Raw genomic sequence first — 72,089 nt, 5'->3', positions numbered from 1 at the left:
AAGGCAACCCCCCCTCTGAACAAATCTTGCCCCCCAAAAAAATTAAAAAAAAAACTGTGATAGGCTTGCTTTAAAGTCACCATAAGCTGGAAATGTCTTGAAGGCACACAACAACAACAACAACAAGTGTTATTAACATCTATGTTTTCTAAAGGCTGGAACAGAAAGTGACTGGTTAGAGTGCTAATTGAAAGCTAACAGCACCCACTGAAAACAAAGAAAGACTGTACATCAGAGGACATAATAGATTTTTCCCCTCCCCTTACTATTTCTTCACCATTTTCTGTTTTCAGACACTTGGGTGTCTGAACAAATTGCTTGCAAATGACAACCTTCCAGCTTGTGCGATACAAGAAGAACAAGATGTAGCAGTCTGGCTCTAGTGCAAGTAGATGCTGCTGTGAGACAAGCTGTAGAGATTTCTGTATCAATGATGGAACTATTTAAGAGCTATGGACTATTGTAATACCACAGTTGCTTCATTAAGAGAATTGATTACTATCTTATTACATTTTTGACACCAATACCAGGTGCTGCATGCTATATTTCGGAGGCAGGAACTGGCAAAACAACCTCTGAGTATTACTTGTCCAAGAAAACCCTATGAAATTAACAGGGTCACCATAAGTTGACAAGCCACACATACACACAGTCCATAGGAACTGAGATAGAGAGAGTGGGCTATTATTAGCACACACCATCTGCACGATTCCTGAAGATATCTGGTTGAGAAGCTGGTCTCGAGAGATCCATGGTCTGAATGAATTGTATGTAACTCTGGACATGTTTTTAAAGTTTTAAAGAGAAGGCTGGTTCACATAACTTTGACAAGTAAAAATTTTTTTACAGTTGCTAGAATCTCACAGTCAGGACCACTGGAAGAGAGTGGCTAAATTTGCTAATGTGGTGTCCAAACTCACTAGGAGATAATCTGGCACTCTGGCTCATTTCTCTTTTCAATAAGCCAGAGCAAAACCCATGGTATGTTCTTGGGTTGTTTCTCTGGCTCGTTCAAGGGCAAATAGGCCAAGCACCATCTCTTGCCAAGTTTTGATATTATGCTAAAGAACCCATAGGCCAAAAGTAGATTCAGCCATTAGGTTTTTAAGTTATTGTTGCAGTTGATGTCAAATCCCCATGGACCACCAGTCAGTATTCTGTGGAACCCTGATTTGTTGTGATGTGTGAACTGGGTCATTCTGTACTTGGCAGATACTATACTGTGGTCTTAAAGAGACAGAGCTGAGCAAATATTATTATAAGGCTGGGTTTATTGTGGCCTGCATGACGTTCAGAGCTTAGAGCAGTGGTCCCAAAACTTTTGAAGGGCTACCACCCCCTTTCCTCTTGGGCGACAACCTTAGTGCTCCCCATGCCTATTTTTTTTATAATTAGGTCTACCATTTGTACAGCGTTCAGCTGGCCAGAGGTATCTATCTCAGCCGTGCCCAGATCACCATTGCCTCCTCCTCCTCAGCCTCTTATATATGAATGAAGTAGTGGCAATGACCCAGACTTGCTCTTGCCCACACCGGCCTTACCACAAAAGAAAAGCTGACCGGCTGGCTGCTCAATTCCTGCTCCCAGGGTGACCAGGTGAAAAGGGAGCAGTGGCCAGGCAGCCAATCAGCTGGGGAGTAGCAACCAAAAAGCCTCTCACCCATGATGGCTTTGCAACAAATGCCGGCCCAGGTGGTAGGCTTCTCAGTTGCAGCTTGACCCACTGCTCCCATTTCACCCTGTCACCCTGGGAGCAGCAACTGAGCAGCAACCAAGGAGCCTCTCACCTGTGCTGGCCTTTCAGCAAAGGCCAGTGTGGGCAAGAGGCTTCTCAGTTGCTGCCTGACTAGCTGCTCAGTTGCTGCTCCCCAGGTGACTGGGTGCAAAGGAAGAAGTTTCTGCACAGCAAGGAAGGATTCCCACTTTTTCCTCAGTGAGAAAGGACTTTTGATCCAAGAGAGGCAAATTACTCTTTTGAAGAACCAACCCTGGATACTCCTCCCCCTTCTTTCCCAGAGATGTGCCTTCCCCACGTTTCAAGTTGACATCTCAAACACACACATATACAGAGAGAGAGAGAGAGAGAGAGAGAGAGAGCTCTTGGCAGCAGCATAAGCACCAGCAAAGTTTCAGGCTGCCAGCCAAGTCCTGGCAGTATTGACAGAGCTTAAGCAGGGTCCCAAAATTCTTTTTTGCTACAACTTCTCCCTGGTCACCATGTGCTCTAATTCCTCACCCCTACCACAGTCCTAAAGGCTGCTGGTTCCCCTTGTCATACTTGTGTGCCAATACTTTGACTGAAGGCCCCCCTGCCCCCTCTTTCTTCTCCTTTTCCCCCTTCCCCCCTTTTCCCTCACCTCCCCCTTGGATCTTTCCACTGTCCCCCCAAGACATTAGAGTATAGTACCAATTTATTGGATGTTTCTTTGTTTATGGACGTGCATGTGTGCTTTTCTACAAGTTGTCTTGAATTGCATAGGGTTTTCTTAGGCAAAGAATATTCAGAGGTGGATTTGCCAGTTCCTTCCTCTGAAATACAGGGTGATTAAAAAGAACAATGTTAAACCAAATAGGAACAGCTTTACTTTTTGCACCATTCTTTTTGAATCACCCTGTATAGCTCACAGCACCTGATATTTGTTGATGATCTCCCATTCAAGTACTAAGTAAGGCTGACCCTGATTAGCTTTCTGGATCAGACATGATCTGATGCCTTGTTGTTGTTGTTGTTGTTGTTGTTGTTGTTGTTGTGTGCCTTCAAATCATTTCTGATTTATGGCAACCTTTAGGCGAACCTATCATGGGGTTTTCTTGGCAAGGTTTGATCAGAGGACGTTTGCTATTGCCTTCCCCCGAAGCTGAGAGCATATGACTTGCTCATGGTCACCCAGTGACCTTTAACAGCAAATATACAGTCCTCCCTCCAAATTCATGGGTCATCCATTCTGGACTCCCTCCCCCCTCCCCTGTGAATTTGGAAATTCACATATGTTCAAGTCCCATAGGCTTGAATGGATGCACACTCCTGTGCATGTGCACCACAGGCACAGGCACCATTAATAATCAAAACCGCAGATTTCAAATCTGTGAAAACAGAGAGGCGGCTGTATATTTTTTTTCATATCCTGTGGATCTTAATATGCAGAAGAAAAATATTTTTCTTCTTTCAGACTATACCCCAAACTACCTCTGGACATGTGTATGTGCCTCCCTTTCTGTAAATTGACTCCTGCTTTGCCAGTGTGAACTACACCCTTTCATAGGACAACATCAGAATCTTCTGATATGCCTTGTTAGGTTTCAAGCCTGGAAGATTGCTCAAGATATTGAGAAATTAATCAACCCACCCACACTTATTCAGGCATACCAAACAGCTATATGCAGATGAGGAGATGGAGGAGAGTGTTAGCCTGTCCCTTGCGCTGTCATTTGCATTGCCTCCCCGCCATGTGAAGAGTGACTTTCTGCAGACAAGAGTTTTTTCTTTCCATTTGTGACTTGGTCCTTTGTGACTTGGAAATCAAGTCCTGTCATTTTGCTGTAGGATCAGTTTCACAGTCTACTGAGTGTTACTGACTGGAGGTTTGGATAATCAACATTTGGGGTTCTATCCAAGAATTTAGGAATCACTGAGTTACCATTGTATAATGTGCTATATTCCAACTAGTTCCCTTTTTTATAATTGTGCTGTTGTGATCCTGTCCATGACAAATTCATTCAGATGTTTTATCAGTCCATTTTGGAATTGCTTTCAGGGCAATTGCTCTCTATGGCTTTAGAAATTGGTGGGCTGTGGCTAGGCTCACACTTGCAAGAAAACCAGAAGGTGGAATTATCAGGTGATGAAGTAGAGTATATCATGTCACAAATAGCACGTAGGGGAGCACCATCATAGAATGGTCACTCTTTATTTATTCATTCATTTTTTAAGTTCTGTCATTAAAAGCGAAAACATTAAAGCTGTTGTGCCAATTTCCTACATGCGAAGAAGTGGGTTTTTTTAAGTGTACGGAAGTATTCATAAATCATGACACCGCCACTACAGTCTGTGTTTTAACCAGTTCTGCAACACTTGGATTTTGCTACCATGTCCTGCTGCATGAGTGCTGGAGGAGAGAGACCAAATGACATTAAAACTGTGGCTCATGTAGACCTAGAAGAAAATGTGAAAATGTCATTAGTTCTCCAAGTGACAGACTAGGCAAAGATCCAAGTGAGAGGTAGGAAGGCAGCAAATGAGAAGTGTTATGACTATCTCATTGTAGTTTATGCAGAACCTCAAGTTGCCTTTGTGGAACAGAGATTTATAGGGACTTGTATATTGTGCTGCATCCACACTGCAGAAATAATCCAGTTTGACACTACTTTAACTGCCACATCTCAATGCTATGGAATCCTGGGAATTATAGTTTGTTGTGGCACCAGAGCTCTCTGACGGAGAAGGTTAAATGTCTCACGCAACTACAGTGCCCAGAATTCCACAGCACTGAGCCATGACAATTAAAGTGGTGTCAAACTGGATTATTTCTGCAGTGCAGATGAAGCCTATGTCTCTGTTATCTTTTTTTCTCTTTCCTGTTCTGTTTTGGACCATTGGATTATATTGGCATAGTTGTCTGACTCATCAGCAGTTGGTCAGACTGAGTTACAATTTTGATTTATTTACTGCATGAAATGATGGCTATTTGTAATTGTTATTGTTATGTTTTTTTAGCAGTATTTATCACTGTCTGTTTGCTATATTTTAAACTGCTTTAGGCAATCTTCTGGAAACAATGCTTAGACAGAAGAAGATGATGCTGGATGTCCTGAGCACTTGTGGAATTATGCTAGGATGTTGATGTTGTTGCTGCTGCTGCTGTTTTTATTCCATGCCTTCAAGAATTTTCCAACTTATGTTGACCATAAGGCAAACCTATCACAAGGTTTTCTTGGCAAGGTTTGTATTCAGAGAGAGTTTTCTATTGCCTTTCTCTGGGGCTAAAAAAATGTGACTTACCCAAGACCACCCAGTGGGTTTCCATGATTGAGTGGGGATTTGAACTCTGGTCTCATAGTCTCAGTCCAACACTCAAACCACTACACCACAATAGCTCTCACATGGTGGGATGTGTTCCTAGTTAAAGTAGATTAATGATCGCCAACCATCAGAAAAAATGTTTTGAAGTCACATTATGCAATTCTACTTCTGAAGTTAAGCCGATCTTTGTCCCAGAAGTCTTCTGGATGAAAGACCAGCTGAGAACCATATGGAAGATGATTTTAAGCTTGTCAAAGAAAAACTGGTATGTAACATGTAATACATAACAACAGCGAAACTGATTGTTATTTTCCACAGGACTTTCGCTCATCCTTTATAACTCTGAGTACCTTAACATTCGTTTTCTGAAAAGGTTTGAGAAATACAAGTCTGAAACAACTTTAAAACAAAATACATCTGTACATGACAAGCCATGAAATATAAACAAGTTTCAGCGTATGGCTATTAGGGATTCTTTGATTTCTTTCTCCCTTTTTTTAATGCCTCTCCCTTCCATGAAAAACCATTCAACAATTTTATCCTGAATATTAATGTGTTCTGCCACAAATATTTATGATGTCAAAACTCACAACAGTTTTGAATTTTGCAGTGAATATTAAGCTTAAGTACTGATGGGTGAGGGTTAGGATTTTGGAGTCTGGGAATTTTACAGTTAACAAGAGGGTTACAGTTCATTCCTGTAGGCAGCAATTGATAAGAGTGTTCATATGCACATTTCATTAATTCATTGGTTAAGTCAGATGCCAATATTTAACCAAAAATGGTATTTTTAAATTAGCCTACAGTGAAATATCAAATATTGAACTACTCATAAACCTTTCAAAGCACATTACACTTAGAAAGTTCGTATCTAAAATGAATTTTGAATCAAGGTTATCCTGGCACACAGTTCACTCTTTTAGTCACAATGCTATACAAACTCAGAAAAAATACTGTGCATTTATGTGAATGTTAGTCAGGAGATGTCCAAGACACTGGAATATGAAATTTGACTATGAAGTCTTCATTCCCTTGATCACACATTCATTCTACTTGTGATAAAAGCCTCAAATACTAGGTATGTGTTTCAGTCTTGGTTGAATCCTCAATGGAATTGGACTGAGATTTGGGAGACATCTCAATGGAACCGCAACACCGCAGACTAATCTAACTGAAATCTAAGCTTTGTTGTATTCAGAGGAACAGAGACTTAGGCACAAAGCCTGGAAAAGATTATGCATGTCTCTAAGTTCACTTATATAAGTAAAACAACATAGAGAGAGGTAAGAAGGATAAAAGAAGAGAAGGTGCAGTTTTGTGATAGGCAGATCTCACTTCGAATTACCATAAATGGTTTTATTGTGCCTTTCTGGTTCCACTGCTTTGGGAAAAGTTTGGTGGAGTCTCTGGAACTTGGAATGGTGTAGCATAGAACACTCCCTTGCAAACTAAAATAAACTAAAAGAAAAAGTAGAGCTTAAATTCTTTCTATCTTTCCCATTTGATGCTCCACATTCATCATTCATCCTTGTTCTATCACATATTCTGTCATTTTAGTATCAACAGATCAGAAAGCTCTTTACTTTGTCTACATTCATCCTAATTCCTTAGCTCTGGCTAAATGTGCCATTGAGAAATTTTGCATCTATCGTTTTCCATTTATAGAGGTGGAAAAATAACTTTTAAGATGATTGGATATGATGCCGTGCTGAAATCTTCCATCCTCTCTCAGCAGAGGGATGATGTTCTGCATCCTAGAACTTCATCCTATCATTTCCCAGTTATGAGTAACTTGAGTGTTTCATTAGACTCATTTCTCTAAAAAGTAACTTTCTAAGCTCATCCTTTTCAAAGAAAAAAATGGATTGGGGAAGGACTGTTCCCAACCAGGTTTATTTGCATTTTCTAGACTAATGCAGTTGTGGTACCTTATGAACCTGGTGTGATAAAGTCTCTAGTCATCAAGAAACATGAAAACTAGGATAGCTGAATTGAGATCTGGAATGTACAATTTAGGGAGGAGTATTTAGACTTCTTAGCTGGGGGTTCCTCTGGTGTCTCTGACCAAACCATAAATCCCAGGGATCCACAGAATGCAGCCATGAGAGTTCAGCTGGAATCATAAAGCAGACCTTCAATGATGCATACCAGGATGAATGGCTGCAGACCTAAACCAGAATCAGGTAGTCTCTGAATCAGCCCAAAGTACTGGTTGGTTGGTTGGTTGGTTGGTTGGTTGGTTGGTTGGTTGGTTGGTTGGTTGAACAGAGTTTTACATTGAATCTTATGACTGGACACACATCCTTACTGAATCCTACTTTTATTGCGATTACATTTTGTGCAGCAGGAACATATTTGCATGTAACACTCAATTATAGTGTAGCATTAAAAGCACAAGCCATGGATTTGTGTGCCCCTTCCTTTTTCCTTCCACAGTTAGCAACAAGGAATTGTCTGGAAGCTTTTGCTCTCATTTTCAATGGACCATAATTTCTTATTCTGTCCAGACTTAAATAATGTTACGTTAATATTAACTATATTAACTATGGTTTATTAAACCATGCCAATTTCCAAACACAGTGAGTTACTCAATAGCTATATTGAATACTAGCCACAATTCCCAATCTGAACAATAATAAGATGCCATGGTATGAAAATAATTGATGCAAAAACACCTGTAGCTGTGAGATAGGAGGAGAAGGGAATGCTCATTCATACAGTGCTAAACTCTGGATTAACATTATGCATGAACCAGGCCTATCATTGGTTAAAAGTTGCACAATGAATAGCCTCTCCTGTCAAAGTCCAGCACTGCACTGCCCTTTCTCTCTCAGTTTCATCTTGATCTTCTCTCCATCTTATACCACCATACCATTCTGAAAACATCTGATCTTGTCCAATTTCAGAAGCTAAGCAGCGTCTGAATGTGAGGTGAATCAATCAATGACCTGCCTTTTCCCAAGACTAAGAATCAAGATGGCCACCACAAAAAACCACGGATTTCCAGGAAGGACCAAGGGGAAAAACCTGTGTTAAAACTTTGGATTATTGCTGGCAATCATAGTTGACAATTCTGTCTAGATAATGCAAAATTCTGTCTGAATTCAAGGCAGCCTCCTGCGTTCTCCTCTGAAATTTTAGAAGTTATGGGCTCTTGTTTTAGGTGCTGCTGCACATATTTTTCTGATGTAAACAGGTACATAATCCTACTGATAGTTCACACTAAAGGCAATCTTCCTAATAAGATTTATCTGCAGACACAATATTGTTGAACATGGATAGTGTATTTTATGTTGTTGTCATTGTTTCCAACTTATGGTGACCTAAGAGGTTTTCTTGACAAGATTTGTTCTCTGAACATGCCAGCCACAAATGCAGGCAAAACGCCAGGAATTATCTCTTCTAGAACATGGCCACGTAGCCCAAAAATAGCCACAAAAAAACTATGGATACTGGCCATGAAAGCCTTCGACTTTATTCAACATTGTTCAGAGGAGGTTTGCATTACATTCCCATGAGGCTGAGACTTGCCCTAGGTCACTCAGTGAGTTTTGGGGCCAAGCTGGGAATCAAACCCTCATCTGCAGCATCGTAGTCCAATACTATTCATAGTAAAATATGGTTTTGGTGGCCTGAATAGATTGTATTTTCCTTTCAAACAGAGTCTTAAATGTACTTCTGAAGAATATGCAACAAAAGATGACCCTTCCCACTGATTTGTAACCCGTCCCACTGATGTTTGTTTTCAGATGTGTAAAAATAGTAACATAGTAGGTCCCTAAAATAGTTTGACCACACTGTAGTCTGTGCTAAGAAGATCACTTATAAGGTCAAGTTCTAGGTCTTGACATTGGTTCATCATTCTTCATATTGGAAGCACATTTCCGAGGGGGGAAAGAACCTTGAAGATGCATAAATTAAAGTTACTGCTTGTTCGGATCTCCAAACAAGATGTTTGTCTCTTCAGGGAAGAATTTGTTTTGTGATGATTATGTTCTTCTCTTGATAATTTAGGCAGCATGCTAGCTGGCTTCCCACATCAGCTTCTGAAGGGCAAGTGACTGCATTTTTCTTCATGAAAAGGAATTTTAATTGTCCTTGCCAGAAATAGCAGGAACTCAATGTCTTGTGCAAAATATAAAATTAAAAAAAAAAGAAAAGAATCAGGATGTGAGTCATTATCAACAGCAGGACCCCTTTAGGTGTTCTGAGCACTCTGTATCTTTTACGGCATATAAGATGAAAAGGAACAAAAATGATGGAGGAAAGCAGAAAGCCCAGGATGCTGCAAGGGTCCCAGATCCCTTTGTTTTTTGGTTAACAAGTTTCCATAATTACATGACATTTTATTTTTAAATAAAGATCAAAATACAGGCAACAAAAAGGAAGAACACTACAACAAGATCCCCAAATAGGAGAAGAAGGGAAATTCTCTGATTACATCCCTTGTAGACATTACTAGCTACATCACACTGTCACAGCAACTTGACACCACTTTCAACAACATGGCTGCATGTTAAAGAATCCTTAGCGTTGCAACTTGGTGAAATATGTTGCATTTGCTGCTAGCAAACTCTACTTTGTACCAGTTTGTATTTGTTTGTTTTTTATTTCAATTTTGTGCTGCAATAAAAATATCATGTACATTTCTTATCTTGGGTATCTTGTGTACATCCAGTGGGAAGGATCCATTTCATTTCCAAACTGTAACACAACAAAATGTGGAAAGGCAGAGAGTGGGGTGAATACTTCTGCAAGAGACTGCCTTCCCCTCCACCATCATAAAAACATTGGGGGAGGAATCCTGTGTCTAGACAAATTTGCACACAATAAACCAGGGCTGGCTCTAGGTATTTTGCTACCCTAGGCAAGAAATATTTTCGCACCCCCTGTCACTCCTCATAATTATTTTCACCCCTTGATTTCCGCTGTTTCGTTTGTTAAAGCTAAATATGACATAAAACTTAGGTTCCAATCTCTCGTCATAGCACTGAGAATTAGGCAAAAAGCCAATTAGGTTTTTGCAGGTTAAAGACTTTTCTATTGTTGTGACATTAAAGCAACCAGTACCTTGCTTTTATGTCGCTTGCTGTAATGAGTTTTCACTTTAATAATGTTTAATTGCGCAAAAAATATAAAAAAGCCGCTGTGCCGCCCCTATATTTTGCCACCCTAGGCAGCTGCCTAGTTCACCTATATGGGTGAGCCGGCCCTGCAATAAACTCAATGGGGAGTGGGAAGGAGAGGAAGAGACAAACCTTTAAGGAATCCCTTTTGCGTAGACAAGAGAATGAGAGAAGAAATGTTATAGTATTTCCAACAACAGTCATTACAATGCACATATTATTAGTTTTGTGAATCCCATCAGTTTCAGGACCTGAATTGATGCAGACTGGCTCTGAGATGATTTCAGCAGAAGCAGGCTACATCCGGAAGCACAGAATCTGGGCAGATGATCAGATTTGGAGGGGAGGGGGTTCATGACAGGAGAAGGACAGGAGCAAAGTGCCACACTCCAGTCTTTATTGCATGATTGCGCAAAGATGGAGCTTATCCCGTGTTTATCCCATCAATGAAGAGGAATTATCCCATAACTTCAGTATTGATGGGTAATCCCATTATTAAGAAATGGAGGTAAATGGCGGGACAATTCCTCTTCATTGAAGGTGTAATCACAAGATAATCACGATGTCATCTGATAATATTTGTACAATCGCACAATAAAGATGGGAGCATCATGTATGCTTCCGTCCTTCTCCTGTCATTACTCCCCATCTGATAATCTCCTATGTCTGAAATAAACCTGGGAGTCTGTGTTCGTCCCTATTAAGCAATCCTATTAGGGAGAGGGGTAAAGAAAATGGAATCAAGCTACACCGAGCCACTAATTTAAAGCATTTAAACATGATGGAAATTTACTGATGAATGTCAAAACTAACTGCATACCCTTCATCATTTCACAGATGGAAACTGGGATGTGTGTGGCCAAGCATCATCAGAGTGTGGTCAAGATGGCAAAATCTATGAAGAAGAACAGAGAAGCTAGGAGAGGCTACAGCAATTTGCTTTCACCTGCAAGAAGGGCAAGCTTCCGCCCCTCCTCTCCTTCCCACTCCCCACTGAGTTTATTGTGTGCAAATTATTTTTGCACTTTGAACTTAGTCTGCAGCAATTGAAGTAAACTGAGGACAAAGGGGGGAAAGTGGAAAGAGGAAAGAGAAACAGGGGCATTTCAAAAACAAGTGGAAAAAGTGGGATGACAGAAGATTAATCAGGACTGCCAAATGAGGACAGTTGGAGGGTATGTGATTGTATCACAAGACCTATTTACTATTTTCCCCCTAGCCTGACAAACTTGCACAAGTAAACCATCTAAAGGTAGAGGAGGCAATGTAAGAATATATCAGAATTTAATGGTGGTGATTCTAGGATGTTAAGAATTACAGAAGCATATTTTTCATACTATAAAGGGCTGTATTATTGTACACGAAGTTCCCCACATAGTGTAATAACCTGGGAAGCCCAGTTATATGTATGACTTGAGTCTGGGCCCATTCTGTAGCAGTGTATAACTGTTGTCTAAGAAGGTTTGCTTCCTGAGTGCTTCCAGGATATGAAGGGATGTACACACTCCAAGCAAAGAGAATGCACTCACGCATATCCCTTCAAAACCTTCTTTAGAGAACAGTTGGAGCTTCTGAAGCAGATTTTGGAAGGTACAGGGAGGAGCAAGGGGAGCAGAGTAAAGGCATCATTGGGAATCTATCTATGAACCATTAGATCTTGGCTAAGAATGATGTTAAGTGCACTTTACAGTATGTGGAGCTGCTTTGCTATTTTGTTATTGACATTATTATTTTTAATCCTCCTGCTATTATATTGGTGCAATGTTGATGGAAGCCTCTCTGAAGACCTAGTCTGTGTGGAAAAGGAAGATGAAAATTGCTTTGCTTATAAATAGATCACAAGAGTCATCATGGTGTAAAAAAAAAATCAAACAACAATCAACAAAAGTCAAAACATGCATCTGTGAATTTCAGCTCATTATCCCCAGTGTGGCCAAATATTGGCAGATTTTTTTGGGGCTGCATCTGTATTGCAGAAATAATGCAGTTTGACACCTCTTTAACTGCCGTGGCTCAACGCTATGGAATTCTAGGGTTTGTAGTTTTGTGATATACATGCTGAACTTAGTTAAAACATAGTGGTTGTAAGTGTGATTTTTAGTTTTAGTTTTTGCTCAGGGATGGGCTCAAGGTGAAATTTCTTTGCCCCTGAAGCCCAGCAATAGCTCCATGGATTGCCAAAAATATTTTAAAAAAAAACCAACTCAGAAATAACTGGAAGTCTGCTTCTGGTTTTGAAGAATGGGCTTTTAAAAAAATGTTAAATAGTGCAGGATAAATGTGCAGGAATGGTGCATGTAGGGGTGGGGTAGGCCTGCAACCTATTTAAGTTGCCACTTCTGCAGTCTTCTATGGCCAAATCTGCACTGCAGAAATAATGCAGTTTGACACCATTTTAACTACCACGACTATGGAATTCTGGGCTTTGTAGTTTTAGGAGATATTTAGTCTTCTCTGTCAGAGAGCTCTGGTGCTGCAACAAACTACAAATCCCAAGATTTCATAGCATTGAGCCATGTCAATTAAAGGGGTGTCAAACAACATTATTTCTGCAATGCAGGTGCAACCCCAGAAAAATCTGCCAGTACTGGGCAAAACTGGGAGTATAAAAAATAAGGTCTGAAAAATATTACTTTACACACAATAACACAGTCAAAATTCTTTCCCTTGAGCATTCTAAATCTTTCTTGTCTGAATAAATGCCACCATTTACAGCCAAAAGTAGTATAATATCTGTATGAGGACCAACTAAAAATCTCCTTTTTCCAGAGAGTCTGGAGAACAACAAGAGGGAAGGAAGGGAAAAAAATAAACTGTAATAAGAAAGGGCCAGAGTCTACAACAGTCTAGTGATGGACAAGTCTAGCCCTATCATTTAGAAGAATAATACAGCCATGAAAGAGCAGAAAATTGATGTCTATTTGCTTTGTTATTTTACTGCAGGGGAGATGTACTTGTATAGAAGATATCTGGCTTTGTGATGTATGCACCTTGACTTAAATAAGCGAGGGGCACCGTTTGCTACACTTCCTTGGGGAACAAAATGTGTTTTGTTGGCCCTGAAGATGAAAGACAAAAGGTGTTGGACTGACAGAGGCTGCATCTGCACTGCAGAAATAATCCAGTTTGATACCACTTTAAACTGCCACAGCTCAAAGCTGTAGTTTGTCCTGACAGAGAAGGTTAAATGTCTCATAAAACTACGGTTCCCAGAATTCCATATCATTGAGCCATGGCAATTAAAGTGGTGTGAAACTGGATTATTTCTGCAGTGCAGATGCAGCCAAAGAAATCTTTCACCAAAAATCACCAGTCTGGGACTGTTCTACCCACGTGTGAAGGGAGTCAACAAACATACAACAGCAAGGACACACACACACACACCCTGAACATTATCCTGCATCACTACACATACATGATGGCACAACACCAACACCCATGCCATAGCCACTACTGAAAGGCACAAAGTTCAAATCCCCTGATGCTCCTTACATGCCCCGTTTTGGAAGTCACACAAAAGAAAGGAAGAAGATGCCATACAACTTAGAACCAAATACCAATCTTGAACCAGTGCAATTTGAGGCAATGGTTCAAGACCAACTAAGGTAGGAAAATACTTCAGCCAGACAGTGAAGGAAGAGGCTGTGTCATGGAGGAAGGGAAAGCAAAGACACACTGAAAGCATCTACCAAAAACTGACTGTGCTGGACACAGCTTTGGGAGAAAAGAGATGGGAATTTAAGCCCATCTACTTTAATTTGCACCTTCCTTACAAAACTGGGACTCAAAGCCCTAGATCTAGTTACTAATCCCAGCTAGACCCACTGAACTATTGAGAAAATTGGCCAACAAACACTCATGTAAGGTCAGTGGTACAATTCAGTTGGCCTACTCCATTTGAGACAAATTGGCAATTGGATGTAAGCCAAAGTGACTCACAACAAGGGTAAAATGGGGGTGCAAACAAGTGGTTTTTAATATTAAAATCAAATGAAACAAAATATAATGAAACAAATTGCAATAAAAAGGACATTTAAATACATTAATAAAGAAATTCATCATATACACACAACTCTCCTCTCCTCTATAGATGGTTTCCTAAGTTTCCCCCATCCTGGGTTTTCTCTGCTTGCCCTGATTGCTTCCAGTTTAGCAAATATTGTGTTATCTGAACGTTGTATTCACTCACATATTTACCACTTGTCTACTATTTTGTGGCTATATGGAATGGCTGTCAGTTAGCCCTAGTACTGCATAGTTGTTATAGTATATTATGTATGATTAAGGCTGCATCTGCTCTCAGAAATAATCCAATTGGACCCAATTTTTAACTGCCATGGTTCAATGCTATGGAATTCTGGAAACTGTAATTTGTTGTTGCACCAGAGTACTCTGACAGAAAAGACTACATGCATCACAAAACTACAATTCCCAGAGTTCCATAGGGTTGAGCCATGGCAGTTAAAATAGTGGCAAACTGGTTTATTTCTGTAGTGCAGATGCAGCCTTAGTTGTCAATGTAATTTACTTGAGCTAACATAATGAAACACATGTTCCGCAAAAAGTAACTAACATCATATTATAAAAGTAAGACAGACAGAGAGGCAGAAAAGGGTTTTCTGCTTAGCTCCCCACATGCCCTCAAAGCACTTTTATTCTCCTTTCAGGAAAATGGTTGTAAAAGAGTTCATTTTGCCAGATGGATTTTTCCAGCATGATAAAAGACACGCTTTTACTACTGTCTCGCTTGGGAAGAGAATGGAAGTGCTTCCAGGGCATGCAGAGAGGGAAGCAGAAAGCCACTTCTCTGCCACTTTGCCTCGGTTTTGTAATTCAATAAGGCAGTCAGCTATTATATATAACAGTATAAACAGGGAAAGGAATAGTGGCATCTCTAGGACTGATTCATTTTCTTTCGCATGATTTTCATGGATTTCAATTCACCTCTTCAGATGCATTGATGGAGTACAATCTTCAAGCCACAGGCATTTAAGCATAGCTACACAGTTGTTGGGTGGGATTAAAGTGTAATGGAATACAATGCAAATTGTGGCACTGGTGATTAACCTTCAAAGGGTAAGGCAATGCAAGTCTGTCAAGCAGCTGCCAGTTTAGTCTTGAGGTGGCAAACCAATACATTCTGCTTACCTGAAAATTAGGAGATTATTATCACACTGCCTTTCTGCCCAGCCTCAGCGCGGGCTGAAACTTTTGAACTTTTTTTAAGAATGGGTGTTATTGCACACCTCCATGCCCAATCCAGAGGCATCATGTACCTGATCCTGGCCATCCTGTATCCAATCTGTACTTCTCCTGTACTTCGTAAGAATGGCAGTTACCCGTTCTTAGTGAAGTATAGGAGAAATATGAATCATGTACAGGATGCCTCTGAACTGAGCATGGAGGTGTGCAATAACACCCGTTCTCAAAGGTTCAGTCCGAACTGAGGCTGGACAGAAAGGCAGTGTGATAATCTCCTTAGTTCTCTTGAAGGGAGAGACTTTTCTGGAGAAAATGTTTTGATACCTATGCAGCTGTGCTGAGTATGAGCCTATTAATACATACAGATATGTTTTATGCCAAGAAACTCATTTGTGAATATATCTCAATTTACCTGTTTCTGTTTCCAGAAAAGCAACTTAAAAGTCAGTGACTGTGTGTCCAGGGAGACTAAAATGTTCTACTAGTAGTTTAGAACTACTACCTTTTTTAATGTCAGACATGCATCTCTTGTGTAAAGGCTGCACCTTTTATTTCATGCAGGGTGCAAAGGGGCATTTTAATAGGATATATGACACTAGAGCATGATCATGTAAATGCACTTCTGATCCTATCAAATAGTTATCATACTATCATACTATTATATGTAGTAGCATGACATAGTACATAGTTATAATTTAAATTTTCAGCATTGACTGATTTAACATTGACTGCACCTAGTTGGAAATAGGGGTGCCTGCATCAAAAGGGCCTTTGGGGGCACTTTTTTCTCTCCAAACCCCACATCCTGTTGTTTACTTCTAAAAGTTGAATTTCCAGATCTACTAATGAAAGTGAAATCATTTAGAATCCTTTTTGAGGGAAGAAATGAGTGGCTTTTGTAAAAGTGCACTGGATTATTAGAGCAGTTGGTGGATTTGCTGTGGTATGAATCATGGGAAGCAATGGAATCAATTAGTGGAAAAACCTTTCACAATATATCAAGTACAGAAACGAAAAGGTCTTCCGATTGTTATCATTTAATTACATTATGGTTTTGGCACCACAGTACCAAATTGGAGCCAACATGATTTTATTTCTGCTTGGTGGAATTCTATTGCTTAAAAAACATCTTATCTAATGCTTTTTAATTACAAATGTCTGTGTATACAGGCACATTATCCCAAGGGCTCATATAAAATACCTGAGCTTTTTCAACCATCACATATTTCACATACTCACAATTTTTCAGAATTAATGTGTTGTTACAGCCTTCAGAAAATAGTTCAGATGCATTATTATCTTTCTAACACAGCCGACCATGGGTATTTTACAGCTTAAGCCTTCCAGTGAACGCTTATGTTTTCTTATATCATTCCTATGATACTGTTGCACTTGTTTTTAAGAAGGGAAGTTTGAGATCATTTGAAAGACATTTATCTCAGAACTCTGGAACAGAGCTTGGAAAGTCACTTTTTAAAAGAAATTAGTTATAATTATGGTTTCGAGGCCTCTGCTTCTGTTATTATTACGTGGTTCCTATTAGACTTTTTAAAACAGTAACCGTTTTTTTCTGTTGTTTTTTCCAAATCAGTCCTTTTTATTTACTTTTAAAAATCTGAATAGTATAAGCTATGTAGTTAAGCTATTCAGATATTGGTTTTTAAGTAAATAAAAAGGAATGATTTCAACAGGGAGAAATGTGAGGGACTACACTTAGGCAGTACCTTATCCCTTCTAATTTGGTGTCATCTGCAAATTTGATAAGCATGTCCTCTATTCCAACATCCAAGTAATTGACAAAGACATTGAATAGCAGAAATGACTAGAAGGCAAATAACAAAAGTGCTCCTGTACCTCCACTGCCACAGCCCCGTTCTGCTCAGTGATAGTTCCTTGTGGGTGGAGGCAATAGCCATGTAACTTCCAAAGTCTCACATCTGTGATTGACATTTGTGATCCATCCCCTCTCAGTTACTCTCACTGGTACCAGTGGCAGCCGCCCTCCTAGCAGCAAGATCCTGGATGCTCCTGCCTTGCCTCACAACCCAGGAGGAAGAGAAGGAGAAAGCAGGAACCCCTGTCATCGCCATCACTGCTGTGCCCCAACAACAACATGTTGACAAGGACTGAGTTGTTGCCTGTCCCCACATCTTTGCTGCTGCTTCCTCCACTCAGCCTGGGTTGTCCTTTGCCAGCCGGCCAAGCAGCTGTGCTCCATCTTCATCTCAGAAGAAGCTGCCTGGGCTGGTGGCATGGTAGTCATTTTGCCCCATAACTATACTCCTTAAAACAAAAACAAAAAAAGGTTGGAATTGGAAAGGCAAAATCAGGGCATTATAAAACCTGGCAAAAAAGTGGGAGTCTAGATCAATAAGTAGCCATCCCACATAAAGCAAGGTAGTTGTAGGGTATGCCATGAGTTAGACCATGGACTTATTAGAAGAAATGGCCTCCTACCTGACTTATAGAATGACTAAATTTATTGATTCTAATAAGGGTCACCAACTTAATAAAAGACTTGGCACACTCTTTTAAAAGATGCTTTTCTCCTAAGTAAGAAGAACATAATTCAAAGCAAAGAAATTACATTAACCCATCAGGATATTAATTTATAAGTGGTTTATGCTGAGGCAAGATCCCATAACTAGCTGAGAAATTTTGAGAAGTTGCCTGCACGTATCTGACTTTTCTCTGCTTGAGGCTTACTGAAATTACTTTGTTTCTCTAAGCAGGTGCAGTTCAGTGTGAAAAATTCACCCCAGAATCTAAAGATGTGCATTCATTTCCAAATGAGAGAAAATGGCAGGCAAAAACTGCCCATGCACTGAGCCAAAGGAGCTTCTGGGGCGAAGCACAAAAGGTCAGTTATGGGACTGTGCCACCACCATTTGCCTCAGGATCTTGGCAGCTGCATATGCCTGGCCTTGATCCAGGCTGCTGCCATGGTCCTGAACCAAGCACCAAAAAAGAAGCAGTATTTTACTGCTCCTTTTTGGGTCTGTTCTTTGGGATGGCTTCTGACCTCATTGGAGACACATGTCATCTGAACGGCACACCCCCAACACAGCCCGATGATGACCCTTTGGGGCTGTCTGTTTGAGACCTACATTTATTCCATATCCATGGGTCCAGTAACTGGAATTTACTGGAATCTGTGCAGGTTCAGTTCTGCTTTCCCTCATGGATGGGAAAAAATGTAAACACTTGAGACCCATATTATTCAGTGGACAGCGACATGTGCATGCCCACATCAGCACACTGGCTGCAAACACACACCTACATTGGATAATATGGGGTGTGGCAATCCATAGATGATCGAATCTGCATTTGCTATCCCACCAATACAGTGGATCCATGTTATATAATTTGTATGAATGAGAAGGCATTTTCTACTTCCCAGCAGTTGGGGCAGGAGAGGAACTGGACAGTGGCGCCTGGCCTCCCTCTTATATTGAAGGGCCCCTTCAGGCTTTCCTGGCAACAGCTGTAGCACTCCAGTGGCCTTGGGAGCTGCCCTATAAATTCCCAAATACCACAGAGCAGTATGTAAAATAAGAAGTTGACCATAGAGTTGCACTGGATGACTCTCAGATGCTTAGAGACCATTCCTCCCCAGATATGGGTAAGTGAAACCACAGTTACTGGACCCATAGATAGAGGGTTCCAGCTGTATGTCAATTTTAGCACAGACCAAATGTTTCTCTTACCAGCAGTATCTATCAGCAAGTCTGAGCAGTTTATTACTTTATGAAGGACAGCATGGCTTGTAAGCTATGTTGCAGCCCTTTTTTTCATGTGTCTAATTGCTATCTCCATTTGGCCTCTTTTATTCTCTGACCAGCATCAGACCAGCCTATCAGCTGATCTAGTAAAAGAAAGGCACTGATGGTGTCCCATTTATGTTATTCAATCAAAACTGAGGTATAGAATTCAAAGATATAGACATGTTAGTCTTTAGAATCAGTATGTATAGAGATCTTGTAGCACCTTTGAAACTAACTGAAATAAAGAGGTTGGCAGAATGAATAAATAAAATAAAATAAAGAAGTTGTGGCACAGGATAAATGGATATAAATCATTAGGAATGGGGATACTCAAAAACCAGTGGCAGAACATTTCAGTCTCCCTGGACATTGCATTTCAGACCTCAGAACAGCAGTCCTTGAACAAAATAACTACAAAGGTAGGTTGGAAAGAGAAACAACAGAATTGGAATTCATCCATAAACTACAGTCCCTCAGCAATGGATTGAACAGGGATAATGGCTTCCGGACTCACTACACACATTTCAACACTATCTGACCCCATTCTCAGGGGGTGACCTACATTCTCCCCACCTACAGCCTAGTTTCCAAGGCCAGTTCACAATATCTTTGTTCACTAACGACCATAGTTAAAACTGGACTTGCTACTTCATTTCCATACACAAAGGATTTTAAATTTGAATTGACATTTTCACATACCAATGGCGTGTGTGTGTGTGTGTGTGTGTTTATGTCCCTGGTTTCCACTCCATGAAATGCATCTGAAAAAGTAGACTTTAGTTTACAAAAACTCATGCTGCCAACTTCTTTATTTCCGTGTCTCAAAGGTGCTACAAGATCTCTCTACATGCTGACTCCAGGTATAGTTGAAGTCGTTGGCTTCCTGCCACCCTGACTGCATCAACTAGCGCACTTGCTAGGAGATTTATTAGCAGACAAATCTGCTCATATTTCAGTGTTGATAGAAATGCAGTTCTCATCTCTTCGTTCACATTTGACTAGGTGTTCTGCCCAGCACACACACACATTCTAATACACATAGCTTTCTGCATTGCAACATATTCTATCGGTTATATTCTGTAAAAAGGTAAAGGTTTCCCCTTTTATAAGATTGTTGTATCCAACTGAAGGGGGTAGTGCTCATCTCCATTACTAAGCCAAAGAGCCAATGTTGTCAAAGACAATTTTGATCATGTGGTCAGCCGCCAGCATGACTGCACAGAATGCTGTTACCTTTCTAGCAAAGTAGAACCTATTTATCTTCTTGCACTTTTACATGCTTTCAAGCTGCTAGGTTGGCAGAAGCTGGGACTCGTGATGGGAGCTCACTCCATCATGCAGTGCCTGGGCCTCAAACTGGCAATCTTGCCAATCTTACAATAATCAGAGTCAGCATCTTAACCGCTGAGCTACCACATCTCTGTACCCGATTACACTATATGTATATTTTCAGGCCTCAGAGTTGGCAACCAAATCAGCTTGGCCTCTAATACATTAATACCAGAAAAATCTGTGGTTTTTATCTATGTTGCTGGTCTATCCATCAACGCAAGTTGCTAATATTCCATACAGACTTACTGTGTGCAATGCCTTGTCTATGTCTTCCTCAAGGTCCTCCACATAGGATTCACCAAGTGCTTTGCAGGGCTCCTTCTTCTTCCTTTCATGGGATTTATAGCATTCCTGGCCTTCCCACCCAAAGGCGCCCCAGAACAGTTTACAAGATGGACCATGCCACAGTCCGTACCCTTAGGCCCAGTCTAAATAAGGCATTACACATAAGAGGAAAATCATGAGGAGGGAGGAGGGAATGAGTGTTGATCATGATAGGAGTCATTCAGGCACAGCCTAGGCTATGGCCTGAGGATAAGGCCTACTTTTTTCAAAGGCCTTACCCAGCTTCAATTATATTGCTAAACCAAGTGACCTTTCTAACTGTCCCTGAAGTCACTTCTGCCAAACAGACTTCCAGGAAGTGATGGAAAGCAGAAAATATCAGTTTTTGATGATGACCAGAACTTTCTGCTTGATGGATGCCATCCAGATGGATACCTTTGGAGTTTTTGCATTGTTTGCCAGTACTCTTTCATTCTAGTTATATAATGAGGCTAATCTTTTCTGCCCTTGTACATAACTTTAAAGATATCTTTATCTTTCAGCTTCTTGCCCATTCCTTGTCAAGAGTGACAAACATGCTGCACCTAACTTACACCCACCAAGTGTTTTTTGATTGCTCTTTGAGTTGCTTGCAACGTCTATTCCTCCAAAGGTTTGTTTTACATTTCACAGCCATGCAGCATTATCAGGAAGATATTTGTGTTGAACAGATGGGCCCCTGCAATGGACAACTGTTTACACTTAGTGAATACACTGTATTTTCCTGAAAGCAACCCAATCTGAATTCCTCTTTCTCAGCTGTAAACCCAACTCACTGCCTATCTGGATAGCACAGAAACATTGGGGTCAGAACCCGTACATGCTGCGCCTCATGTGTTTCACTGACAGTTTTAGAAAGCCCGAGTATTGTTCACCTTTATCTCTTTTTCTGTTGTACAGTACCTTGTAGAACTGCATGCTTTTTGCCTCTGTTTATGATCTACTTGTAAAATTGTGCATAAACCAAGGAAATATAAGAAAAGCACCAGTCAGTCAGATTTCAGAACTGGGGAGGACTGTTCCCCAATTATTTCACCATTCAGGGAAGTGAAGAGATGACATATGCTATTTATCAGTTCTATTACCATTTCATCTTTTCTCCAATGAGCTCAAGAATACATGGCTGCCATCCTTCCTATTTTATTCTCACAACAACTCTGTGAAGGAGGTTAGGCTGGGATGTGTGATGTACACAGGGTCACACACAGCTAGGGAGACAACATCTGCCCAATTGAAGGTGCTGATGTTTAATTTTAAAAACGTGGACTTTAAATACTTGGATCCCAAATGTTTACAACAAGCATCTCGCCCTGTATCAGCCTGCTTGTACCTTAGGATCTTTGGTGGAGGATATTCTCCAAATACCCTTGAGATTCTCTGCCTTCCCCACATTCTTTTTAGCATCAGGTAATAAACAACAAAAAGTTGTTTATCCAGGTATGTTAAACTGGTTATGGACCCTGGCATTCTAGCTGTCTATTTCTCTACAAATTGAACATCCCTAATCTGGAAATCCAAAACCTGCAAACCTCCCATAATCAAAACTTTTTGCCACCAGCCGCCTGCTTCCACCTTTGAGGCAGTGGCTGTAGCACTTCTGCTCATTTGTCTTTCTGATCCTCAGTCTCTCTCCAACCTCGCACCTTACACACAACACAAGGAACAAATGAACAAGACATGAAACTGGAGAGATACACAAGTCTGGAGAGAGATGCAAGGATCTGGGAAATGGTGGGAGACATGGATTCAAGCAAATACAGGAATGCTATACCTGGATTGCTGCCATTTCATAGATCCTCAGTCTCTTGCTAGCCACATCTCACTTTTCAGTGGTAACCCCATTCTATCCTGTATGTGCACATGGCCCCTTCTTTGACATTTTTTAAATGGAAAAGTTATGGACTCAAATATACTGCTGTCAACCAATTTAACAAATACAACGCCCAGATCTCCTTGTGTGGGGTAATGACAGTGATCTTCTAACAGTACTGAATTATTATTTTTGTAAGAATGAAGGTTCACTACTTGAAAGGTTATATATGCAGCATTTCCAAAGTTTGCTGTTTTGGATTTTGATTGGCATATTAGAAAAAAATCCGAACTTTATCAACATATGGCACTATTATTACATTTTCCCCCCTCCTTGACAGAAGACATTAATACATTAATTTGTTACCTAGGAACAAGCTCAGCTAAGACTCTGAGCCACAAGCCTGAATTAAAGTTATTGGACTTGATCCAAAGTTAGTTAGCTAGTTGCATATAGTTCCTAGTGAAAGAAATAGGACCTCACCAGTAACACCCTTCTGCCATTAGTCCCTCCCCTCCAGAATGACGCAATTCAGATCCATCGTTCCCACTTGTTGAACATGCTTCAGAATCATTTTTGTTTCCCAAAAGAACCACCAAAGAACTAGTGTCTGGAAAGAGTGGGGTTTTTACATTTGCCTCGCTTCATCCCAATTGAAACCAATTACAGTATGATTGGAACTGGTTTCAAATGAGACTGAAGGTCATATAACCCGATCAGCAATTCACTTTAAATCATAGTTGAAACGTGGCCCTAATCTGTACTGAACCCATTCTGTTTTACATCTTGCATTTTTACAATGTAAAAAAGACAGCTAAAATTTGGCTTTTACATACAAAATAACATAGAAGTTATCCTGAAAATGGAATCATTTCAGAAGGTTTGTATATGCAAAATACCAGTTTCTTGGGATTATTTGTCAAATTGTTTTTTACTTATTGTAATGTTATGAATGAGAGACCTCAAAGAGTAACCAACAGCAGTCTACTGAGGTCTTGCAAACTCAGGGTTATGGCTTCCTTGACTGAAGCAATTCATCTGTATCAATAGTTCTGGGGAAAGAGTCCCAAAGGTCTGGACTATCAGATGACCAACAAGTTTCTTATCATAGGTGGACAACAGATGACTCAAAACCTTGAGTGGCATCCCCTCTAACTTTCCTGCCAATGGAAATAACATTTGGGGGGCGGAGGGGACTAACTCTGCCTACTCACTTGGAATCCTCTAAATAGCCCACCCTGGGATAATTGTATCAACTACTGGAAAAAAGATAGATTGTGTATTAATAATCTATCTTTTTTACAGTGGTTAATCCAATTATCCTAGGGTGGGCTACTAATATATGACCCATCTTTTTTACAGTGGTTAATACAATTATCCCAGGGAGGGCTAATAATATATGACCCATCTTGTTTATAGTGGTTAATACAATACATGACATTATTAGTACACAATCCATCTTTTTTACAGTGGTTAATGCTATTATCCCAGCGTGGACTACTAATACACAACCCATCTTTTTTACAGTGGTTAATAAAATACACAGTATTATTAATACATGATCCATCTTTTTTACAATGGTTAAAAGGGGTCTTTTAACTAGGAGCATGACATTTGGCATTAAAACTATTCCCAGATTATGAATCCAGACTTACTCTTGATTAGGGTAGCAAACTCAGTAGACTGAAATAAATTAGTCTTGATTCAATCAAGAGTAACCAAAGTGCCACCTATTTTGGTGAGTCTACTTCAAGGACAACCCAAGCCAGAGTTCAAACTTACGCTTCCCTGACTCAGGGGTGAGAGTTATGCAGGCCTCCAGATGTTGATGAACGGCATCTTCCAGCAGTTCTAGCCAACACTTCCAATGCTGAGAATTGTTGGGCATTTCAGTTCAACAGCCTCTGGATGCTCATAGTTCTAATCCCTGTTCTAATCTCTCCTTAAAAAAAAAACCTACACAATTTTTATTGGTACTTTTATTTATGCCCCCTACAATATTCCCTAATGAGACTGCAGTCACATTGTTGCTTTAGGTTATTTACTCACAGATAGCAGCCACCCAGGAGACATGGCCTTGTATACATTCCATTTCCTGCAGCAAACTCATGCAAGGGGCTTTCACTCATGTAGATCCCTTGTCAACCTACCGTATATACTCGACTATAAGTCGACCTCATGTTTAAGTTGAGGGCAAGTTTTAAGGGCAAAATTATGGATTTTGATATGACCCTTGGATAAGTCGAGGGTAAAACTTAGGGACACACAAAAAAGAATCTAAATGATGAAGCAAAGGAAAACAATGCCAAAGAACCTACAAAATTATGTCAGGCATAACTGTTTTGGCTTACAAGACTGGATGGAAGAGAGAGTAGAGGGAGGTCAGTGCTTCCAGGATAGATTGCCCTCTTGCCTTTCTTAATAAGATGGTTCCATTCTTAATAAGAGTTAAAGTATAGTATTTACATTGACCCATGGATAAGTCGACCTAGGTTTTTGGGGTCAATTTTTTGACCAAAATTTCTAGACTTATACATGAGTATATACAGTATTCAGCTGACTACAGTGCCAGTGACCTCTGCAATCGGTTTGACTAAATGTTGTTCTATGACAGTGGACGATTATCCCAAGGGACATAAAAATCAATCCTTTTCCTCCTCAGAATCAAAGAATCTTAAAGTTGGAAGGGACCATAGGGGCCGTATAGTCCAGCCCTCTGCTATGCAAGAATGCACAATTAAAGTACTCGTAAAAGATGCTCATCCAACCTGAGGCAGTCGATTTCTTTGGTGAACAGATTTTACAGTTTAAAAAAGGTCAAATGTTTAGTTGGAATCTTTCTTCTTGTAATTTGAATCTATTTGTTTGTATTCTAATTTTCAAAGCAGCAAAAAAGCTTCCTTTTTTTAAAAAAAAAAATCCATCTTGTGTCTTACACACTCCCCAAGATTCACAAGCAATCATTAAAATTCCCAGGATTCACTACCTCTGAGCCAGGGCAGTTAAAGTGGTCTCAGCAAGATTATTTCTACAGTATGTTTTGGACCACAGTCTGCTGCCCAGAGAGTGATATTCTTTAACTCCAATGCAAAAATTATTTCTTTAAAAAACCCTTCAAACAATAGCTTTCATGTAGAAACAGTAAAAAAAGTGACCGAAAATGTGTTGTGCATTTCTATACGGAAGTATGTGGTAGGTCTTGAACATAACTTGGCTAGATCAGCAATAGGTAAAAACATTGGGTTCAAATGTTTTCTGACAGCAACAAACAAAAAGAAAGAGAAGGGGGAAACTATTTTTTTCTTGTTGCTCCACACATTTCTCTACCAAATCCTAATTCCATTTGACCCTAGAGCTTTTGTATTGATCATTTTCATTGTTAGACCAGAGTGACCAGACATCCTGTTTTTCCAGGACATGTCCACATTTCTATCTTCTGTCCAGGAGGAATTTCAAAATTCCCTCCATTTTCAGCATGACTAAGAAGCATGAATTTATGTGTATAGATATAAATTTTATCTTTTCTACATTTTTCTTGAATGTCTTACGTTTTGCGGTGTCTTGTCTTTCTTTGCTGTTATGACATCTGGTCACTATAGGTTAGACCTCATAGGGAAAATGTCCATGAGCATGCCTTGATATCATAGCAATTTAGCCAATCTGCCAAGATTTTTGTAACCACTGGGTTTCTGAAATATCACAAAGTTTAGACTGGCTACAGAAATTTCAGATTGTTCCTTCCCTCATTTTTCTGAATTTTGTGTCGACTTCCACAAGTGGGAAATAACAAAGTAAGTTGAGATTTATACACACACACACACACACACACACACACACAGAGAGAGAGAGAGCTAAATTCAATTTAAATTAGGGCAGACTCATTGATTTACCAAGTTCTTATTGATTCAATACTTTCACTGATTCAATAAGACCCCTCTAGTTGAGCCTAGGGGCCTTTTCATACAATGCAATTATACCACTGTGATTCCACTTTAACTGCCATGGCAACATCCTACTATGGCATCCTGGGATTGGCAGTTGAGAGAGGGGCCTTTAAAATTGTTAACCAGGGAGCTCCTCTCCTGCCTCTGTTGCTGTTGTGTCTTAGGTCATTCTTGACTTATGCCAACCCTGAGGTGAACCTATCACAGGGACTTCTTGGAAAGATTTGTTCAGCCTTCATCTGAGGCTGAGAAAGTATGACCAGCCTATGGTCACCCAATGGGTCTCCATGGCTGAACAGGGATTTGAACCCTGGCCTTCAGAGTCATAATCCAATGTGCAAATCAATGCACCATGTGCCTCTGACCAAACTGCAAACCCCTGGATTCCATAGGATGTAGCCATGGCAGTTTAAGTGGGATCGTAATGCCATAACTGTTTGATATGAAAAGGCTCCTAACAATTCAACTTAGCCCACAGGATGACTGCTTCCTTCTAACTAAATCGAATATATATTTCTCTTACCTGCCCCCAGCTACAGTTCAAAATTGCATGCATTAAATTATGTGATTATTTTCTTTCTAGAACTGGCCAGCCTGTAGGAGCTTAACTCAGGAGTCAGAAGTACCAGGGCACTTACACCTCTTTCTCAGAGTTCATTGAAAGATATTTGTACATTACCAAAAAAAAGTCCATCCTATTTGTTTAGTTATTTTAAAAAGGAATGTACAGATACTTCAATAAATGAACATCTAAAAGAGTTATTACCACCTCTTTATCTTAATGAGGTTTCAACCAACACTGCAGTACGATTTATGGATTTACAGTATTTACATTTTTTCCAGCCTTCTTTCCTGCCAAAAAGGCTCTCGGTGTGAGTTACTGAAGTCCCTGTATTCAGGCTTACAAACTAAAAGAAATGTCACAAAACGAAAAAGAGATGAGATGAGAGAAGAGCACATCATTAATTAGCGTTATAATAATTATCGCTGCTGCTGCTGCTGCATCATAATGCAAGAAAGAGGATTCTGGTTAATCATTCAATACTTTGAAAGTTTGGAGACTAAACACTGAGAGCAGCTAGCAAACAAATTATCTGTGCGATAAATCTCTCTTGGATGAATATATGCAAGATATTCATAGCCCATTTTAAAGCCTGTCAAAACAATGGGTTTTTCCCTACTAATGCCATTTATCTAAAGTTTAGATGCTAAACTCAAGCCGTGTCTTTTCTCCAGTTCTCAGAGAGGCAATGTGCCTTGGCAGGCTGAGCTTAGAACTAGGTACGTGCTTTCCTGATACCTTCCTTTGCTCTGACATGGATCTTTATAACCAGGGCTGCACTAAATGTTCTTCCATATAAGTTTGAGAGGCACAGGTAGTGCTTTCAGATGGGGACAGTTTTTGCCTAACTACTAAATGGGCCTTTTAATAAAAGTCTGTTCATTGACATTGTAAAGAACATCAGATGCCAGTCCTACTGCCAGATCATTCCCAGAAGGTGGTGCTTGGGGATGATGACTCTGAAGCATGCCAGTAATGCTATAAGGGATCTATAAGGCTACATTTTGTCCCTGATGCTAAGTAAATGAAACAATATCTACCTGAAATCCCCAGGGATCATCATTAGGAGAAATTTTAAGTCTCAGTAGACTGGTAATTGAATTCAGGTTAGAGGACCAGAAGAGGTTCTGAAGAGGCACGCTCCATTTATGCAGGCTGTATTCTGTGGTTCAAGGAAGATGCAAATTTACTTGGAAAAGGGATAATTATTTCTGATGCAAACAGGAGACCTGTTTCAAGACCTGAACATGAGCTAGAGCATGAGTAGAAACAATTCTTGTGACAAGTGAAAAGAAAGCTGGGTGCGGAATTATTAAAAAGCTGAGAGAGAAAAGATCTGGGGGTGGAAAGGAATGGGAAGATAGCCTGACCAAAAAGGGAGTTAATTTCACCTTTATGGTTGAACCAACCTGATGCAGTTTAAGATTGTGAGACTAATCTACTACCACAAAACCCTAAATATTGCCTCTATGCTTCATCTTTTGGAATCTTGTTCAACATAGTTTTAGCCCATGTGCAACATGCTCCTTTCTAACATAATGGCAGTTTTTCTCTGTAAAAACATCTCATCTGATATCTCAAAATTGGGTGCTGATGTACACTCATAACTGAGTAATGTAAAACCCATTTTCTCTTAACTATCTTTATAGGAAGGGAACATGACAGACATCAAAATACTGCTCCAAGTCTGCTGTTCTCTTCAGTTGCAGTAAGACATAGGCCCATGTGCTTTCATCTTGCACACTGAAAACACCCCCTCACACACATAAACTAGGCTGCTTGCTTGTTAACAAATTACAAACCCATGAGAATCTTTTATAAATAATTGTCTGATGGGAGGAGGATTGCTTGTCAGTATTTCAGGCATAAAATTACTCATTTCTTAATAAACATTTTTCTTTTATTGGATACAGATAGATAGAGAGAGAGAGAGAGAGAGAGAGAGAGAGAGAGATAGATAGATAGGGAAGAAAAGAGCACCCTCTTGTGTCTAAGCACTGACATAATGAAATAAAGAAGAATGCATTTCTCAGCAAGTGGCAATACAAGCAAAGCTAGAATGACTTCATGTCTGTAACCAGTAACTGCAAAATGCTTTATTGTTGAACCCAGTGCCAGTCCATGACCATGGTGAGTTTCCTGGAAACAAAGACAGAGTGGAAGTTAATGGGCATAAATATGGTGCCTATCCCTGGCACATTGATGGGGTTAAACAGTTGGTCCCCCGCATTAAGTAAGTTAAGAGGCACTGGCCTATAACAGGTTAGGGAAACTGCTTTAGGTCTGGGGTGTCAGTTCTATGACTCTGCTACCTTTTGGGGCTTGTAACCTATTTAAAAAGAACATTGCAGCTCTTGGGAGGAGCAATTCATGCCTGGAAGAGGACAGTTTGGGATGATCAACACTGTGACACTAGGTGTCATCATTGCACACAAAAGTACACCTGTCATGGTTTAGATAGAAGGGATTGATTCCCAGAGAGGTAGCAACACATACAGCAGACTATGCATTGTGTGTGCTTCATCACAGTGAGGAAAGGGCTATCCAAAATACTGGGGGAGGGTAACAACGGCTGGCAAGATGAATACATTTTTTTCTTAATACAAATATTTTAGAAAAGAAAAATATGTGCTCAGTTGGTATCCCAATACCCTACTTTATACCATTTTGAACAGTCATAACACAGGGCTACAGAAAGCTAGTGGCAGTGTTTACTAACAGGCAGGGAGAACGGCATCATGAAAATGGCAATGCTTGGGGTTCGGGAAGCTGCATGTCTAGGAACTTGTATAATGGCAAAATGGTGGTGCCATTATTGTTGTCATGAGCTTTCAAGGAGGCTCCAGCCTATGGTGACCCTATCCTAGGATTTACTTGGCAAGATTTACTCAGGAGGCTTGTGACTGTTTTTTCTCTGAGGCCAGGAGAATGCGATTTGCCCAAGGTCACCCAGTGGATTTTTATGGCTGAATGTGGATTTGAACCCTGATCTCCTAAAGGACAGTGTCACACAACTAAAATTGGAAGTATAACCCAGTGTCATCCTGAATGCAATCATGCGTATTCACGTTATTACGTGAAAGATTACCACACACGATCGCTGGTAGTCCAAACACACTCTGAACGCAATCATGCATCAATCCACAGTTAAGTGAATTTGGTGAACTAGCGAAGTCACAAACCCTATTCCTAGGCAACTTTACACTCAGTGCGCTGTTGTTTGGTGTGATGTGCATGTCTCCTTTGGCCTTGTTTCCCCCCCATCCACAAGGGGGGGTTCCCATGAAGCCACACTGCAATTCCACTTCAATTTTGCTTCTGCTTGTCCTTCAGCATTGCTGAGGGGGGGGGGGGGGAGGTGCTGCCTGCTAATTAAGAGGCATGGACCGGGAGCTATTGGATAACCATTATATTCACGTTTTAACGTGACAAGAGTGAATATATGCTCATGTTAACGTGAATAGAGCATGTTCTTTCAACCATTCTTCCCCCCCCCCAACCTCTTTTGTAAATTGTGGGGTTCCTTGGTTCCTCTCTCTCACTCGCCTAAATATGCTATGCTCCAGTCATCTGGAGTCTCACTGAGCATGCACAAGGGTGCCAATTCGCAATTAAGAACCCACCGATGTGATGGCTTACTTTGCACAGAATCTGGGTCACGTTCGGGGAGGCCAGGTGTGATAATTGCATGAATTTTCAAATTGACCTCGCTATCGTCTCTTTCGAAATTGAGAGCCTCTCGTCCCGTTTGATAAACTCCAAAGTCTTAGTCCAACACTCAAAACGCCAAGAGATAAAGAGAATTCAAAGGTATTGATAAACTTTGCTTCATGAACGGGAAATGGGAAGGCCCTGGTTCCACATTTACCTGAAAGTTCTCAGTGGGTATAAATTGTCTTCTAATCTTTAATCTTCTGATTTCAAATTCAAAATAGGATTAATACCAACCAGATCATAACTGGATCCATGAAGTTATATATAAACATCCTAAAGACAGATCTCTGAATGGGCAATGAAGGGGAGACCAAACAATCAGAGCCAAAACAATCTCATTGCATAAATTCAGAACAAAGGGTACAGCCTAAGATATGCCTTTTTATTATATTATACTGTATATTATATAAGATTATAGTCATAAAAATTATAATAAAATAAAAATAAAGCTTCTTAGACCAAGGAGGGACAACTTGTGATCCTCCCCAGTATGTTGGACCACAACTCCCAGGAGCGCTAAGAATTTCATGGTTAGCTACCCAACAGACCCAACACGTGTGTCATGGATCCCAGCTTTACAGATATGCCAGAGTATATGGGGTTGAATTCATGGAAGTTACTACAACCCATGGTAAGAATTCATGGGTGACTAGGAGGGCAATATATTCCCCATCCTTACCTTGACTGTTCTAAGCAAAACAATGAACACAGGCAAAGGAATTTGGAAAAGGAAGCAAGGAAAGGAGCATGGCCAAATATGTTGTTACATTTTACTCCAGGGGCTCATTACCTTGGATTCTCTGCTTGACCACAATCATTGCACTCATTACTATCAACTCATGTAGATGGTGCAACCCAGGAAGGCATCAAATTGCGGGGGGAGAACCAAGTTCTGAAGTCAGTGGGTGGTGAGGCTCCCCCTCTCTCCTGCTGAGTCTAACAAAGCAAAAAGATGATTCAGTTAGAAGGGAGACAAGCTAGGCATCAAGACAGAGAAGGAAAAGCAACCAGAAAAGCTCATGGAGTCTTCTTCTCACAGGGAGTAATCTCTTGGTCATAAAATGGTCTGCAGGATTATCATAATGGTCTGAGTGTTGAACTATGGCTCTGGAGACCGGAGTTTGATTCCCAGCTCAGCCATGAAACCCACTGGGTGGCCTTGGGTAAGTCCCATACTCTCAGCTTCAGGGGAAGGCAATGGCAAACCTCTTTTGAACAAATCTTGCCAAGGAACCCCATGACAAGTTCGCCTTAGGGTCCCCATAAGACAGAAACAACTTGAAGGCACCTAACAACTGTCCAGTGACGGAACATAAAGTGTCATTGCATTAAACAGCTTCATGTCATGAAATGGTCAATTTTGGCAGGCAAAATAGGCGCGTCCACTGATGGGAATGTTTCCAAAACTACAGCTGAAAGGAGGAGGAAGGTATGGCCTCTGCTCCAGAGGGAAGCTTCCACCCCAAACCCAGCTGTTTCCACTCTTACCTTGAAACCTACTAGAAACCAGGCTTTCTCAGTGCAGCACCAGCAAAGGTAGGAGGGCAGCAATCATAAGCATGGCTAGCAGGTCTTCTGAAAGTGGTTGGGCAGGTTTCATTTGCTTTATCACAGACTGTGCTCCAACTGGGAGCATTCCACTGTGCAAAGGAGAATTCTGCTCAAGTATCCCTTGCCAACACCTTTCACAGCAATAGACACAAGCTGCTGCCACACTGCCAAATTAATGCAGTTTGACATTGCTCTAACTGCCATGGCTGATGGCTCCATGCTATGGAATTCTAGGATTTGTGGTTTGTGGTGACACCAGACCACTCTGACAGAGAAGGCTAAATATCTGACAAAACTACAAATCCCAGAATTCCATTGAGCCATGGTAGTTAAAGCTGTGTCAAACTGCATTAATTCTGCAATATAGATGTGACCACCATCAAAGGTTCCCTGTCTCCCATCTTTTTCACAGCGTATCTCTCCTTCCTCTGGTTGTATTATGTCAGAAATGTAGAAGAAAGGAGCTCATTCCCTTTTGTTTGCAAAGGCACAGTATGAAACAGTAAGGTGGAGTAACAGGAAACAGCTAAGCCCTTTAATCTGTGTCACGTAAGGATAACACCTGGCCAAGACCTTTTGCTGTCTGAGGAAGAGGATAAGCTGCCCACGCCTTAAATCCAAGCGCCCTTTCTTGACACCATAAACCTACTACCTGAGGCACCAGCCATCTTACTCTGCCTAATAGAGTTAGGGTTGCCATAGTGCCGGACCTCGAAACCGGGAAAAATGTAGGACAAAATTTTCAAATGTAGGACACACAAAAAGTGTGTCCTACATTTGAAAATTCTGTCCTACATTTTACCGTGATCGCAGCGGGGAGCGGAGGCCAAGCGGCAAGGGAAAGCCTCCACTTAAGGAGGCTTTCCCTCCCCGCCTGGGCCCCGCCACGATCGGAGGCCAGGATCGGGGCCTCGCCTCGTTCCTGGGACCCTCAGGGACCAGGAAGGAGGGGAGGAGGCCGGCGGCGATCGCCCCGGCCTCGCCTCCTTCTTGGCCCCCGCAGGTACCAGGAAGGAGGGGAGGAGGCCGGCGGCGATCGCCCCGGCCTCGCCTCCTTCTTGGCCCCCGCAGGGACCAGGAAGGAGAGGGGAGGCCAGCGGCGATGGCCGGGCTTCGCCTCCTTCTTGGCCCCCGCGGAGGCCAGAAAGGAGGGGAGGAGGCCGGCGGCGATCGCCCCGGCCTCGCCCCAGGCCTCAGAAAGGCCTTGGAGCCGCGGCGGCGGCGGAGGTGGCCGCGGTGGGCGGGGCCGTCCCGGTTTGGGTGCCAAACCGGACCGGGACCGGGATGGCACCGCCCAAACCGGGATTGTCCCGCCGGGGGGCGGGATATGGCAACCCTAAATAGAGTGGGCCCTCAGTATCCACTGAGATTTGGCTCCAAACCTCCCTGCGGACACTAAAATCGGTGGATGCTCATGTCCTATTATATACAGGGTGATTTAAAAAGAATGTTGCACAACTGAATAAGACCAGCTTTACCTTTGCACCATTCTTTTTTAATCACCCAGTACAATGGACAGTAAAATTGTGTCCCTCATATAAAATAGCAAAATTAAGGTTTTCTTTTTGGAATTTATATATTTTTGGAATGTTTTCAAGCTGTCGATGCTTGAATCCACGAATACTGAAAGTTGACTGTAGTAGGGTGAGAAAGGCAAATGACAGGCCTTGATTCAGGGCTCTCTGAAGTACAATGAAAGTTGTGGCAGCTGTGCTTTCCTTTCTGGGAGGTGAAATGCACCCGGCCCTCCACATTTGCAGCTTTGACTTTTGTGGATTTGATTTTTCATGGATTTTGTTAATATGTTCTCTCTAGGAATCACTAGGTTCTCCAGTGGAAGTCTATGGTCAACTTTAACCAAAAGTCGCACTGAAGGACCTAGAAATTCCTAGAGAGAACACTCCACTAGGTATTTGGAGCTCCTCCAGTGCAATTCTATGGTTAATATCTGGCAGATGTTGACCACAGAGTTGCTTGTGTCACTGGAAAAAAATGGAGCATATATCCCAGAGAAAGAATGTAGTTTGGGTGCCATAGGGGACCATATCTCCCATAGAAAGGCTCCTTGTGTCGCTGGAAAAAAACGGAGCATATATCCCAAAGAAAGAGTGCTAGGTTGAGTGCCAAAATGGACTCTAAAGCCCACAGAACCTGAAGCTGCCATTCATGTGAGACTAGCATTCACGTGAAAGTGGAACCAGGAAGTGGCCCGCTTCTTCACCCTGGAAGTGCAAAGGTTCAGGATGCGTTCAGACCCCCACTGAGCATGCTTAAGGGTCCCAATTTGAATCGTTGAATCTGCATGGTATGTACCGGTGTGGTAATACAGTGTGCACTCACTCTGCTTTGTGTGAATCCGCATCACATGGCTTGCCTTGGATTTGATTCCCCCTCAATTCGGAAGGGCAACAGAAGGGCAACCAGGTGTGATAAAACAGTCACGTTATGATGCGAATTCACATAGCTGAACCAGGAGTCACCTCGGATCTGAGCTGCAAAAACCTCAGTGTGATAAAGGCCCTAGTGTTTTTGTTATTTGCAGGTTTTCCACATTCACGTGGGTCCTGTGCCCTAACCCCACCAAATGTGGAAGGACAAATGTATTGTGTGGCTATGAGAAAGTGACATTGCCAGGTTCTCCCTCCATGGGCCTCTAAAACTGTTCTGAATACCTCCCAGAGGCTTGAGGCATGAAGACTTCCAGATTGTGAGATCTATTAACAGAAGGTGCATCTGCACTGAAGAATTAATAGCAAGCAAGTACATTTCTATACCACTTATCAATGCACTTAAGCACTCTCTAAGTGGTTTACAAAGTGTAAGCTAATTGACCCCAACAAGCTGGGTACTCATTTTATCCCCCTCAGAAGAATGCAAGGCTGAGTTGGCCCTGAGCCCCTGGCTGGGACTGAATCCACAACCTTGTGCCACCAGGGCTCCTACGATAGGTGCTATGGGATTTTGTGGGATACTTGCGCAGATGCCACTGCAAACTACAAATCCCGGGATCTCATAGGATGAAGCCACAGCAGTTAAAGCGGTGTCAAACTGCATTAACTCTACATGAATCCTTTCTGACTTATGGCGTCTCTGAGGCTGTTAAACCATCATGGGATTTCCTTGTCAAGGTTTCTTCAGCGGGTGGAGGCTTGCCAAAAATGGGACATTGCCCCTGAAGCTGAGAGAGTGTGACTTCCCCAAGGTGTCTACCTAGTAGGTTTCCATGACGAAGTAGGCTCTAGGGAAGCTCCTGCTGTCAACTCCTTTCTTTCAGTGAGTCTCAAAGGTGCTACATCACAGTGGTCCTCAAACTGTGTGCCCTTTAACAAGAGATTTTGGACTTCAACTCCCAGAAGCCTCAGCCATGTTGGCCAATAGCCTGGGATCCTGGGAGCTGCAGTCCAACAAAAAAAAAACCTTAAAGGGCACAGAGTTTGGGGGGAACCACTGTGCTACAAGGCCCCTCCACATATGGTTCCACAGACCTAACACGGGTATTACTATATGTCTTTGGATGCCACCATCCTAGCCAGGGCTGAGAGAGTGTGACTTCCCCAGGAGGATGGAAACCCTGGGGAAGCCACACTCTCTCAGCCCTGGCTAGGATGGTAGCATCCAAAGACATATAATACCCGTCTTAGTCTGTGCAACCATCCAGCAGGCCCTCAGTGGGTGCTCTAAAGCAGTGGTCCCCAAACTGTGCCCTTTATGAGATGTTGGACTTCAACTCCCAGAAGCCTCAGCCACGTTGGGCAATAGCCTGGAATGCTGGGAGCTGGAGTCCAAAACCCCTTGGAGAAGAGCAGCCTTGAGGCAAGCATCCCAAAAGGTTACTTAATCCTCCCCCAAATAATTGCTGCGCTTTCCCTGGGCCACTGGGCCCCAGCAGCGGCGGCCACGTCAGCCTTCGGCCAGAAGGAAAGAAGGAAGGAAGGGGAGGAAGAAATATAACCCAGCCCCAATGACAACAAGCGCCAACATCCCGCCCAGTGCTGCTGCTGCTGCTGCCGCCGCCGCCGCCGCCGCCGCCGCCTCCGGTTCGAATCCGGATCTGCAGCCTCCTCCCTCTTTCCTTCCTTCCCTCCTTCCCCTCCTCCTACGCCATCCCAGGCGCCTCCTTCTTCTCTTTCAAGCTCCTCCAGCCCGGTAAGGCTCCTCTCTCCGAGGGTCCCTTCCTCAACTCCCATGGCCTCCTCCTGCTCTTCTTCTTCTCCTCTCCCTTTCTCCCCTTCTTCTGCTGCCCTCCCTCCTCTGGCCCCCATTTTGTGGGTGCCCCCTACTATACACACAAACATACACACTCCACAAAATGGAGGGATCCTCCCCACTCCATCCCCACCATTAATGGGTACCCAAACTGTGGGCCCTTTAAGGTTTTGTTGATGTTGGACTCCAGCTCCCAGGATCCCAGGCTATTGGCCAACATGGCTGAGGCTTCTGGGAGATGTAGTCTAAAAAAACCTCATAAAGGTTTAAAGAGTTTGGGGAGCCACTGGATATTATAGATATAGAGCCATTGTGAGGAGGAGTGTGGTTTGAGTGTTAGGCTCCAGGAGAGCAGGGTTTGATTCCTTGTGGCTCAACCTTGGACGAGTCACACTCTCTCAGCCTCAGAGGATGCCCATGGCAGACCAACCCCAAGTTCAACCCTCCATTCTTCTTCTTCCCTTGAGAGGCTGCTGCCTGACCTCCTCTAGCCCCCATTTTGTGGGCACCCCCCCCCCATAGACACAAACACACTTCACAAAATGGAGGGCTCCTGGTACTCCCTCCCCCCAAAAAAAAGCAGGGTGTCCAGGTGTCCTCCTTTTCCAGGACCTGCCCTCCCTTTCAGCCTCCTGTCTATCCAGGAGGGATTTCCAAACACCTGACTTTTAAGGTCCAAAACACACTGCAGGAATAATCCAGTTTGAGACCGCTTTTAAACTGCCCTGGCTCAATAGTGCTAGGGGATTCTGGGAGCTGTAGTTTTGTGAGACGTTTAAGCCTTCTCTGTCAGAGGGAGAGAGAGAGCGCGCGCGCTAAGATGCCACAATGGACTACAGTTCCCAGGAGTCCCTAGCACTGAGCCAGGGCAGTTAAAGCAGTCTCAAACTGAATTGTTTCCGTAGTGTGTTTTGGGCCTAAGAAGAATAGGTTTATCTTTATCTATGAGTGTTTTGAGTCTTTATTGGGTCATGTCCTCTGTTTTTCTTGGATGTCCTCCATCTGGTGGGGCTTTGGCCTCCTTTGTGGTGAGGATGCATCTGGTAACCCTGCACAGTAGCCCAAAAGGAAGGAGCACTTTTTGCCTCAGGACTGTGTTAATTTGTTTTTTCTTTGGGAGCTCTTCCTTCTCCCTCCTCCACTATTGATTAATTTGGGGCCTTCTGTGCATGCTCAGGGTGGCCAAGTCTTCCCAGTTAACCCTTCTTTTGGAGGAGTTCATAATGGTATTTGCATGGCTTCTCAGGTGGCCTTTTGCTTCTTCTACCTGCCTTCCACTCCCCCCTATTAATAGCTTAAACGAGGTTTCAAGTTCAGTACCAGCCAAGGGCTCAAGTTTGATTCAGGCTTGCATCCTTCCATAGAGTACTCAGTTTGTTGGTGCCAATTAACTTACACACATTGTAAACCACAAAGGGAGTGCTTAAGTGCACTGATAAGCGGTATAGAAATGTACTTACTATTGCTGTTGCCTTCCCCCCATTTCAGCCTATCCACATTGCAGAATTAATGCAGTTTAACACTGCTTTAATGGCCATGGCTCTGTTGCATGGAATCCTGGGATGTGTAGTTTGCGGTGGCACAGAAGGCTAAATACAAAAACTACACTTCCCAGGATTGCATAGCATTGAGCCATGAGAGCTAAAGTCATGTCAAAGTAGATTCATCCTGCAGTGTGGATACACTGAAATTTGAGGTGTCTGTTAAGTTTTCACACTGCATTACTTTTGCTTAGTGCACTAATTACCCAGTGTAGATGCAGTCCATTTCAAATTACATGTTTATTTATTTATTTTGGGAATTTATATCCCACCTTTTTCCCAAAATGGGATTCATTCATTCTGCAGTACAGATGCAGCTACTCTAATATCGCTTTTCTTCCCCTATGCCTTTGGGAGGGAGGGAGGGGGGCACTTGTGTGGAGGAGCAGAGTCCTGGCTCTTGACTTGTGTGTCCACACACCATTCGTGAACCTTGAACCTCCGATTTTAGTGGGAAACCATTAAGGGGAGTGAATCTCCATCATTTGACCCCCCTCTCCATGTCTTCTTTAAGGGAAGATGGTTGCGTGAACCCCACTTTTAATTTTATATCAGTTATAGTTAAGCAAATTGGCTCCTTCCAGAAATTCTGGACTATATATATACTCCATAATTCCTACCTGTTGGTCAGGCTGGCTTCAATTTAAATGTCTGTTTCTGCTGGCCAAGGATCAGTGTGAAGAAAAGAAAGATGGAGGGTGGTTGAGTGAACCCCACTTTTAATCTTATGTCAATTATAGTTAAACAAATTGGCTCCTTCCAGAGATACTGGAGTGAGTGTGTGTGTGTGTGTGTGTATTCATTCTCCATAATTCCTGTCCATTGGTCAGGCTGGCTGGGTCATAAATGTCTGTGTGTCTGCTGACCTAGGATCTGTCTAAAGAAAAGAAAGATGGATAATGATATCTTGAAGCATCCAGCTACAGAAGGCATCATTCTTGGCTTGTTTTTAAAAGATAGTTCCCCATCCCTTAAAACGAAAGAAGTGTGGCCTGCAGTGTGTGGAATAATAGGTTGAAATCGTGTGTGGGAATGACCATTTCTGTCTTTATGTTTAGCCCTTGTTCTTTGCATTCATTCTCTTGTGTTTTTTTTTTCTCACAGGAACAATTCTGTGGAGGCCTAAGCAGGCATTTTTCTGCAGCCACATTTTACCTGGACTCACTTTTGCTGAGCTTCCTCCTTTGCTGCTTGTGAGGTACCTGTCGTTTGTAGCAGCAGAAGTTAACAGGTGAGTTTCTACTCTTCTCCTTCATCTCTGTGCTTTGAAGAGTTTCATCTTCTAGATTTTCACTATCAGTCTGTCCTTTCATACAGTCTCTCTGGGCTGTAAACCTGGTGGTCCTGAGTATAGCTGAGGGTACAACTACACTGTAGAAATAATGTAGTTGGACACCACTTTCAAGTGCTGTAGCTCCAACCTATGGAATCCTGGGATTGGTAGTTTTGCAAAGTCTTTAGCCTTCTCTGCCAAAGAGTGCTCATGTGTGACAAAACTACAAAGCCCATGATTCTATAGGATGGAGCCATGGCTGTTAAAGTGGTGTCAAACTGTGTTATTTCTACCATGTAGATTCACCCTGCGATGACTGTATGGATGCCATATGTGGGAAGTGGTGATTGCAGAGCTTGAAATGTTACGTCTAAAAAGTAGGGGAGACATAGATTGCTCACTGCTCTGGTCATTGGACATGCCAGTAACATTCACAGTGCTGGCAACTCCCAGTGTCCCTGTGCTGACTCTTCTAATTTTTTTATTAAACAAAATCACAGCTGTGCATGTCCCTTATGACTTTCTTTAGAGTGATCCAAGAAACCGCCTGTTACTATTAATAGTACAATTTCCAGAGCAATTTCCTCGGAGCTTAACAACTAGGAGTATATCCACACTGTAGAATTAAAGCAGTTTGACACTACTTTAACTGCCATGACTCTGTCCTACAGAATCCTGGGATTTGTAGATTGATGAGGCACCAAGGCTGACAGGCAGATGAGGCTGAATACCTCACCAAACTACAAATCCCAGGATTCTGTAAAATAGAATCATGGCATGGCAATTAAAGGTCCAAAACCCACTGCAGAAATAATCCAGATTGAGATTATTGGGATCCGTAAAATGCGGGGCCCAATTGCACAGATGTCCTGCTGATGGGCTTCCCAGGTTGGCCTTAGCATGGACAGAAGGATTGACTAGATAGGCCTTGGCCTGATCTAGCGTGGCTCTTCTTATGCTTATGGTTCCTATTAGCAACTACAGTGGTGACATTTTTTGATGAGTAGCCATTTTTGTTAGGATCACCCTGCACAGGGAGAGGAGATGTACTGCTTCAGTCACAACCTCAATTCCAATTCCTATCTTCTCCCACTACCACCACACACCATCCAACATGGCTGTCATCTTTAGGGTGGAAAAAAACCCCCACCAGTGTTAGTCCCAGTTACTGGATGGTCAATTCCTGCTTGAAAAATGCTCTAGAACCTTTAAAAATGTGGTATGGGCCCCAGCACATGCCAGTATGGCCAATATCCCCCTCAAGATTTGGGGGTACTATTGTCATTTGGGAGCAAGACAAAAATCCCCCAAATTTTGGGAAGTCTTGAGAGACTGGGGGGAAAGGCCTCTGATAGTTGCACACAACCTGCAATTTGCACGCCCCCCCCCCCCCCCATTGTAGATAATGTTGGACTACAATTTCACTCCTGACCTTTGGCCATGCTGGGTGGAGTCCAACAACATCTGGAGGGCCATGGGTGTGGGCAGCATGCGAGTGTTGTGGAAAGCAGTTCGAAAAATATGAAGGCATCAAGGGAGAAGGTGTGGTATCTACAGCAGCTGGAGACCCTAGAGCAGCAGAAGATACTGGTACAAGAGAAACATAGCTAATACTTTGTATTTACTATATAGCACAGAGAATCTGAAAACCTTTGTTTGCTTTGTATAGATGCTTCAGAAACACAAGTGACATCTTCTGGATTATGAAAGCAAAAATCCTACAAGAAGCTTTTTTCAAAAATCTATGCAATCCTTTTGACTACAGTATCGTGAAACCCATTGGCCTGTTTTTACTTGCACTTGACTGAAGTACTCATCATGGAGCCTCTGTTGCCCAGAATGAAGTTCATGCAAGAGCTGAGAAGAATTGCCTTGTTGTATTTAGTTTTTATGTGTCTGGTGGCCTTAGTTTGCCCTGATCAAGACTACTACAATTTACTTGGAATATCTAAAGAAGCAACAAGCAGAGAAATAAGGCAGGCTTTCAAAAAATTGGCATTAAAGTTGCACCCTGATAAGAATCAGGTAGGTCATCTTGTCATCAAAATGTGTTCCAGTGCTGAACTCTTTTGATTTCGGGGGGGGGGGGGGGGGGGATAAAGTATCATGCTATAGTGATAGAGAAAATTAATGATTAACTGGTGTAATACCCTGTGTCTGTTTTGGCAACCATTTCTGATACTAGACATAGATCCTGAAAAGTGATGCTAAAGTGATTAAATAATGGGAGTTTCTATGCCCTTTCCAATAAACGCTCAAATAGACCCCTTCCCCCAGGGTTGGAACAGCTATCTGAATGAAGTGGAATGAGTTGTAGGACCCATGGGGAAATAGTGAGATTGCAGGCATTTGTCAAAGGCAAGGTCCATGAATGGGGATTCCACATGAGAGGGTTCTTTTGCCTGGTTTTGAGTGATCCGCCCATCCCACTGCCAGCCCCATTTAGAAGATTCCCACAATCATCAGGACAGGCTTTTGGGATGATTGCCAGAGTGAGAGTGGAAAAGGCATTCACCTTCCACACCAATCCCTTTTCTGGCGCTTTGCAAGCCACAGACTTCATACATGATTATGAAATCAACAAAGTTTGGTAGGCACGTGTCTGAGAATTTCTAGAATTAATCTTGGAATGGAAGACCTTTGGCTGAAATTTCATAGAATGCTACCATCCCAAAACAACTTCAAGACTGAATGGGTTAGGTTACAATATTCTGTTAACCCACCTCCTCCGGGATTTTTTTCTTCCAGAATGATCCAGAAGCACATGACAACTTTTTGAAGATAAACAGGGCTTATGAAGTATTAAAAGATGAAGATCTACGAAAGAAATATGATAAATATGGAGAGAAAGGTTTGGAGGATCATCATGAAGGAGGACGATATGAAAGCTGGCACTTCTATCGCTATGATTTTGGTAAGATACCATGCTTGTGAGTAGAACAGGAATGTTAATACACTCGTCCCTCCACATTCGCTGGGTTTAGGGGCACGGGACCCCATGAATGTAGAAAAACCACAAATAACAAAAACACCATGTATTTACCTGAGAGAAAATCTCTCTAGAAATCTCTAGTTCCTCCAGTGCAACTCTGTGGTCAGCATCTGCCAGACGTTGACCATAGAATTGCTCTGGAGGAGCTACAAATACCTAGTGGAGTGTACTTTCTAGGAATCTCTAGGCTCTTCAGTGCGACTTTTGGTTAAAGTTGGCAATAGAGTTGCACTAGAAGACCTAGATATTACAAGAGAAAACATATTAATAAAATCCGTGAATAATCAAATCCGCTAAAGTCAAAGTCGCAGATGTGGAGGGACGAGTGTACACTGTTTTCTCTACCATGGCTTTGTAAAACTTTAGTCATACATTCAGAAGGAAAATAGTAGCCACGTGGTTAATGCTAGATTGTGGCCATTGTAAAGTAGCATGTGGTGCACATTTGGCACTTAATTATGTAGTTACAGAGGGCATCCTTTATTCCATTATCTTCACTAGGTTTATGTTTGCATTGAATCTTTTTAATGAATTGCCTCTGGAACATATAAATAGTTTCCTCCATTAAATTTGCTCTTTCATGTTTTAAGGTATGGCTGGTCAATGGGCAGCCCATATGTACTAGCAATCCTGCAAAATTATTTGAAGTTTATTTACAAGCCCTGACTTTCACAGAACCAGGAAACCCTGTGTTCTGCAAGCTCCTGTTGAAATGCCAAGCTGGCCTGCTGTACTGCCTCTGAAACAGGTGGCTTCGCCTCACAGGAGCTAGCTTTAGGAAAAGGAAGCCTCACTGGGTCAAATGCTGAGCTGTCAGAGCAAACTTATATGTGATATAAGACACTGCCTTGCCTTGTACTGAGTTGAGCCTGTTTTATCTACTACAGTGATTGAGAATAGTGATGCTCCAACTGTTTTGTGGGAATCTTTTTTTTCCACTATATTATCCATAATCCTTTTCAACTGGCATGTTGACAAGAGCTGATAGAAGTTGCAAACTAACAGTATCTGGAGAGCCACAGTTGCTCACCCCTCCAGTGTTTCAGAGAAGGAGCTCATCCAATCCTGCCAGAGCTTCCAGGGACTTTATGAGCAAAAACCACATCCGTTGTGTCCCTTCCCCAAAGAATACTCTTCACATTTACAGTTACTTTGCCACTGAGCCTATGACATTTCTCTGAACAAGACATCTAAAGCTTTGCACACAGAGTGGTGGATATGGATTTGGACTGTATCTACACAGAAGAAATAATCCAGTTTGACACCACTTTAACTGCCATGGCTCAATGCTATGGAATTCTGGGAACTGTAGTGTATGGAAGCACCAGAGCTCTCTGACAGAGAAGGCTAAATGTCTCACTAAACTACAATTCCCAGAATTCCATAGCATTGAGCCATGGAAGTTAAAATGGTGTCAACCTGGATTATTACTGCTGTGTGGATGCCTTTACACTTAGACTCATTAAAGTTAGTTAGGTTGAATTAAATCCGGATCCAAACCTATAAATAGATAGAAAAACAAGTTCCTAAATCCTCCCTGTTGAAGGCAGGAAAAGTTCTGTAATCCGTCCTAGAATGTGATTGATCTTTCTCTTTAATTTTGTGGTTCTTAAATATAGTAGTTATTTCCCTTGACATTGAAGTGTAGTGACTGATGTTTTTTATTATTATTCCTATGTTACTTAGTTGTGGGTTTTTTAAACAATGCTGGCTGGTTATTTTCTTTGCCAGGTATCTATGATGACGATCCTGAAATCATAACACTGGATAGAGGGGAATTTGGTAAGTCATGGTAGTCAACGTGGTTTCCTAAGACTTGTAATTTATTCAAAGTGCATCACTGGTGCCACGTAATCTTTTCTTGAGATTATGAAATGTTACACAGATTGCAAAATGTCAACCAGAGAGAATAATGAATGTTAGTGTTCAAAGCAAATACCTTATTTATCCCCAGTGAATCATTTGACTATAAACATTAGGATGGTCATTGCTATTGCCTTGGTGGAAACTAGTGACACTTTAAAGAGGGGGAAAGGACATTTTAATAACCTGCTTTTTAAAAAACTTTAATTCTGCAGCCTTGAATGTTTGCACTGACTGGTCACTTAACAGCAGAAATATTAGGCATCTAAATGAAGCACAGGAGTATTTTACCCATCCCCTAACTATTCTATTCTTCTTAAGATATTTGAATTAGATGTTTTCTATAGAGATTGCACTCCTAGTTGGGAAGAAAAGGTTTGATTGTATAATTCTGTCTCAGTTCATAATTTCACATTAGTATTTTTAGGAAAAAGCAAATTCAGATATCTTAGCTCTCCTCCCAGAGAAACAGTTCACAGATAACTAAGTGCTGGCGTGTGTTTGCATTTCCTTTTTGTGTTTGCCATTGGTATTTACAGAGTGTAATATGTTTACCTTGCACGATAGCCACATGCCTGTGCATACACTATGATTTCTCCCAGAGCTGGCATTGGAGCCACTATTAGATTTTCCACTCCTTACAACGTCAGGATTTTATGGTCATCACCTGCAGCTTCTGATCTGGTATAAATAATAATGTTGCAACTGAAAGTAACTATAATGTTGTAAAGTATTTACAACTGTATAACTTGCAAAAGGTTTACTTGGGTGGCTTTTCATTTATACACTTATAATTTTATCATGCTCTTCTCTCAAAGGATCAGGCAACATACCTGTAACTCCTTCATTCTCAGTAAGAGCTCTTTGAAAGCAGCTTAGGCTTTTTTTAAAAAAAAGTAGTTTACCTAGGGCTGGGCAAAAAGAAAGAAGGAGAAAGCAACTGGTCCAAAGAGCTTTGTGGCTGTAAAAGTGGGTTTGAACTCAGGTCACTCAAGTCCAGGCCCAGCACTTTGACACCACACTGTCTCCCCCCATTTTTCTAAAATATGTATTAGTTGAGCTGTTAATGCTTCTCTCTTTATCTTTCTTCCCTCTGTCTTCCTTCTCCCCTCCCCCCAAAACTGAATATAGTATGTATTTGAAATAGTTGTTCTCATCCAAATGTGTGTGTGTGCTCATTCGCTCAGAGTAATGGCTAAATTGGCCTGATTGTGTGTAGGAGTTGGGATGTGGAATTGTTCTCTGTTGCTGAGCAACTAGAAACAGAGATGGTAGCCATCTCTTAAATACTGAGATCTCTGAATATATGCAGTGAAAGCTGTACGGAACCAGGATTGCCTCTACTCACAGATCCTACTTCATATTTTATTCCAACCCAAGCTTTTATTGCTCTTTCTATTTCAGTGGTGGGTGCACAACCTGTGGACCTCAGAGCCTGAAGATACCCTCCTCTATAGCATTCAGGGGTGCCCTGACTCACAGAATTTCCTTCTGCTGATTTTCTGCCATTGTTTCACAGCTGTCTTGTTTCCTCACTGCCCATAGCAGAGAGGAAAGAACAATCTCTTTCTTCTCTCTTGGAATAGAGAAGGATTGCCACTCTCTCCCAGTTTTAGTAGCTCAGGAAGCAAAGGTCCATGAGCCCTGCAAGCATTGTTTTTGGACATCAAAGCTGAAAAAGCTGAGTTAGAGAAGGAAAACTGTTCTGTTGTTGTAAGACACTGAATGGTGTTTCCGTACCTGAGCTGGTAACTGCAGACACATTCTTATGACAATAAGATGGTAATTTACTAAACTCTAAATTCCACCTTTCCCAAATGTTCCATTTCCCACAGTGGCTGCCTAAGAACCATTCTGGACTCTCAAGTCAGATATAAATATAACCTTGTTTGTCACTTGTATTTCTGACTTACTGCCTTGCTACAGGGAAGTTCCTTTTATTGCCATGGACAATGACCTGTTCAGTACTGCTTGCGTGCTTGTTTTTAAAGCAGAAACTAGCAAATGTCCTGATGTTGTGTGACTCCAGCTTCCATCTGCCCTAGTGGCCAGTTGTCAAGTGTGATGAAAGCAGATGTTGAACATCTGGAGTGCCACATATTCCACACCCCTGCAAACAGCACATCTTAAGGCAATTAATTCTAATAATTATTTGGACATTGTCAGAAGTTGTTAAGGAATCTAATAGTGAGGCATAGAGATGGTCTTAACAGTTGCTGCAAAATGCTGGGACCGCTCCTTTAGAGAAGACTGGTTGTAACTTTTTATCATTCTTTGGTTAGTTGAAGGGAGCTAGGATATCTTAATTTTGGCTCCAAGAAGCAATATAGCACTATCACATTGTCTTATACAAAGGGAAATGCTTCACATAAGAGTTTCGTGGTGTATGTAGCAGATCAGAGGGTGACTTTGTGGCATTGTTTAAGACATATACGGTAGTAGATCGCTCTTGTCAGTTCTGTTAGTAGTGCCAACTGACAATTTATTTATTTAAGCGATTTATTAAGCTATTTTTTTTACCCATCTGGTCTCCAAAGTGATGTGCAATTAACCTATAATTTTAAATTGAAACCAACTTTGAGGGCCAATTATAAAAACTAAAGACTAGACAACATAATGTAGCATTGACCAGCCACTGGCATCTCAAGATGGGCCTGTTTGTCTGGTGAAAATGTGATCTGTAGATTATTTGCCCTCTATTTGAGAGCACACATCCCTTCAAGATTTGTTTGTATGGAAACACTCCTTTCTCGCACAAAACAGAGAACAAAATTGGGCCTTACTAAGTGATTCAGCAGGTTACTGTGTCATCCAGTTCTGTGTGAGCTGATACTGGTGAACAGTAAAAATAGCAGCATAATCGTTATCCTTCTCTTTAAAATAGATGCTGCTGTTACCTCTGGAGAATTGTGGTTTATCAATTTCTATTCCCCTCGATGCTCACACTGCCATGACTTGGCACCAACGGTAGGTATAAATTAGTCCCTGTGTGTCCACTACTGCATTTATACCTTATCTTTCTTTGGCATGAAGAGGGTCTCATGGGGACTGATTGAGGGGGGAAAGTGAAGACTTTTTATAGGTTGAGATAAGAGGGATGCATCATCCTTTTGCTTGGAGCAGTCAAAGTCTAGCTGTCCACTTCTGTGCCTGTTTAGCCCTAATGTCATGCTGTAGCAGAATTGCTGCAGGTTTATTGTTGCTTTTGGGGTTCATTTGCCAACAACATTTGTTCCATCATCTTTTATTTGCTCATGGCAGCTTGTGCAATGGTACGTGTTATTGAACAAAATGAAAAATGTGCAGGCCTAGCCTTGGGTAGGTTTGGAAGTGGGGAGCTAGAAGTAGGGAGTTGGATCGAGGCAACCTCGAATTCCAAACAAGGCTGGTGCTGGAAAGGGCTGAATTCAATCACCGGTCCAGTCACCAAAGTCAGATTCTAAATACCAAACTACAATTAGATTTTGCAAAATTAAGTTATATCCAGCAGTATGTGACCCCCTGATTCTTAGTCATTGCAATCAAATTACCTTCTACAAGCTCTGAAAGAAGCTGGAGCAGAGATTTCTGCTTTCTCTTGAGAACATGGGGACAGATTATTGGGTCATGCTGGGGTGATAAGAGTGTTGGGTGAGCCAGTATTTTCCTTTCACCAACCAACAAATATTAAGTTGGATTTTGGAGCACTGTGTTTAAAATGGGACAAAGTATTTAAAAATTCTGTATCATGGGTTTGCAAAAATGAGCCACATTTTAGGTAAGAAAAAGTAACTTGTTGTTGTTTTTTTTAAATCTTAAGTGGAGAGAATTTGCTAAAGAAATGGATGGATTAATACGTATTGGAGCAGTCAACTGTGGTGATAACAGAATGCTCTGCCGAAGTAAAGGAATTAATAGCTACCCAAGCCTGTATGTTTTTAAAACTGGAATGGTAAGTAAGTAGAAGCTCTTCCTAATCCTGCTACTACTTGGGGCTCCAAGATAGTCATCTAAGGAGTAACAGTGCATTTGGCAAGCTCTTGCAAGGGGGAGATTTTCCACCATTTATTTGAGACAGTGCAGATAGATAGCTTCGATGACTACCCATGAGACAAAGGACATGCAGTTTTAATGGCACAAGTGTGGCAGAGGGAAATCATAGGGACAAGTATCTGGTGTAGAAATGGCAAGCCAAAATGCAGAGCTTCAGAGTGCTACTTTTTTGGGGGAAACTATGTCTCCCAGAATTCCCCTGTGAGATATGGATACTGGACATGCTGGTCAGGGGATTCTTGGAATTGTAGTCCAAAAGACCCTGTTTCCAGGCTTTGCTGGAATGGCAAGATTCCATAGTCCTTTGGGGGCATTAACACTTGAATGAAGCAGAGAAGTGCATGGCAGTGTGGCACCATTGAACAGGGAGGCCTGAAGGTACTTATGAGTAGAAATTTCCATACCACCAGAGATCTAGGTTTACCAGGGTTTCTTATCACATTGAGGCTTCTACATGAATTCAGGGATATGCAAGCGGAAGGCAATCTTAAATCTCCCTGCTCCCCTTAGAGAGATCAAGGAGTGGGGACAGCATATACAACTCCATCCTCTATATATGGCATTGCTGTATTTGTTCAAGGAAATATTTGCTTCATGATAGCTAACATGAAAAGAGCTAGCCTTAGTGGGGCTAATTTGATTTTTTGGATTTTTTAAAGTGTGTTTCTGAAGAAGAGTGCTAAATAGATAATGGATAAGTTATTAAGATGAGATATTTAAGGTTCAGGGTTATATTCCCAGATTTCTGAATTAAAAAATAAAGAAGTAGGAAGAGATAGCAGTTGACTAATACATGTAATCCAAGACCACTTTATAAACTTAAGATCTTTTCCCTTGTAGAATCCAGTGAAATACTACGGAGACAGGTCCAAAGAGAGTTTAATGAATTTTGCTATGCAGTTTGTCAAAAGTACAGTGACAGAGTTATGGGCAGGTAAATCTCATATTATTCTTCAGTTTGCAGATACAGTCAGCCCTCCCTATCCTCAGAGTTTTTATCCACAAGTTCAAGCCTCAACAGCTTGAAAATATTTTTTAAATATATAAATTCCCAAACCTTGATTTTGCCATTTTATGTAAGAGATACCATTTTAGTATGCCATTATGCTTAATGGGACTTGGGCATCCTCAGATTTTAGTCTGGGGGGGCGGGGGGGAGGCCCTGGAACCAAATCCCAGCAGATACCAAGGGTCCACTGTGTTATGAACTCTACAATCAAAGTGTAGAAGATAAGTAATTCACCCAAAATATGCCATATTCTTAATAGAAATGTAAAAAAGATAAAAGTGCTGTCAACATACAAAGCAAATAGTTTGTACTATGTAAAGTTTCTAAATAAGTCGATTATTTAGAAACCTGGTTGCCAATCCTGTAATCACTGTTTTGCTTTCTCTGTTTTAGGAAATTTTGTTAATGCTGTTGAGACTGCATTTGCTTCTGGGGTTGGCTGGTTAATTACCTTCTGTGCAGAACATGGAGGTAAATATATTTTACAGCAATTAACATTTAAGATAGAATTTTAATGACTGTGACATCCAAGTGTCAAAGTAAAGAAATTGACAGTGGAAGATAAACAGGAATATATTGTTACATTTCTGTTAGAAATGCCTGAAAGATAAGAGCTACTATAATTTTTTTAATGAATACACATAAAGGTTACTTATGCCAGGAGACCATTAGTATTTGGTCTTTTGTGTGCAGATCTTTCCACACTGCCTGAAATTATTATTAACCACCAATTACTAATGCTGTTTCCCAGTGAGATACTGAAAACACACTATGCTCCACAACCGTGGAGGAAACAAGCAGGTTTGAGTGTTAGTGACGGCCAAGGAGAGTGAAACTAGAAAAAGATGGAGGCTGCTCCCAGGAGCAAGTATAAATAGAGAGGCAGAGGTGTGTGTTAGAGGAGTGTGTCATTTTACCCTGAAGGGTTAACAGCTAGGGAAGACTGCTGCGAAGGGCAGCTTGAAAGGATTTAGTACCCAAGTTAGGGACCAAAAAAGTATATTTGATAGTATCTTGTGAGATAAATATACTGTATACAGCGCACCCTTGCCTTATGTGGGGGACCCGTTCCAGACCCCCCATGTAAGGCAAATTCCACGAATGCTCGAGCCCCATTGAATACAATGCCCTCAGGTGTGATGGAAGGTTGCTTATGTTGAAAGAACGTTCAAATGCCAGTCCAGGTCAGTTTTGTGCTTGGAATGGGGAGTGCCGTATTGTCCATTTTAAATCCCCCTGGTCTTTTTCTCTTTTCAAGTAAACTTCATGTCCCTCATTTCAAAAGAGAGATGTACAGATATTCAGTTTCCAGATTTTTCTAGTAATTGGTGTATCTGTATGACAAATATAGCTAATTGTGTTATGGGAATAGTTTAACTGTTTTTTATCAGATGTCTTCATTTGTATGTTTTTGTATATGCATTTGTGGATTAATGTAAATTGTCTTTCTCTAGATTGTTTGACTTCTCGAACACGTCTTAAATTGGCTGGCATGTTGGTAAGCTTTATTTAAATTGATTAATGTTCCAAGAGAGGGCTTGATTTGGCCAAAGTTAAATGCTTCAAAAATCTTGCAGTCTTCAGAAACAGAAAACTAAACACATACTGAACTCTCCCACTGAAACTTGGAGGAGCTTAACTTTGGAATATGCCTGTTATTTTAACATCCTTTCTGAGGCATGTAAGCTATATAGTGATTCTGATCTCAAACCGGGAGTTTGTGAGAGAGAAAGAAAAAGACAAACACAGAAAGAGAGGGGGATGTACAGCTTTTGTAGAGGCTCTTCTGTCTCAGTTTCTTTTCCTCAATTCACTTTTTTCCCCTGTTGCTTATTTTATACAGGAAGGCCTTGTTAATGTAGGCTGGATGGACTGTGCCACCCAGGGTGAGCTTTGTGATAATTTGGATATCTCATCTAGCACTACAGCATACTTCCCACCTGGAGCCACCTTAACTAATAAAGAAAAAGGAGGTGTTTTGGTATGAGTTGCTTTACTATTGGTTTTTGTATACATACATACCTGCTGCAGCTGGTGATGGTGATGGAGGAAGCAGAGGAAGAAATAACAATTATAAATATTTTTTCAGTATATTTGCTTTGTGTTCATTTGATTTATATTTAATTCCTGGTACTAAAAGAGAGATTAAATGATATGTGTTAGAAAACATCCATGCTCTTTAACTGTATCTGATTCCCCCATACCCTGGATACTGTCCAGTCCTGATCCAGAAAATTACATGCGGGAGCATGTGTTTTCTGTATCATCATATTATTTAAACATTCTTGTGCTTAGGTATCCTAAAGGTGCTACAAGCCACAACAGTTTGCCTTGCTTGCTTGCTTATTAATTAAACTGTTCCTGCCATTAGTCAATGCAGCTGAAATTCTTCTCAGGCAAAACAAAACAAAAAAATCCAATAAATGAGGTTGACTGATTACTAATCTAAAAGAGACGGCACTAGGTAAATTTATTGCAGTTATCAACCATCTCTGAATTAGATAAAATGAATTTGTGCCCAGGAATTGACAGGAGGCATTCTTGTAAAAAATCAGATCCTTTGTTATAAATGAATTTAATCCAATTAAAGAGATAGATGAAATAGTTTGGGCAAGAGATATTCTTCTAGAAGAGTACTTTGTAATTTTAAATAGTAAAAGAAAATTTGAATGTATTTATTCTTTTTGGCTTTTTGAACCAAAAAAGAAAGGGCATGATTTTAATCAGTTTAGCAAATGTAAAACTCTTGGATTTCAGTTCTGAAGAGTAAGCACAAGCGGAAATCTAATCAAAGCCAGGGACAACTGAACAGTTTCAGTTCTGACAATGCTTGTGTCCTAAACACTAGCCCCAAGTGGGCAACTATGGAGGGGTAGGGTTCTTGACAGGATGCATGGCTGTTTCCAAAGCAAGTTACATCTGGTTCTGGAAATTGGTTGAAAAATTGTTGACTTTGGGGGAGGGTTATTGTTTTTGTAGGTTAAATCAGTACAAATTCTATTTTCCTGTGGGGGCTAGACTATGCTGGTGTTTTTAAGTGGCATTTTTTTTTAAAGAAAAGGAGTTGTTTGACAGCCTCAGAGTTCCCTGGGGCCACAAACAGGCTTCCCAGAGTCACATGTAGCACTTTCTGCATCCTGCAGTATGTATGTATGTATGTATTTGCCTGTTCAGAGTTAGTGGGTTTTGTGGGTTTTATTGTTTTTATATTGTGTATCATATAAACTCTGTTGTTACCTGCCTCGATCCCCAAACGGAAGAGGCAGGATATAAATAAATATTTTATTATTATTATTTATTAGTACTCCTCTTTCTTTCCTTGGTTTTCTATGATGTGCTTATAAACATGTTTTTTCATCATAATGAAGAGATAAATTTCTGACTTGTTGCTTTAGGTTTAAAAAACACAGAGAAAGCAGTATACTTAAGGGCAGGGAGAATACACTTACTCAAGCAATTATGAACATCATTTCAGCTACACATACTGAATGTAGCCTAAGAGGCCATGCATTTTTGGGATAGGTAGCATACTGGTGGAGGCTCAGCTGTGCTAGGACCACAGCAGCAGGATGACTTTTACATCCACTTTTTATTAAAGTTTGTCATTGCCATACTGTTGCACAGTGATGTTCCAAACTGGCAATGAGGATCTTCTTTGGCCAAAATGTAAAGTGAATTGGAAAAATACTTTTATCTTTTCACCAGAGGTCAGCAACTGTCCTACCCTCATTCAGCAAATCTTGAGTGAACTTGGTTGGTTTGCCAGTTGACCAACTACCCTTGCTTTCTTGTCTTTCTAAAGCAGTTTGATCAGACTTAAGCAAGGAGGAGAAGCATACAGACAATAAGAGGTCTTTCATTGTATGCTGCCCTCCTACTCACGGTCATGTCAGTCACTACCTGGAGTGCTTTGCGGGATGTCAGAAGAATGCATGGGCTAGAAGAGGAAATAATCCTCCTCCTTATTCTTGTCCTCCCTCCCCCAAATTTATTCCAGTTAGTATAGTGATTGCCTCTTGAAAGGCATTAGTGGCTGTTCAAATGTGTGCATGTTCCTTTAGTATAGATAAATTGCTGGCTCCATTCTGGCTGTTTAGTTCTGGGAATTTTCGTCCCCAAAGAAAACATTCTATGTTTTGAAAGTGAGCATGTTACACAGTAGAATCAAATTCAAGCAATCATTTCTTTTTCTCCAGTTCCTGACCTCCTTAGATGCCAGAGAGATATATTTGGAAGTCATGCAACACCTTCCAGACTTCACAATGATCTCAGCATCTACCTTAAAGGTAAAATTCCAATCTTAATTGTGAAGCATATTTAATATTAATATTTCTGGGTTTTGTTTTTTGGGTGTTTTTTTTTTTTTTTTTGAGGGGGGGAGGAGGATTAATAATAGATTCTGGCAAAGCTTTTTTGCTGCAGTTAACCTGAAGGTTGTATTAAATTGTTCTTTGGATATTTTCTTCAGAGGGGTGGGGCTTAATTGGTAGTAATGGGTTTGTTTGTGTTGACCACTCATTAATAAGCACATGTCTTGTGGTTTTTTACCCCCTCTATCGTCATAAGGATCACCTGGCTCATCATCGATGGCTAATATTCTTTCAGTTTGGCCAGAATAGCAAGTCAGAAGCACATGATCTTAAAAAGCTAGGTTTTCTCCTTAAAGAAGAAAATATTCAGGTAAGAACAAGAGAGCTTCTCAAGATTGATGACCCTGGGCTGGCAGGGATGGGTTTAACTTGCCTGATTTGAAGTGTGAGCCACTTCTCCTGCCCCAAAAAGAATGTCTCTTTGTAATTTGCCACCATGAAATCCTCCTCATTACAAAGTGTTTTTTCCTCTTTTCAGCTGCTTACAGTCTTTCCTGAATCTGTATTTCCACTCTTGTCTCCAACATGCATCTCACTTCTTTGAATTTGGAATGCTGGAGGAAGTCCTAACTCAGATATCCTCTCTCATGTCAGTACCCAGTAGCTACTGGAGAAGGGGCATAGCTCACTGATGGAGCACATACTTGGTATCCAGAAGATGCCATGTTTTGTCCCTGCCAATTCAAATGTGAAGCTAGGAAAGAATTTGGCCTGTGACCCAACAGTGCAGCTGTCAATGAGGCTAATCACTGTTTGGTTAGATGGAGCAAGTCTGATTCAATCTAAGGAATCTTCCAATGTTTTTATCTCTCCATTGTGAGCTTGGGGCTTATGCGTGTGTTAAGCTAACTGTCATTATTTCTGGGATGGTAACTTCTTTCCCTTTTCCACCTTGGGCCAGGTCAAGAAGTATGAATGTGTCAGGTTTTTAAAGTGCTTCTTTGGGACATCACTTTGAAAAATGTTAAACTTGTATCATAAAACGATTATGAGCTCAAATTTCCTCTTCCATGAATTTTAATACTGTTCTTTGATATCTCCCTCTCCTGCAAAGTTGCATAATCTGTCTTTTCACTGCAGGCTATATTAATTTGCATGAGGCATATACCGTATTTCCGCCAATACATGAAGTAAAATCAGAAAAACTAAAGTAGTGCAGTATTATCTCTTAAAGACATTGTTCCCGTGTGGAGGAATGGGATTCCCATGCCCATCCCATATTTGTAATTTCATTATCCAAGGATGGTAATGAACAAATTGATATTTTCCCACAGGTTGGCAGGTTTGACTGCCTTACTGCACCAAAGATGTGTAACGATCTGTATGTTTATGAACCATGTGTGGTAGCCTTTAAAGGGAGGGGATTGGAAGACTATGAAATCCATCATGGTAAGCAACCTTTCCACAGAAAAGTTAGAATTTTAATGATCTCATGGTGCCTATACATCCTTGCACACTGCAAAATTATGACTCTGTGATTCCATTTTAGCTGCCATGGCAGCATCCTATTTAAATCCTGGGATTGGTAGTTGAGGGAAGGGCATTTAGATCTCTCAGCCAGGGAGCTCCTCTGGTGCCTCTGACCAAACTACATATCCCAGGGTTCCACAGCATACAGCCACAGAAGTTAATCAAAGTGCTATAATTATGTAATGTGAAAGGACCCTTGGAAAGAGACTTTATTACTTGTATTGGCATGTAATAATCCCGCCTTGATCCACAGGGAGAGGCGGGAAATATAAATAAATCATATTATTATTATTATTATTATTATGTAAAGTGAGCATCTTAGATTTGGATTTTTTTAGGCAGTTTGTTTTTCACAGCTTGAACCAATTTCACCACTTGCCTTCCCCCTTTTTTACACTGTTGGATGTTCCCCTCTTTCCTTCATGTTTTCTGGACTCAGAATATTCCCCTATTTTTTCCATGAAAAGCAAAGATTGTATCTGAATATTTTCAACTAAAAGCCTGTATGCAGTACAATTGAGGGAGGATTGTGACTTCCATTTTAAAGTACCAAATCATGTTTTACAGGCGGAGAATCATGCAAGTTTGATCAGTCTTCCTTGTACATTGTTCTTCTGTTCTGTTGAAGAAATAATAGGTCTCTGTCAACACCAAAATATGCTTATTTTATTCATTTGTTTTCTGTCTGAAGGAAAGAAAATTCTACATGACATAGTGGCTTTTGCTAAGGAGAGTGTGAATTCTCATGTCATCACGCTTGGACCTCAAAACTTTCCTGGCAAAGAGAAGGAACCATGGCTTGTTGACTTCTTTGCACCTGTAACTATCAGAACATTGCTTATTTTCAGATATACATTTATACATCTATATATGCATGCTGACAGACAATTTCTTTAATGTAGTAGCCTTTTTGAAGACATTCTAGATTGGCAATATTCATTGTTCAGGAAGTTGCACTGAGGAACATAAAAAGCCAATATTCCACTGAAGGGCACATTTTCTCATGGATAATATGAATAGTTACAGGTTGCATCTCCCTTATCCAGAATTCTGAAATCTGAAATATTCCAAAAACCAAAACTTTTTTCATGGGTGGCTGAGATAGTGACTCCTTTGATTTCTGATGGTTCATTTTACACAAACTTTGTTTCATGCACAAAATTATTTAAAATACTGTATAAAATTACCTTCAGGCGATGTGGATAAGGTATATATGAAACAAATGAATTTTAAGTTTAGAGTTGGGTCCCATCTTCAAGAAATCTCATTATGTACAAATATGGAAATACAGGTGTTTCAAAATCCAAAAAACAACAACCCTAAAACACCTCCAGTCCCAAGCCTTTTGAATAAGGGAATCTCAACCTGTATTAGTATTCACAGACTTCATTTCTCTACTCCTGTTTCAGGGAGTAGAAAATTCATAGTTCATGAAATATCCAGTGGTTAAAATATTATTAATAGCTTATTGTATTACCATACTTGACTATACGTTGACCTCATGTATAAGTCAAAGGCAAGTTTTGGGGCCAAAATTATGGATTTTGTCATGATCTGTGGGTAAGTAGAGGGTATAACTTGGAGGCACCTTCAGTGTGCGTATGTGTGTGCACAGCAAGACAGTCTCTAACTGAGGCATTTTGCTTCAGTGTTTCAATTTTGCTTTCACTTTGCCTGCTGGTGGGAGAGGGATCCTGTTTGTCACCCAGGACTCTTTCTGCTTGGTGCAAGAGACAAATAAACTGCTCTGATGACGGCATGGGGAAATCTGAAAGAGCTGCTATTACATTACCATACTGACCTGTAAATAAGTCGACCTGGGATTTTGGGATCATTTTTGGGCATAAATTTTTAGACTTATAGATGAGTATATACGGTATATTAGGCAGGAAAGATCAAGTGGGGAGAAGAGATTGAGCTTGGGGTCTGGCTACCTAATGCATCCCAGCTGCTTTCAAGGAAGAATCCAATAGTGTGTAATACAGTATTTTCCCTGATCAGATTTTCCAAAGAGAAAAGGTGGGCCATGAGGGATTGAACTGGGCATTTGAAGGGGTGTGTTACTCTCTTATGTTTGTATGTCCCTCTCTCTTTTTTATTAGTGGTGTCCTCCTTGTCGTGCTTTATTGCCAGAATTGAGGAAAGCATCAAAGCAGCTCTACAGTCAATTGAAATTTGGTACTCTAGACTGTACCATTCATGAAGGGATTTGCAACATGGTAAATTGCAAGTACAGTTATGTTTTCATGATATGGGTCTCTCTGTTCCATTTTAACCTCCCCCTTAAAAGTGATGGCCAGATTTCACTAAAGCAGTGACTGGTTCATATTCACAAACCTACATATTCACTGATCTGGAGAATATATAAACACTGTGAAAGTACTCCAGTCCTCACTTATGGGGCAACAGTGTTGCAATCGATGAGGGTCTGTTCTTCTGTCAATCAGCAAGCAGTTGACTGATGTTCTCACTACTCTTGAATGAGCAATCTCTGGTGCAAGGAGGCATTACAACAAGAGTCAGTGTAAAAGCACATAGCACTAACATTAATATATAGAATTTTTTTAAAAAAATCTTAATTTTAAGGTGATGTTTTAATGGTTTACCAAAATGCTGGAAAATTGCAGCTGATAAGGGCCACAGCTCAACAGGTCTTTTACATACTATTCTCAGCTGCAGCTTCCAGCTTCACCACTAACAAGGAGTTGGATAGCTCTCAGTACATATTAATTGATTACACTAATTAAAAACGTAAGCCTTTTATTATAGGAAGAGGTTTTGTGTACAGCTTCCTGTGATGCTAACCTGGGAGTAAATCCTATTAAACTTAGTTGGCTTCCTTTGAAGAAGATGTATGTTGTTCTAAGACATACAGCTTCTGCAGTGTTGCACACAAATGTTCATTAAGACTTCTTTGTACATTTGGCCCTCTACGTTCGCGGGTTTCAGATTCATGGTTTCGACTATTTGTGACTTTGTAACTGCTGCTTAACAAGGTCAACCTCTTCACTCTGCTTCTCACCCTTCCTCCCAGCCAGCCAAAACCAACATTGTATATTCCCCCTGCTTTGCCAAACTTGCAAAGTTTGTAAAAAAAGTGGGGAAGATATGGTGTTGCTTTTCTCTGGCCAGGAGGGAGGGGGAGGAGGAAGAGAGACAGTTGATCCTTTGGAGCCATAGCTGCTAACATCAGATTGAAAGTGGAAGCACTTTGGAAATCTGGGAGAGGATATGTGTTTCAAGGTTGCAAAGAGAGTTATGGGTGGTGCTCTTAACAGGAGAGGACTCTTTATCAACCATGTTGTGGGGGTAACATATTCGAAGTTTTACCACCCCCAAATGTTGAGGGGAGACCATAGTTCTCTTGATTTTCCCAGTCATTGAGATAATAGGGGTTAGTTTTATTAGTTTAGAGGTTTCCTCTTTTCAAAATGAAACACCAAGATACTGAATGAAATGTCAAAAATCTACTGAAACTTGTAAGGCATCTTTGATATTTCTGAAGATGTTTTCATTTTGATATTTCACAGCACAACATTAGAGCTTACCCAACAACTGTGGTTTTCAATCAGTCCAACACTCATGAATATGAGGGACATCACTCTGCTGAGCAGATCTTGGAGTTTATAGAGGTAACTGTAGCTTGTTGTTGTTGTAATTTTAAAGTCATATCCCATTGCTTTTCCAATTTGGGATGGTGGCTGACATAGCATTATATAACTTATATAATGTTGTAAATTCATTGTTGGCTCCCTGTAGTTCAGAATAAAACTTCACAATCCCTGCTCATGCTACTCCCTATTTTAAAAAAATGGGGTAGGCAACTCATAGAGGCTAGGACAAAACCCTCTGGGACCTTGAAGGGTTGAACTCCCTACTAGACATATATACTGCCGAAAAAAAACCTCAAAATCTCTGGGAGCCATGTAAAAACAGCTTCTCCCAGGCCTAAAGGGATCTAAAGGGCACAAAATCCCAACAAAAAAATACCTTTGCTGCCTAGAGGTTTTTGGGAAGCAGAAAAATTGGAGGGAAATGTTTTGGACCCCTTGGTGGCCTGGACAGCCTCAAAAATGGGCTCGAGGTCCTCATGTTATTCTAGTTGAGTGTAACCAGTTAGATTCCGGTCACATTATGTTTTGGACAACCTCTTCACCCCACTTCTCACCTTTCCTCCCAGGTATACTGGCATAATTTCTTTCTTCATAAATACTTTTTCTTACATTTAATAAAAGTAAAATGGAAACAGTTTTATAAATCTACTTTATTAACTGAAGGATAAAAATCATTCTAATTAAACAGTTATAATTTGCTTTCCTGTCTTATAAATGTTTTTCGTTTTCCTGGCTAACTCAAAAAGCCTAAAATCCTTGTACAAATTTGCCATATTCCATAATTGTTCATACTATTATCTTAAATCTTTGTATCTGGTTTGTTTCCCAGTGTTAACTATGGACACTTCTCTGTGCAACAATTGTCTTAAGCAAATTGCACATAATTTAAGTAATAAGTGGGCCAAGTTAAATCCTGGGCCTCATTCATCATCCTAGGTTTATGTGACCCTTGACCTCTCTAGGCCTCCAGACCACCTTTCTTTGGCCAAAAAATGGATGAATTACCTTTCTTTGAAGGCATTTCACCTTTTAAATAGGTTTCACATCTCACAGCGCTGTTCAACATTAAAAGCTTCAGCTTTCCAAAAGGAAAAGTGGATTTCTTTCTTTGTTTTTTGGGGGGTGGGGTGGGGTGGTATTTTTGGCAGTCCCTCAGATGCTCATCCCTTGCTTTTACTTTAGTCCTTCACACAGCATAACCCATCATGTTTAACAAAAAAATTGTCACAGTACTTTATAAACTTGAAAGTAGAATACTTTTAAAGCTTCTCTATTCTGTGCTTTAGGATCTGATGAACCCATCTGTAGTTTCTTTAACACCTGAGACCTTCAGTGAGTTGGTGAAGAAACGGAAGGAAAATGAAGTTTGGGTGGTGGATTTCTACGCTCCATGGTGTGGTCCTTGCCAAGCTTTAATGCCAGAATGGAAGAGGATGGCCAGGGTAAAAACATGCAACTAGGATCCCATGTCAATATAGAATACACTGAATGTGAGGATATGCAGAACATACACCTTCATTTCCACAGCATTTTCTGTGGTGCTACAGCAACACTGGAGCCAGGGTGGCATAGTGGCTTGAAAGTTGAACTGTGACTCTGGAGACCAGGGTTCACATCCCCACTTGACCATAAAAACCCACTGGGTGATGTTAAGCAAAGCACACTCTCTCAGCTTTAGAGGATGGCAATAACAAACCCTCTCTGAAGAAACTTGCCAAGAAAACCCTGTGAGAGGGTCACCTTAGGGTCTCCATAAGTTGGAAACTTCTTGTTATGTGCCTTCAACATTTCCAACTTATAGTGCCATTTCCAACTTATAGCAACCCTAAAGTGAACCTGTCATGGGGTTTTCTTGGCAAATTGCCTCAGAGGGGATTTGCCATTGCCATCCTAAGGGTAAGAGAGTGTAAGTTTACTGTAAACTCATTAAAGTTTACTATAACTTGCAGTAATGTTGGAGGGAGCTATATCAAAGCAACCTCACCACCAAATTGTTTTATCTCAAGTTTAAAAAGCCATGTGGAAAAGCAAAGCTGTCCTGGGCCTAGTGCTATTCAACATCTTTATCAATGACTTGGATGACAGAATTGGGGGCATACTTATCAAATTTGCAGATGACACCAAATTAGGAAGAATAGCTAATGCCCCAGAGGACAGGATCAAAATTCAAAATGACCTGAATAGACTAGAAAGCTGGGCCAAAGATAACAAAATGAATTTCAACATGGAGAAATCTAAGGTACTACACTTAGGGCAGAAAAACTAAATGCACAGATATAGGATGGGGGACACCTGGCTGAATGAAACTACGTGTGAAAGGGATCTGGGAGTCCAAGTAGACCACAAGTTGAACATGAGTTAGCAGTGTGATGCAGGAGCTAAAAAGGCCAATGCAATTTTAGGCTGCATAAATAAAAGTATAATGTCTAGATCAAGAGAAGTAATAGTGCCACTCTATTCTGCTTTGGTCAGACCCCATCTGGAATATTGTGTCCAGTTCTGGGGACCACAATTCAAAAAGGACATTGAGAAACTAGACTATGTCCAAAAGAGGGCAACTAAAATGGTGAAGGGTCTGGAACCCTATGAGGAACGACTTAGGGAGCTGGGGATGTTTAGCCTGGAGAAGAGAAGGTTAAAAGGTGATATGATTGAGGAGGGAGCAAGCTTGTTTTCTGCTGCTCCAGAGACTAGGACCCAGAGCAATGGATGCAAGCTCCAGGAAAAGAGATTCCACCTTGATATTAGGAGAAACTTTCTGACAGTAAGGGTTGTTTGACAGTGGAACACAATCCCTTGGAGAATGGTGAAGTCTCCTTCCTTAGAGGTCTTTAAACAGGCTGGATGGCCATCTGTCGGGGATGCTTTGATTGAGATTTCCTGCATGGTAGGGGGTTGAACTGGGTGGCCCTTGCAGTCTCTTCTAACTATATTATTCTATAATTCTATGAACTGAAATAAGCACTGCATAAAGTGGGGTGGACAATTGTATGGGGGTCAGAAGGCAATGACCTCCCCAGACTGTTCCCTTGCAGACTGCATGTCCCCAAACACAAACATATAGCAGGCCCAAATAGCTCTGCTTTCCTCTGCAGTCCCTCTCAAAGTGACATCCGACCAATTCCCATTACCATTTTGAGAGTGACTGAAGCAGAAGTATCTGTGAGTGATAGCAAGTTCTAGATGCTTGTGGAGGTAGGTGGCACTATTTTTGCATGTTTACATGGCTTTGGAGGCTTTCTGTGTCATTTGGAGGCAAAATGTGCACAAAAATTACACCATTTTGTGATTTCTTTAAAAAAAATTCAGAGATTTCAGGTGACTGGTCTGAGGTTTCACTGGCTGCAAAAGTGGAGTTCTGGGTGCAGGCCACATGTTTCCTCTAAGGGATTAATATGTCAATGACTAAACTCTTCCACTCGTTTGATTTTAAAGCCTGCGTAAGAGCTTTTGGGGGGGGTTCATGATGAGATTTTAAAACATTGATTTATACATACATCTCACACAGGTGCATAAATAGCCAAGACACAAAATGAGAGAGAAAAGGGCAGGCACAGATAAAGGCTGATTGCCTCTATAGGATGTTGAGGCGAAAACATAGCTCAGATATCAGTGAGACTACAGAGGAGACATATTAGCAGATGTACGTGCTTTAATGTGTTGATTACAAAGGCTTCTTCCTTTATATCCTTACAGAGGAAGCAGAGAAGTGTATGATTCTGCATGTGTACAGGTCTGCTTCTTTCACCAGAATTAAAGTGTATGCCCTCAGAAGATCAGAGAATAAACAAACACTGACCCTCTGTGTTAGAATGACAGACTCCTGAAGAAAGCAGATCTGATTGTTATTTCTTTGAGGGTTTTTTAATATTTTTTTTTGGATTTTGGTGTAAGTTATTTTTGCAATTCATGTTGAATAATATTCCTCTGTTTCAGTTGCTGAGTGGAATGATCACAGTTGGCAGTGTGGACTGCCAAAAGTATTTCTCTCTTTGTCATCAAGAAAATGTTCAAGGTTATCCTGAAATAAGACTCTTCCCACGGAAATCAGTTTCAGCCTATCAGTACTAGTGAGTAATTAAATTTACTACTATTTTAAATTGAAACCTTGCAAAAAGAGAACAATCATGCTTTCTGTTGAAGTTCTATTAAGCAGGTACAGGCTGAGTATCCTTTACCTGGATTTCCAAAATCCAAAATACTCCAAAATCCAAAATTGTCCAAATTGGGTGGCTGAGATAGTGGGTCTATCTATACTGTAGAAATAAAGCAGTTTGACATCATTTTAACTGCTATGACTCAGTGCTATCGAATTCTGGCATTTATAGTTTTGAGAGATATTTATATATCTACTAATAATCTAATAATTTGTGGATGATGATGATGATGATGATGATGATAGCCTCTGACACCTTTGCTTTCAGATGATTCAGCATACACAAACTTTGTTTCATGCAAAAAGATTATCAAAAATATTATGTATAAATTACCTCCAGACTATGTGTATATAAAACATAAATTAATTTCAAGTTTAGACTTGGATTCCATCTTCAAGATATCTCATATGCAAATATTCTAGAATTTTTAAAAAATTAAAATCCAGAACACTTCTGGTCTCAAGCATTTCAGATAAGGGAAACTCACCCTGTTTTGAATAATCTGTTCAGAAACTAGCTGTGTCCATATACTGTTTTGGTGATGGAGGGTAAGTTTTGCTTGCTAGTCTGGACTTGTGGTAACTGAATCACACTCTGTTTAAAATTATTATGGGTTAGGGTTGGATCACATAGAAAAAGACAATTATAAAGTAAAACACCTCACCTTCCAAACATATTAACTGGATAATTTATTAAGGTTTGTAAAAAAATTAAAAATGACCCATTAAGTCCCTCTGGATTCTTGGGAGTAGAGAAGTGTCTTAAACCGGTATCATAACACTGGGGCCACAGATAGCCTTCTCAGAGAAGAGCATTCTATATGAATCATTCCCTGTTATTTTACTTTGGTTACCAGTGTGTTGCTTCGTTTCACACAACATGTCTCAGAATCACTCCTACATAAGAAACAGGTAGAAAATTTCATGCCACTATTAAAAGTCCCATGTATATATTTTGCAGCAAAGCTCTTTCAGCAGAAACTAGGAGATGAGTCTAGTATCCACCCAAACATGAGAATATTTCATGGGAGAAAACCATGGCACTGTGAATCCAGTGAAGGAAAAATACACAGTATTTGTACATCTCATCTGAAACGTTGTCTCTTACAGTATATTTTAATATTTGCTTTGATATCTTCCCACAGTAGCTACAGTGGCTGGCACAGAGATGCCTATTCACTGAGAAGATGGGCACTAGGGTAAGTTGTTACAGTGAAAGTTGTTTACAACATAGTCACACTGTTTTGCTGCTAACGTGTTCTTGAGACATTTTGGTAAAGCAGTGATGTATTGAGAGACTGATCACACATTACAAGCAGCAAGCATGTAGCACGTCCAAGCATAACAGAAATTTTGGCCAGTCAAAGCTTCTTGTGGTGAATGGAAAGGTCCTTATATTGGTGTACACAGTTTTTATAAACAATACATTTTGCTAATAAGAACAACTAATAAGAACAACAGTTATGAGTCATGGTGTTGAAATGTCATCTTATTGCTTTTGATCCTGGAAGTGTCAGGAAAAAAATTAAATGGACATAAATTATCCTAGACCCCTAAAAGAAAAAAAGTTTGAATTGCTGTTTCAGAGTGAAAACTGTATGCTTTTGACCTCAAGTTACTGAATAGTTTTTGGAAGCAGCTTATGTAACTAAAATCAAGATCCTCTTTCTTTTTCTTTTTTTTTAAAGGTATTTACCTCAGGTATCTCTGGACCTGACACCTCAGAGCTTCAGTGACAAAGTTCTGAATGGAAAAGATCACTGGGTCATTGACTTCTATGCTCCTTGGTGTGGCCCTTGCCAAAATTTTGCACCAGAATTTGAAATCCTAGCTAAGGTAAAGGTTATTATTTTTGCAGCACTAGCAGGCTTGTTCAGTTGAACAGATATCAGTTGTGCAAATTAACCTAAACACTAGGCCAGAATAAAAATGTATAGGATGTATGTAGTTTTTCTAGTTTACATTATGCCTTCCAGACAGATTGCCAGCTTTTCAAAACAGTGATATGGAACATTCAAGGCCAGGACATGTGAGCCAGACCTACATATGGCTAACATCCAGGTTTCATGAGAGGAAGGACTCCTGTGGAGAGTTACAGTCTTCTATAAAATCTCAGAAATCTCAGCTTTCATAGGAACCCCAAACCCCTGAAAATCTTGTAATGGCGGCCAGCAGCCATTACAAGGAGTGGAATTGTACTTAGTGGAGAGAGAAGGCTCTGGCAGTATCCACACATTTCAACTGATAACTGAAAATACAGGATTTTTGGCATCCTGTGTATTGCTCATGCAGGGCAAGCCTTCTAGCCTTTAAATAAGGGGCCTCCCATATGATAAAGGATGTTTGGTACCCCTACTTCCAAAAGCATTTTGAGATAAATACAAAGGCTAAACAGTAAGACAGGAGCAGAACATCTTATGGCAACCAGGAATTCAGTTCATTGGCTCTTCTAGATTATGGCTGTATCGGTGAATTGGACTTCCCATTAGAAAGCCCTGTCCCATCAGCACTTAGAAAATTCTGCAGTCAGGTTATTTAGTCTATCATGAAACCAGCCTTTTAAGACCTTTTAATCATTTATTAATGACTGCTTCTAATGGTTTGTTTTTGGGATTAAACTAAATCATCCAGCAATACTTTACTGTTTTGCACTGATTGATTTTAATTATTTTGTTGTTTGTTTTGTTTTCTGTATCACTGTTACCTGTCTTGAGTACTATTTTATTTTTACTGGTAAGGCGGAATAAGCAATCGGCTCTTAACATTTGCCTCCTTTTTCTTCTCTCTTTCTTTTAAAGACTGTTAAAGGAAAAGTGAAAGCTGGGAAAGTTGACTGTCAAGCTCATGCTCATATTTGTCAATCTGCTGGCATCAGGGCATATCCAACGGTTAAATTTTATCCTTATCAAGGAACAAAGGTAAAAACAAAATTGAATGATATAAGCTATGATGTCTGATGCTGTAGCTCAGCTTTAGAGTACCATAGAGCATGCAGAAGCCTCCAGGTTGAACTCAGGGCATCGCCAGGTAGGGCTTGAAAAGGACCTTCTCAAAAAACCTGCAGAGGAGCTGCCAGTCAATTCAGACAATACTGAGCTTGTAGATGGGGAGGGGCAAGTAAGGGCTGCCTAAGGCTCCCCCAGCAATTTTTGGTGTCCTGCTAAAATTCCCATCCCAGAACCAGCATGGTGTAGTGGTCTGAGTGTTGGACTAAGAGACCAGGTTTTTGAATCCCTGCTCAGCTATGGGAACCCATATGGGTAAGTCACACTTTCTCATCCTCAGAGGAGAGCAACGGCAAACTGCATCTAAATAAATCTTGCCAAGAAAACTCCCTGATGGGTTCATTTTAGGGTGGTCATCAATTGGTAATGACTTGGAGGCACACAACAACAACAGCAAACGTGTCTCACAAGCCCCTACATGCTCCAGAAAATTAAATGAGGAGGAGGGTTTGCCACAAATGGGCCAAAAACATTCAGTGCTGCTCCTGACAGCCTCTAGGAGTCACAGTTTGTATTGGAGCACTCACAGCTCTCTCTCAACAGCCTTCCCCTCAAAAACTGTCCCAAAACACACCTCAAAAAGTGAATACTAGTCACTTGCTGGTTGGATACTTGACTTTTATCACTGCAGCAGGTTTGTATGGGTGAAAATTGGCCCGCAAACCCATTGCAGTTGACTAGTCTTATAATAGCTTGCAATTAGGCTGCTTCCTAGCTAATGAGAAGGCTGTAACATTCACATACTGTTTTCATATCATAGTTTTAGTATGAAAAGGTACAAAATAGTATGACTGCAAAAGTTTTCAAAGTCTTATGTACAGTTGCTGAAATGTGAGTGCATATCCTACTCATTGGCCACAGACTGTTATTCTTCTAACACTGTGTTCCAGGAACAGGTCCCTTCAACTTCTTACAACTTAATAACATGCTAAAGGTGGTCTCAATTTAGATATGTGCCATTATCCTACATAAGAAAGCAATCCACAACCTACAAGACAGGTTTGAATCATGCTTTAACGTATCACTGTCAGAGTAACTTCTGTGTGGCACCTAAGAATGTGCTTGGGTATATAAACTGATTTCTGTGGCTGTAGATGTGTAACACCAAATGTGGTCTTAAAAATAAAATATGCATGGAGCAAATTTACTACCTCCCTCACAACTTACCCATTAAAAAATCCAAAAAAAAAGTTTTGTTGAGGTAATTCTTCTTTGATTGCAAAGTTTTAATGGCAATATTTTTTCATGCTTATGTTGGCAATTTCTTTACTTCAACCCATAAATAAGTGTTTAGGCCACAAGTGGTAACACCTTCCCTCTCTTGCTCTGTTCTTTGTTTAAAGAAAAATGAATTTGGGGAACACATAGATAGCCTCGATGTAAAAGCCATAGCTGAACAACTGATGGTGAAAGTAGAAGAAATTAAAAAGAAGAAAAAATCTTCCAGAAAGAAGGTGGGCAATGTTGTTTTGAGATCCATGAATACAGATGGTTCGCCTTATTTGTCTTCAGCTATTTGAGTACAGTGCGTCCTCGCCTTACGTGGGAGATCCGTTCCGGATCCCTCCGCGTAAGGCGAATTCCGCCTATGCTCGAGCCCCATTGGAAACAATGGGGCTCGTGCGCGGTGGTGCGGGCGCGCGCAGGGCCCAACGGGCACGTGTGCCCATTCAATTGAATGGGACACGCTGCCCCGCGCGCGCTGCGGCTTGAACACATATGCTCAAGTCCGCGTATGGCGCGCCCGCGTATGGCGCGGGCGCACTGTATATGGGTCTTTTTTTCCACATATGACCTTGTAATGGAGGCAACACTATACTAGTTGCTGCACCTGCTGCAGCCTGCCCTGCCCCTCAAAAAGGTTTGCTAGAGGCCCTCCAGCACAAGACAGGAAATATCATAGAGGGCTGTCATGGGAAGGTGGGGTGATGAAAATCAGGAACCTTGGTTTATGGAAGGGTAAAAGAATTCCACCAAGGCAAAGCCTTCACAGGATACAAGCCTAGCAGGCTGTACGAGGCTTCCAGGATTCAAATCCCTGCTTGGCCAATTATGAATCCAGTTATGTGACCTTGGGCAAATTGCACACTCTCGGCCCAAGAGGAAGACAGTGGCAAAACTCCTCTGAAGAAAGCACAACAATAAAATCCTATGAGAGAATAGTTATAAGTTAGAGTCAAATTGAAGGCACAGAAAAACAAATGTGTATGTATTGGATGTTGCTTCGACGTTTTTCATTGAATGAATCTAGTGTTCCCAAGCTTCATGATAATAGGAAGGAAACATTTTCTTGTATATTTTATTTTACCTATTGTTCTTTCTTTTTCTCTCCCACTCTCCTTGGTTGATTCTGACCATCAGGATGAACTCTGAGTCATGGACTGAATTCCAAACATACCGAGGCTGTAGCAGTTAAAATATTGGACTGTGTTCTTCAGGAAGGAAAAAAGAAACGCCAGGGGGATTCAAGGACACACTGATTATCCCCAAAGATGCTGCACAACTTACTCTGAATGATCCAAATGAGACTGGCAGTCATCGTGATATGCTACCTCTGTCCTGAAGAGGATTTAATGCTCTGGTTAGGAACTTGAGACTTGGTCAGTAGGGGATCTGTAGGACTTTTCCTTCAGTCCTCTGAATCTCTCCTTCTCCCTACAGAACAGTCTTAACCTGTGCTGAAAAGAAAACCTAATTCCACCTGTGAAGCAATTCATGAACAGACTATTCTGCAGGCTAGAAAGCTAGACGAGAACAATCTCTGCTTCCCATGAGAAGTAAAAGAATGATCAGAAGAACTCTTTTACCTCTGTATTGCAGTCAGTAAGCTTTTTGCCCAGGATTCACTAAGTAACTGAAAAGTATGTGTTCAGCTTCTGTAGCATTTGAGTATTCTTCCAATGACTTGGAAGAACACTCAAATCTTTTTTATGGTTTCAGTATATGTCGATTTGGGGGAGGGGGGGGCTTCCCTGTGTGTTGGTTCTTTTATTCAGATATTAATCTGCCTTGTACAGATTTTGGCTTAGCCTTTGGGGAAACTCCTGCATGCGCCTGAAAACGGTGATACTGGATTCTTTTTATGACATGCAGCAGTGGCATCCACTAGGTGGCAGCAAGTTAGTTTGTTATTGGTTGGAATAGCTGAAAGCCAACACCAGCAAGGCTATTTCAATGGTCCCTTAACTCCCAGTTTCTCTCAGTTGGACTGGTAAGCCTGATTAGAAATGAAACCTAAACTTTTTGGCATCAAAGCTGATGTATGGTGAAAAACAAATGCAAAAACTATGTATTACAATGTTGATTTTCCACAGACTTCAGATTACATCAATTTGGACTTGTTCCGCAGGTTTCAAAGCAGGATAGTCTTGTCTAGGTTTGAGGTATACGTTTAATCCATTTTCCTACCAGCCTCTTCTCCTGTCTTCAGAGCAGAATTGTAAAATGTAAATGCTGCTCTTTTTGTGCAGCATTTCAAGTGCCTTCTGAATGTAGTGGTCACTGGAGGATTTTTTTTTAGGTTTTCCTCATTAGACTGTCAATCTGGCATCAGTGTTGGAAGTGTAGTGTCCTTGATGTGCAGAAATACAGTGTATATTTTTGACAGCGTTGAATTAACACTTGCCAACATTTCAAATCATTTGTCTGTATTAATATCTGTACTGTAGTTGCTGTCCTGACATTAATTTCTCACACTGGAAATTTGGAAGAATAACGTTCTCACTAAAAATGGACTGTCAGGTTCCTTTTGGCCATCACCTTTGCAAAAGGGCAGATTCTATCCATATCTTGCATGTATTTGTAGAGACAGGCTTGATGGGCATCTGAATAACTCTGCATATGCAAAGATCGGGCAATCTTTAACCACATTTCTATTATCCTTGAGGTTTACGTGTTACACAGAGGCAGCTCAACTGTGAATATGCTTGTATTATTAAATTACCAGATTTTCAAGGGTAAGGTCATAGATACTTAAATTTTACATCATAATCTTGATTACTCCATCACAATTAGGCCTAGTGATCACGAGTAGTTAGATTATCTTCTGATATTAATGACTTTAAGAGTATTTAGTACTCTTTCCTTAGTACGTTATGGTATTAAATATTAAAAGAACACTCAAATAGGTTGAATTATACCACACATTTGTGGTGGAGTGGGGAAGTATTACAAAAATTTATGCTGCATCAGTTTCTAATGTTTCGTACTTGAACTATGCATTATTCACAAATATATGGTTCTGTCCAGTATATATATTTTTTTTTCAGTTTTCATGCTGCTGTGCCTCCATTCAAGTTCTATTTAGATTTTGTAAGCTCCAGTGTAAAGGAAGCAGTTAGTACCCCCAAAAACAGTATTAGGTAAAGTCTAAATTACTCTGATTCAATATTTAGTAACATATTTATAAGATCCTGTCAAAACTTCACTGAAATCAGAATTCATGTGGGTCATATGAGGCACCCCGTAATGTAAGATTTTTAAAAAGTCTTCCTTGTATAAAACAGGGGTGAGGAAAATCTGGCCCTACAAATGTTGCTGGCCATCATCCCTCACTTTGGCTCTGTTGGCCAGGGCTGATAGAGAGTTAACGTACAACATTCGGAGGCCCACACATTTCCCGGTTCCTCATATAAAATGTTGGAAGTCAATATGGAGAGGAAATTAGTAATATAACTTTGTTTTTTACATTTACACTTGGGAAACTATCTTCAGAATCATGTGACATTGCAAGACTTAGGGCCAAAACAGATGGCTGTATAGGGCGGCTTGATGCCACCCCTTAGAGCGCCGGATGCATGCCACGGCCCTGATCCAGCTTTTTCTGACACAAAAAGAAAAAAGGGCACCCTTGCTGCCACTGCAGCTTTTCACCATTCCTGCAACTTCTAAACACTGTCCTGCCAGAGCGCTGAAAAGCTGCTATCTTGTAAACTGCCAGGGGGCTTCATGGCAGCTTCCTGTCGGCATGGGGGCATCCATCGTGTGTACGCCACACCCCCAATGTGCTGGGAGGCCGGCATATTTTGTTGGTCTGTTCCAACCCTTAGTATGCTAAGGGGGAAGTGAGAAGAAGCACAGTCTAAGATGGCATCATCCTTGAGTCTTTTTAAATCAAAGACTGTACATCTATAACTGCTTGGGTATGGTACCCTGTAGAATGTAAGTTAAAATATTTAAATGTCTAATAACAGACACTGGTTTATGTTATGGGTTTCTGCTCCCTTAAAAACAAAATTTGTGAGACAGGCGGAAAACATTCTTTAGTTGCAAAAAAGTGACCTGAACGATGCTTTTGGAAAGATGAAACTATGTTCAGATCTTAGAAGCTTGTGGCAAGTTTGCTGATTCAAAGCTATCACCAGCAAAAGTTCTTGTTTCACTCCATGATTGTTCTAGTTGTAAACCAAAGTTCATAATAAACTTTTAATATTTCCAGATTCTGAGAAGCATGATTTTATCTAAACATCTGTGGCTTCCTGTTTTAAATCAAGGTTTTAGCTTTAGTGCATTAGTAGCCGTTTAGGAGGAAACTTGTTTCTGAATAGTAAAATCTCTGACAGCAAATAGACAGAAAATTGTTGTGTACTTTCAAGTCATTTCCAACTTATGCTAACCCCCTCACAGGGTTTCTTGGCAAGATTTTTTCAGATCTGCCTTTGCTTCCTTCTGAGGCAAAGAGAGTGTGACTTACCCAAGTCACCCCTGGGTTTCCATGGCCAAGTGGGAGATTCATATCCTGCTCTCCAGAGTCCTAGTTCAACACTATTTTAAACAGAGAGGTATTTTGAGTCATTAAAAGAAAAAACTAACTTCCAGTCAAGCTTTTCCCCCCATGACTGAACGTTCATTTTTTAAAAATCCACTACACAGGAAACTAAGTCATGGAAAAGTCTAGGATAGAATTGTCCTTGAAATATGCATTTTCTAGCTACAAGGAATATTTTATCACAAGGCATTTGCTAATCAGTGCAAGAATGTCAGTTATCACACAACTACTATTTATCTATATCCACCTTTAGTTTATTAGCACTATTGTATCTTTCTGTATTTCAGTCTCCCTGAGACCACTGTTTCCAGTCTCCCATCACTTCCATCCATTCAGGTTTGTGTATAATAATCTACCATTGGTAACATTACACCATACCTTTGATGGATTTTAATGTTATGTCAAATAAAATTTATTAACTGTTAAGGTATCACAAAACATT

At 40.9% G+C, this 72,089-nt stretch overlaps 1 protein-coding gene across 2 annotated transcripts; it reads left to right on the top strand.

Annotated features, from left to right (window-relative positions):
- Nucleotides 1–36,409: 36,409 nt before the first annotated feature.
- Nucleotides 36,410–71,296, top strand: DNAJC10 (DnaJ heat shock protein family (Hsp40) member C10). Of its 2 annotated transcripts, XM_089519622.1 has the most exons (24): nt 36,410–36,495; nt 39,201–39,327; nt 41,039–41,394; nt 42,118–42,283; nt 44,093–44,143; nt 47,109–47,191; nt 48,024–48,155; nt 49,097–49,190; nt 49,659–49,736; nt 50,720–50,763; nt 51,109–51,246; nt 53,462–53,551; nt 53,832–53,945; nt 54,910–55,024; nt 55,797–55,924; nt 57,208–57,324; nt 58,636–58,737; nt 60,006–60,161; nt 62,656–62,789; nt 64,021–64,074; nt 64,564–64,711; nt 65,674–65,793; nt 67,224–67,334; nt 68,242–71,296. In XM_089519622.1, the coding sequence occupies exons 3-24, from the start codon at nt 41,188–41,190 to the stop codon at nt 68,251–68,253; spliced, it is 2,394 nt and encodes a 797-aa protein (XP_089375748.1). In that variant the 5' UTR covers nt 36,410–36,495; nt 39,201–39,327; nt 41,039–41,187; the 3' UTR covers nt 68,254–71,296. The 2 variants fall into 2 exon arrangements, with proteins under 2 accessions (XP_089375748.1, XP_089375749.1); XM_089519623.1 differs by lacking the exons at nt 64,021–64,074; nt 65,674–65,793; nt 67,224–67,334; nt 68,242–71,296 and having other exon boundaries at nt 64,564–64,639.
- The last annotated feature ends 793 nt before the right edge of the window (nt 71,297–72,089 follow it).

This window comes from Sceloporus occidentalis, unplaced genomic scaffold (assembly GCF_023333645.1).
Source record: "Sceloporus occidentalis isolate IW3139 unplaced genomic scaffold, rSceOcc1.0.p SCAF_4, whole genome shotgun sequence".
NCBI lineage: Eukaryota > Metazoa > Chordata > Lepidosauria > Squamata > Phrynosomatidae > Sceloporus > Sceloporus occidentalis.
This window is presented reverse-complemented; position numbering and strand designations above follow the sequence as displayed.

Coding starts and splice junctions, on each gene's coding strand:
- DNAJC10 (XM_089519622.1), top strand. CDS start 41,188: ATGGAGCCTCTGTTGCCCAGAATGAAGTTCATGCAAGAGCTGAGAAGA. Junction 51,247..53,461: donor AAGAAAAAGGAGGTGTTTTG/GTATGAGTTGCT, acceptor CTTTTTCTCCAG/TTCCTGACCTCCTTAGATGC. Junction 64,075..64,563: donor CTGAGAAGATGGGCACTAGG/GTAAGTTGTTAC, acceptor TTTTTTTTAAAG/GTATTTACCTCAGGTATCTC.